Here is a 72089-nt window from a genome sequence, read left to right on the forward strand (position 1 = left end):
AAACTAAATACTAGTTTTTTTTTTCATTTTGGTGAGAACCGAAAAAATCAAACTTAGAAAAATATATTTAAAAAAAATTAATAACAACCTATTGTGAGGACATGTCCTCCCAATAAATGTCTTAAAAAATTAAATACTCACTTTTTTCATTTTGGTGGGAACTGAAAAAAAATCAAACTTAAAAAGTCAGATTAAAAAAAAATAAATTATATCCTATTGTGAGGACATGTCCTCCCAATAGGTGTCCTCGCAATAGTCTACCTTAAAAATCAACCATCTTTACAGCTTTTTCACTTTTCATCATCAAACTCCACCCCAACCCACTTCGTAAAATGACGAAGATAAACCTCCAAAATCATTCATTTCTTCACCAAAAATCATGAATAAGAGCTTAATCTCAAACCCTTTCGATCCCCAATCTATTATATCCATTCATTTCACGTTTCAATCCACAAAATTTGAGGTAATCGTCATTTTTCCTTTACTTTATAAAGTTAAGGTTTTAGTTAAAATCTTGCTAGTTTCTTGGATAAATCGAATAATTTTTGTTGCTACATATGCTCTATATGATTGTAAATGTATTGTATGAAACCTATTCACTTGATTTTACATGAATTAGCAAGAATGATTTGGTCAAATTTTGTTGACTCTTGTTGACTTTTGTTTTTGGTTGAAAATGTTTCATATTTTGAATAAAGTGGTTTGTTTGATGATAGTTTAATTATTATGACAAGCTTTGAAATGTTAAATCATGAACAGTATACCATTCTCGATTCTTCATATGTGTTTCCATCCTCATTGATGGTCGGTTCAATCAATACTCGCGATATGGGACTATCCTGTTGAAGGGAGTGACTCAGCTACAAGACGTAAATAATTCTTTTAACTTAGAATGCAAAATATAATAAAAGGTCCTCATTGTATATGTGTGTGTTACTTATAGATATTTATACCTACATAGGTAAAGTTATTGCTTGGGAAAATTAGTACCGTCAAGAGAAGAAACTTGATACTCTGTAAAATGACGAAGGCATTGAAGGCACAATGACGAGGACTAAAAAGTTTAATGTATTGTTCCGAGGTTTTTATTTTGTTTTAAACTTTTAGTTTTCGAATTAGATGTTTTAAACTTGCTATTTTCAACATGCTAAAGTATATATTGTATTTAATGATATATACCGTTATTTATTTGGTTGTTGATATTGACGATGTTGATGTTATTAATATTGTATTGTTGATAATCTGAAATCATTAAACTGGGAAAACGACCCGACAAACTGGGATAGAAGCTACAAATACAGCAAATACAGCAGCTTTTTGCTTTATTTACAGCTTACCTATTGTGAGGACACGATTCCCATTTAAAAAAACAAATTAATTAACATATTGTGAGGACATGTCCCCACAGAAATTTTTTTGTATTTATGTATTTATGTTTGTATATGTAAGTATGTATGTAAGTATGTATGTAAGTATGTATGTATTTATGTATTTATGTATTTTTGTAGATGAAAGTTTTTTTAATTATTTATCTATCGTGAGGACATTGTTCTCACAATAGGTATTTATCATTTCATTTTCATTTTTATTTTAAAAATGGTTTAGCGTGAACATCGTCGTCACAATTGACCTGTTGCGTCGGGGCTATAGCGAAGACTCTATTGTGAGGACATGTTCTCACAATAAACCTATTTTGAGGACTTTTGCACCTATTGTGAGGACTTTTGTCCTCCCTAAAAGGTCATATTCTTGTAGTGAAACTGGACTTTCAAGTTTTTATGTGCATTTAGAACGGAGTTGACGTGTGAAGTACGTTTTTTTCTTTTTTATTTTTTTTTTTAAAACGTACTTCCTCCGTCTAAAATATATTGTTCTCAGAAAAAAACACACAGTTTAAAAAAATGTACCTGACACATGTACTTTTTTGTTAACTTTAATTCTTATCCGTTGCTGTTTACCTATTTTTTTTTTTTTTTTTTGTCTTAAATATACAAAGTAGGAGCATAAATTTTTTTTTTTTTTTTTTTTTTTTTTTTTTTTTTTTTTTTGTAAGCGAGGAAACCCTCCTATGAACGAAAACATTGGCTCCCCCATAGAAGGTAAAACCTCGGGTAATCAATCCCCCTGAGCGAGAGATCAGGTACCGGGTGAATTGCGCATTATGCGCACCCTCTAGTCACACTCCCTTTTTGAACAATTTGGCATAGCGAGGAATTGAACCCGGGTGGTGTGATTCATTGGGCAACTCGGTGGCCACTCAGCCAAGCCTGCGAGGTTCGTAAAAAAAAATTATCACATTACACTTTTTCATTTATAGAAGTGAAGAATTAATTTGGAACATATCAAAAAGAAATAATGGACAATAGATATGGGACAGAGAGAGTAATACATTAACTAACTCGAAGATTAAACAAGTACAAATATTAGGTCAAGAAATCCAAAGCTAGTCGTAACTTAACAAACAGTCTCGTGAATAGTGTAGAAAAGCCATTAACAAATTAATACTACTTTCGTCCCATTACAAGTGTTCACTTATATTTTTCACACATTTTTTAGGAAATCTCATTGACCTCATTCTCCACCAATAAGAAATCTACTCTCTTCAGAATAACTTTTTCCGATTGTTTGCAATACCAAGTTGTCACTTGAAATGAGACATCACAAAATAGTATGTGAACACTTATAGTGAGACGAAAAAAGTAACAAACATCAACATAGGATAATGATAATGCTAAAAACGAACATATATTTCATAGCATTATCCCTCAAGAAAGACAAGCTTTTAGTTGCAATTGTTCTATTTACAAGTGATATTAGTTTAAATAATAAAAGGTGAAGACAAAAGACAGATTCGACGAATTGAAGACGCAAATGACCAAAAAGCTAAAAAGTACAAAGTACAATCAAAGTGGTTCAAATTATAGATGAGAAACGTCTCGAAATTACAAGAGTACAAGACGTAAAACGCAAAGTACAAGATATTAAATTGTACGCAAGGACGTTCGAAAATCCGGAACCGGGACCAGAGTCAACTCTCAACGCTCGACGCAACGGACTAAAAATTACGAGTCAACTATGCACATAAATATAATATAATATTTAAATAATTCTTAAAATTATTTATATATTATATATATATTTATAAACCGTCGGTAAGATGCAAACAAAGACATGTGAGCTCTCCCAGCTGGCCATGCGATCGCATGGCCTGGAAGAGTAAATTCCATACGATCGCATGGGCCATTTTTTGTGGCCACATGCCTATAAATTTCGCAGTTTTGAACGAACTCAAACACATCTTTTTCTCTTCTTATCTATCAACGTATATATATATATATATATATATATATATATATATATATATATATATATATATATATTATAATTTTAATTTTAATTTTAATTTCAATTTTAATAATAAGGGTATGTTAGCGAATGTTATAAGGGTGTAAGTCGAAATTCTGTCCGTGTAACGCTACGCTATTTTTAATCATTGTAAGTTATGTTCAACCTTTTTAAATTAATGTCTCGTAGCTAAGTTATTATTATGCTTATTTAAGCCGAAGTAATCATGATGTTGGGCTAAATATTAAAATTGGGTAATTGGGCTTTGTACCATAATTGGGGTTTGGACAAAAGAACGACACTTGTGGAAATTAGACTATGGGCTATTAATGGGCTTTATATTTGTTTAATTAAATGATAGTTTGTTAATTTAATATAAAGATTTACAATTGGACGTACCTATAAATAACCATATACACTCGATCGGACACGATGGGCGGGATATTTATAAGTACTAATAATCGTTCATTTAACCGGACACGGGAATGAATTAATAGTCAATGGACTTATTAAAACAGGGGTGAATTATGTACAAGGACACTTGGCCTAATTGTTAACAAAGTATTAAAACCTTGGGTTACACACAGTCGATATCCTGGTGTAATTATTAAACAAAGTATTAAGACCTTGTTACAGTTTAAGTCCCCAATTAGTTAGAATATTTGACTTCGGATATAAGGATAATTTGACGAGGACACTCGCACTTTATATTTATGACTGATGGACTGTTATGGACAAAAACCAGACGGACATATTGAATAATCCAGGACAAAGGACAATTAACCCATGGGAATAAACTAAAATCAACACGTCAAACATCATGATTACGGGAGTTTAAATAAGCATAATTTATATATTTCATATTTAATTGCACTTTTAATTATCGCACTTTTATTTATTGTCATTGTATTTAATTGCACTTTTAATTATCGTACTTTTTAATTATCGCAATTTTATTTATCGCAATTTCATTATTGTTATTTACTTTACGCTTTAAATTAAGTCTTTTATATATTTAATATTTTACATTAGGTTTTAACTGCGACTAAAGTTTTAAAATCGACAAACCGGTCATTAAACGGTAAAAACCCCCTTTTATAATAATAATATTACTTATATATATATTTGTATTTTTACAATTATAAGTTAAAACTAATATAGCGTTAAACTTGGCTAAGTTCCCTGTGGACGAACCGGACTTACTAAAAACTACACTACTGTACGATTAGGTACACTGCCTATAAGTGTTGTAGCAAGGTTTAGGTATATCCACTCTATAAATAAATAAATAACTTGTGTAAAATTGTATCGTATTTAATAGTATTTTGTAGTAAAAATATAACTATTTTGTATACACCTCTACGCACATCAGATAACTAAACAATCGACTGCACTAAACAATATAAAATGATAATTGTCTTTTTTGGATTAATACTCCATCACTTTCGATTCTATTGTCCTATATTTGTTTTTTAGATTCCTCAAATTAATTGTTAACTTTTAGAAATGATTAAAAAATAATGTGACAAAGTTCTTTTACTACCTTACTTTATACATGTAAGACAAAGAGATATGTAAAAACTAAGAACTAAGGGCAAAAAGTTAAAAAAAAAAAAGTACATGTTTTTTCCTTAATCTATGTGTTTTTTATCTAGTGATTATAAATTTAAGACAAAGGAAGTAAAGTTTATTCTATTATATATATATATATATATATATATATATATATATATATATATATATATATATATATATATATATATATATATATATATATATATATATATATATATATATATATATATATATATATATGGTAGGATCAAGAGGGAAGTAACCATTCGGGGGGAAGCAAAAACTTTTTTTTTTTCGTTTTTTGAAAAAACTTTGTTCACGAACATTATAGATGAGATGAAAATATGAACATTTAGTAGAGACACTTTGTGATAAATGTTTTTATTTTGGTGGGAAAACACTCGAAGAAGTAATATATAACAATTATCGTGTTTTTCGAGCGTATTTTGAGGTTTTAGCTATTGGGGTTTAGATATTAGGGTTTAGGTATTAGGGTTTATAGGGTTTAGAAATTTAGGGTTTAGGGTTTAGATTTAGGGTTTAGATTTAGGATTTAGATTGAGTTTTTAACACGAACGGTTTAGGGTTTAGGGTTTAGGGTTTGGTGTTTTGGGTTTATGGAATAAACCCTAAACCCTAAACCCTAAACCCTAAACTCTAAATCGGGCTAAATTTTACTTCACAAAACATGGAAAAAAAACGTTCATATTCTTCACGAACAATATTATCTTGAATGTTATTTTTGTCGATCGTTTTCCCGCCTAAATAATAACATTCATCACAAAGTGTCTCTTCTAAATGTTCATATTTTCGTGTGATCTTGATGCCGGGAAAAAAAATTTCAAAAAAAACGAAAAAAAAAAAATTTTGCTTCCCCCCGTTTCCCCTCGATTGGTTACTTACCCATTGATCCTGCCCCTATATATATATATATATATATATATATATATATATATATATATATATATATATATATATATATATATATATATATATATATATATATATATATATATAATATATAGGGCAAATGGCCCGAAAGGGTAACCTATGTTGTCAAATTTGACAATCAAGGTAACCCCCAATTTCACTAAGCCCAAAAAGAACTCTATTTTAATTTTTGCTCATTAAAAGGACTGTGTGTTGAAAAATTTTAAAATTGAGGTAATTTTCGTTAAAAAATTTTAAAATTGAGGTAATCTGCGTTAAATTCATTAACGGTAGTTAGTCAAAAATATAAAATTGGTCCCTAAAGTTCGAGAAAAAATTGCACCATAGGTCCTTGTACTCAAATTGGTTCATGTACAAAATTGGTCCCTCTACTCAAATTGGTCCATGTACAGTGACCAATATCCATCTTCTTGAATTCGTCAATAATTCAATTCGATTTTTATGAAGCTTGAAATCTATTGTAACTTGCTCTACAAGCAGCAATTCACACATTTCATGAACAATCTTCAACCACAACTGCTTCAAACTTCAATTAGAATTAATGAGTAGTTGCGATTTAAATATGAACTTTCAAAAGTCAAACTCAAAGTTTAAGTGTTTTCAGATCATGATTCCTTCACAAAAGTTTCTTGTAATCACTCCAGGAACACTCGAAAATCATTATATCAACCGGAAATCACATGTAATTTTTGAATTTTAAAAATCAAAAACGGGTTGACTTTTATCTTCAAACTTTGACCTCAGAATTCGAATTCGATACTTTGAATTAAGAGATATAACTTTGCATAAACGATCAATAGATGAGAATGAAGAACTCTGCACTTTTACATTCCTAAATTTCGTTCCGAAATGATCCAGAGGCCAAATTGTGCACGTTTTCAGTTAAATGATGAACACGAGATCAATCTCCATAAATTTGTTGTTGTTCAAGCAATTTGATGAATCACGAAGCTTAGGTTTCTGATATAGATCACAAATGTAAACTCAATTCGTTGTGAGAATCATCAAATAATTAATTCATATTATGAAACTCGAGGTGCAGGTGTGCACATCTGGGCATTTTATCCCCACTGTGCTGGTGCATTTAATAAATTTTTTATTGTGTGAGGTTCATGTAAATACCTCATAGTATTTGTGTTCCACGTAAATAGCATATTTTTGTACATAATGGGTTCTGTTCTTCCTTTGGTAGTTGTCCATATGTATCCGTATGTGTTCTTTGTTTGTATTCTTGAATTTTTTTCAATAAAGTTGCCTTTTCTAAAGAAAAAAAAGATGATGAACTCGCTCTGATCTGTGACTTTAGAGTGGTGGTAGTGGTGGTGGTGGTGGTGGGAATGAAGATATTATTGAAGATGATGAAGAGGATTATGAGTGAAATTTTTAAGAAACTTCAGGGACCAATTTTGTATTTTTAACTAACAATCGTTAATGAATTTGACGAAAATTACCTCAATTTTAAAATTTTTCAACACGCAGTCCTTTTAATGAGCAAAAATTAAAATAGAGTCCTTTTTGGGCTTAGTGAAATTGGGGGTTACCTTGATTGTCAAATTTGACAACATAGGTTACTCTTTCGGGCCATTTGCCTTAATATATAATGTGTAAGTAGCTATAAAAAAGAAATGTCATATAATTGAAAAAATACTCTTTTCATTTTAATTTACCTGTCCTCAGATTAAAAAAAATGCCAAGGCTATTGTTATTGTACTTTTTGTTTAATCTTTAGTTTTACCTTGCTTTTTCCCTATCATTTTACTTACATGCATACTTTGAGAGTTTAAAACAACTTTACCTCTTTATTCTTTTTTATTTATAGATTATAGAAAGCGAACTTTTGTTCTTTCTTTGGTACAATGAGTGCTAGAGCTTAATCTTGAACTCGTGTTTAGCTTTCATTTTTTCAAATGAGGTTTGGTGACAAAGCTTGTTGATTTCAAAAGCTGGCGATAATTCACACCAAAAATTTGGTTGTCGAGTTGTATTAGTAAGCACTTATGTTTTGAGCATAAAGGACAGGGTCCACATAAACATCCCTTGCTTCTGGTGCATATGAGTAAAGTTGTGTAGGACATGTAGACTTGCCACAACCCTGAGCTCTCTCGCCCTTTCTAAGATAGTTTTAACTTTGCCAAATGAAAAATATTTTTCGATGTAAATATAGTGATGTCATAAACAATGTACTGACCTATATACAGTTATTGGTGTATTTGAGATCACTTATTTAAAATGTCTATCTATCTATTGGTTATTAATCTATTGCTTATTAATGGTGTACCATATGGTTTGCACGTATAAAAGAGGACATAATTGCTCTTGGAAAATGAAAGACATGCTTGAAAGTTACGAAAAACCAAGTAAAATGCATTTTTCACAAAATGATGTCCTGCGCCAAGCAGTCTTGCTCTCAGCAGTCTTACTCCCATCTGTCTTGCGCTCAGCCCATGCTCAGCACATAAGCCCTAAATATTAAAGCATAACACATGTGTGTAGCACATGTGTCACGTCAGCATAAAAGGAAAAGTCGGTTACACACTTTTCGGATAAAGAAACCAATGATAGCATGACATGTGAAAGAACCTTCTAGAAGTTTCTTAGAAGTTCCCGATGCATATAAATAACATAAGGGTCATCACTTTTGGAGGACTGGGACTCTCCGAAGATCACACACTTTCTCTCTCACACACACTTTTTTCTCTCAAGTTGCTAACCATCAGGTAGCTGCCCATCATGTCGATGGACACGAAGTCGCTAGACATCAAGTCTCAAGCCTTCAGCTTTCATCCTTCAAGTCGCATAACATCACATCCCAGAACTTCATGACATATAACTTGATGACATATGACTTCATGACGCATGACACAAGACATGAATATAATATAATATAAATAAATAAATATACTTATATATAATATGGAAACAATCATAATGCTTGCTTAATTTCTCCACAGAATCAGTGATCCTCATTAATAGCATCATATTCCCTGTTCATAAAATAAATTCCGTTAACAAGTTGAAATGCTTATTCGCTATATAAGTCACATGAATCACGCAAATGATCACAATTCACAAGCTACACGTACAATAATAATTTATTTATCTTTATTTTACACAGCATTAGCTGCTTTATCAAACTGAAGTTACAAAAATATAATGTGCATGAACTATAAATAAGTTACATATACTCGAACAATAAAGATCTACTTGGTGGGTCTTTAATTATAGCATCCACCCTGGTATAACTCCACTACCATTTTGTGATGTACTTGGAACATCTATGTCTATGTCATTATTAATGTACCTGTATAAATAAAGTGAACATAAAATTATATTAGCAAATTCAGATAATAAAAATTTTAGCTATTTAAAACTTGTAATAAGTAGAAGAAATTGACCTAAATTGTATATTTTCACTATTTTCATTACGATCAATACGTTGATCATCAACGTTCTGGTGAGTCGTCTGTGTCCGCCTGTGCTCAAGATGGTGCCCATGTTCTTCCCATGATAACTGATGATAAGCTGCACTACTTTCTTCCAACTGTTGATGCAAAAATAAGATAAATTAATCTTAAAAAAAAAAAAAAAAAAAACATTTTAAGACCATTCTCATTCATGACACCCTTCTTTATATTAACACACTGACACATCAGCACCACATAATCATCTTCACTCCATTTTCTTTCTATCACTAACCTTTCACATTTCACTCCCAATCATGACATACTATTAATGGACCAACTTTTATTAATTTAATACTAAACTTATTTTTATTCTTGTTATTAATTACTACATATTAATTATTAATTATTGTTATTATTGCTTATATTAAAATATTATGAATAATACTCCATATATATCTATATATCTATACTCGTATTACTCCTATTATTTATTATCTCTAAAAAAAATTAATAAAATGAAAATCATATTACATGATATGAAGTTGTGGACCCCACTTGAAAAAACCAACCAAGTCCCATCTTATTTCTTTCTTTCCTGTATCCATCTATACATATACATCTATATCTATATCTTCCATTTTTTTCTTTTTTAATTTAAAATAATCAAAGCAAAATAAAAAGGCAAAAAAAGAAGAAGCTCATGCTGCTCTGCTCGCTATGGATTAATCCACAAATTCACGAAATGGAGTACGAGTTCAAATTCGCGAAGCATTCACAGCTTGCTACTAACGGCGCTAATTTCGGGAGTGGTGATTAGCGGCCTTTTGGCAGTAGCGATGGGAGTCCTCTAATGAAATCCATTTTTTGGACACTAAATACGTGCCGGTGATCGTGGGAATAAATGTTGACAAAACATTTTGCTATGAAAAAACAGAAATAAAAGCATATCTTTTTTATCATTTATTATTTGACGTGAATTAGAGAATTATATATTATTTAATATTAATTAAATGGGGAATACAATTAGGGTTGCATTAATTCCATACCTTACTCCTTAGGGATTTGTTAATTTCCAGCAGTGATTGTTCCTGTAACAAGATTAAAACTTAGTTTTTCTTTCTAATTGGTGTATATATATATATATATATATATATATATATATATATATATATATATATATATATATATATATATATATATATAGGGATCAAATGAGAACTTTTATTGTGTAAGAACCCTGATAACTCAAAAATACACTGAAATTCGAGCAAAAAAGAGAAATTCGAGCAAAAAAAGGAAATTCGAGCAAAAAAAATTAAATTCGAGCAAAAATGAGATACGGGCGAACAAAAAAAAAGCAATTCGAGCAAAATATGGGACAAGGGTGAACAACAAACGAGCAATTCGAACAAAAAATGTGATATTCGAACAAACAAAAAGGCGGGCGAACAAATTTGTGTTCTACATTTTTAATAGTCGAACAAAAAAATGTAGAACACACGGGTAGTCAAACAAAAATACTGATATTCAAACAAAAATGTGTTCTACATTTTGAAATTCGAAAAAAAAAAATTTTTTTGCCTGACTGTGAATTTTTTTCGTCCGTGTTTTTTATTTTTGCTCGAATTTCTTTTTTTTTGCTCGCCCGTTCACCTTTTTTGCTCGAATTTCAGTGTATTTGAAGTTCCTAGAGTTCTCACACTAAAAAAGTTCTCACTGGATCCTCTCCATATATATATATATATATATATATATATATATATATATATATATATATATATATATATATATATATATATATATATATATATATATATATATATATATATAGGGGCAGGATCAATGTGGAAGTAACCAATCGGGGGGAAACGGGGGGAAGCAAAATTTTTTTTTTCGTTTTTTTTTTAAATTTTTTTTTTCCGGCATCAAGATCACACGAAAATATGAACATTTAGAAGAGACACTTCGTGATGAATGTTATTATTTAGGCGGAAAAACGATCGACAAAAATAACATTCAAGATAATATTGTTCGTGAAGAATATGAACGTTTTTTTTCTTCATGTTTTGTGAAGTAAAATTTAGCCCGATTTAGAGTTTAGGGTTTGGTGTTTTGGGTTTATTCCATAAACCCAAAATACCAAACCCTAAACTCTAAACCGTTCGTGTTAAAAACTCAATCTAAATCATAAATCTAAACCCTATATCTAAACCCTAAATCCTAAATTTCTAAACCCTAATATCTAAACCCTATAAACCCTAATATCTAAACCCCAATAGCTAAAACCTCAAAATACGCTCGAAAAACACGATAATTGTTATATATTACTTCTTCGAGCGTTTTCCCGCCAAAATAAAAATATTTATCACAAAGTGTCTCTACTAAATGTTCATATTTTCATCTCATCTATAATGTTCGTGAACAAAGTTTTTTCAAAAAACGAAAAAAAAAAATTTTTGCTTCCCCCCGTTTCCCCCAGAATGGTTACTTCCCTCTTGATCCTACCACTATATATATATATATATATATATATATATATATATATATATATATATATATATATATATATATATATATATATATATATATATATATATATATAATAATAATAATAATAATAATAATAAATTCTTAAATTGTATTTATATATGAGTGCTTGGTAGTCGGGAGTTCTGTTATATATCCTGCCTGAATTAACAGACAGTACTAAAGTTCTAGGAGTAATTTATATAAAGCAAAAAAATTCAAGAATAAATCACCACATATAGACTATATATATATTATATGTTCTTCATTAAAATGTTACTGGTCTCTTGAACCCAATATTTTAGGAATTAAGACTCCACATGAATAGTATATTTTTAAGTATATAATGACTTCGTCAACAGAGAAAAGGATTATTAACATGGGGATGGCTGAATTTAAACTGTTTGACTATGGAATATAATTTATAAATTCCTTTTAGGCTTAATTTGTCATCTAGTTCAAATAAAGACAAGTAACAATGAAACTATGGAGAGATGATCAGCAGGGATTATATATATACCTTGTGCTGTAATTCTGAAAGTTGACCAAACATATGTTGAGTCTGCAGTTAACATTTGTAAGACTTTATTACTATGCCTTAGAAAACAAATAAAATGGTTAAGTTAACATGAAAGGATATTGATATACTCCGTACATACTAAGTTTATTTTTGTTTTTGACTTAAATGACTTAATGGTATGAAACTTAATTTAAAAAGTCATGAGGGGTATTTGTTTTTAACTTATTAAATAAGACGCGTTTTAATAAAAACCGTAAATTAAGTTTGAATTTCCATTTAAGTTCCCATATTCTAATAACTGCTCTTATAACTACTCATATATTGAGTTAAATTAGTAATTTTAATTATTCAGAGTTTCAGACAATTTTTCAGCACATAAAAAAAACACTAATTATTTATTTATCACTTATTCCTATCAGACGTCATATACTCGTTCAGATTCAGGTCTTAATAAGAAAATATCAAACGCACCCTAATTGTCATGTGTGTCCTTTACACCCAAAGCGCCGACATATTAATTTCCTTTTTTATTTTTTTTGGTTATTGGTCTATAAAAGCCATAAATTTTTTTAAGTATAGTTATATATTATTTCTTATTTTTCATTTGATAAAACACTTATACCAACTCTCTATTTACCTATTTTAATTAAAAAGTACCTAAATGTTAAACATTCCTTTCGTCACATCTTAAGTGTCTACTGTTGACTTTTCAAAGTCTTTCATTGTCAACTTTGAACGTATATATTTTATTTGTGCTATAGTATTTGATGGAAATTATATGAATGAATTGAGTTTTAAATGTGTTTTCATTCTATATAATTATCATCAAATATTATATAACACAAATAAAAATATTTAAGGTCTAAGTTGACAAAGAAAAATTTTTAAAAGTCAACAGTTGACACTTAAGATGAGACGGAAGGAGTATATAGCAGAATCATGTATTGGTGCAAACAATTACCGCCATAACACAAGTGTCATCTCTACAAATGAAATAATGTTTAAGCTATATAGTCATATCATTTTTTACGAAAAGAGTGTTTAAGCTGCAAACGATTTTCAACGCAGTGCGCTGGACATCTCTACTTCTGAAAAATGTAAAATCAAATATATAAGAGATTTATAATTACCGTATATATACTAATGGTTGATCCGAGATATATTCATTTGTACATTTAGGTTCAGTACGGGTAAATTAAATGAAAAGACTACAGTTATTGTTGGAGGTTTTATTGAAATTTCGTGTAGGGTAAAATAATCGATAGCCGGATAAATCACTGAATCGTGGTATCACTTTTCGAAAGTAATTATTCGACCCTTATTGCCTGGGTTACACGAATATCACTTTGGGATAAGACAGAGATTAGTTCTTGTTATTGACAGTAAACAAGAACTCTTTTGCATAAGAGTATTAAGGTGTTTTTGTATCTATTTCTTCTCATGAATGATAGTCCTTATTTATAGGCACCCAAAAACAAGTATTATTCCACGATGGAGATGTTTCACTAACTAATTTCCTTTTCAAATCTAAAACAAATCCTTTTCATAAAGTTGTTTGTTTTATTTCCATCAACCAAATCAAGGAAATCGATTAAATCCTTTTCATAAAGTTGTTTGTTTTATTTCCAACAACTAAATAAAGGAAATCGATTAAATCCTTTTCATAAAGTTGTTTATTTTATTTTCACGATGGAGATGTTTCACCTAGTGCAGGAATAATACTACCGTAATCACTCAAATTTGTGATAATGGAAAACCACTTTTGGGTCTGGGTAATCTATCATTTAATGGGTGTACACTCCGTACCTCCTAACCCATTTACAAGTGTAGATTAAATCTCTCAATTACACTAAATTTCCAACAATCTTCCCCAAATTAGTGCAATTCGTTTCATGAGAATTAAACAAATTAAAACAAAAACTCATGCATAAATGAAAATATCTTGAAGATTGAATTTTCACCTTAGTACATTACACATTCCAAATATTCGAGAATCAGGGTGTTCTAAGAATTGAACCCTTCAACTCATTTAAATAACTGAAAATAATATACACATAAGTTTTCAAATACTCTAAAGCTATCCTGACACTTTACAAGCCATGTGTCCATATCCTTTCATGAATGTATCCAAAGCTAAAAGTCCAAGCTTTGTTGAAGCGGCAAAACTTCACATTCACATAGGTAATTCACTTCAGTCATGCACCTGCTCTTGCACTTTTTCAAATGAACTGTTAAGAAGCTAGACTTCAACCTCACCTTCAGCAGGTCCGAGTACATACCTTACCTTGGGATGATATAAAATTTATGTACTCCAAATTTCTAAGTATAAGCCTTCCACATTGAATTCAACTTCTAATTTTCATTGGAAGGGAATTGGGTATCTTATAATTAGACATTTATGTGGACTTTAAACCCATCCCCACAGCAGACTTGTCAACCAAGTCTCTTTCCAATCCCTTCGTCAAGTGATCAGCTAAATTCTGTTGTGACCTCACGAACACTATAGAAATCACCCCATTCATGATGAGTTCACGAATCATGCTATGTCTGACACCTAAGTGTCTAGACTTTCCATTGTACATCTGGCTATAAGCCTTTGCCAATGTCGCAGCACTATCACAATGGATAGACATGGGTGCTATAGGTTTAGGCCATAATGGTATCTCATGGATCAAGTTTCTAAGCCATTCTGCTTCTTTACCAGCAGCAGCTAAAGCAACAAACTCAGATTCCATTGTTGAGTTGGTAATACATGTCTGCTTCTTAGAAGCCCATGAAATAGCACCTCCCCCAAGCAAGAACACCCAACCACTCGTTGAAGAATGATCTTCAATATTGGTTATCCAACTCGCATCAGAATATCCTTCTATTATCGAAGGAAATCCATTATAAGATAAACTATAGTCCAAAGTTTTCTTCAAGTACTTCAGTACCCGCCTAATTGCTTGCCAGTGATGAGTACTAGGATTACTAGTATATCTACTCAGTTTTCCCACAGCAAAAGCAATATCCGGCCTTGTACAAGTCATGGCGTACATCAAACAACCAATTACCTGAGAATACTCAAGTTGTGATACAGCTTCACCTTGATTAGGCATAAGCTTCTCACTTGGATCAACAGGGGTACTCACAGGAGTACATTCAAAGTAATTGAACTTTTTCAACACCTTCTCAACATAATGAGATTGACAAATCGAAATTTCTTTGCTTTCACGTTTGATCCTAATGCCAAGGATAACGTCAGCCTCCCCCATATCTTTCATGGAGAATTTTGATGACAAAAATTCTTTTGTTAAATCAACCTGACTTTGGTCAGTCCCAAAGATTAACATGTCATCAACATATAGACAAATAATAACTCCTTTACCAGAATCATCAAATTTGCTATATACACATTTATCTGCTTGGTTTAATTTAAAACCACTAGATAAAACCACTTCATCAAATTTCTGATGTCATTGCTTAGGTGCTTGTTTCAAACCATATAAGGACTTCACAAGTTTGCACACCTTGCCTTCATTACCTGGCATGACAAAGCCTTGAGGTTGGTTCATATAAACCTCCTCATCCAATTCACCATTCAAGAATGCTGTCTTCACATCCATCTGGTGAATAACCAGATTGTGAATTGTAGCCAAAGCAATCAACAGTCTAATGGTAGTGATACGTGCCACGGGAGCATAAGTATCAAAATAGTCAATTCCATACTTTTATCTAAAGCCTTGAATGACTAACCTTGCCTTGAACTTTTCAATAGTTCCATCTACCTTCATCTTCTTTTTGAAGATCCATTTGCAACCCAAAGGTTTGCAACCAGGAGGTAGATCAGCTAACACCCAAATGTTATTGCCCATGATAGAATCCATCTCATCATTAATTGCCTCTTTCCAGAATGCAACATCCTGAGACCTCATTGCTTCATCATATGTTTTAGGATCATCATCAACATTGAAACAATACGAATATTGGGTAGAAACATCATCCCTAGAACCTTCAATTAAGTATAACTGAAAATCAGGTCCAAATGATTTAGGTTTCCCTTTTTTTTGCTTTTTCGAATCTCAAGTGACTGATCAACAGCCTTTTCAGAGACTTCATCATTACAATCCTTATTGATTCCATTGTTACTTGGAATCATATCCTTTGGTCTAGGTATAGATGAAAATCGATTTTCATCAAAGATTGCATCCCTTGATTCAATCACAGAATTAATTGAGACAAACTCATTAGGCTCTATAACATAGAACCTATACGCCTTGGAATGTTCAACATATCCAATAAATATGCAATCTATACCTCTTTCACCCAAACTTTTCTTCTTGGGATCAGGCAGTCTTACAACAGCCCTACAACCCCATACCCGAAGATAGTTCAATTTAGGTTTTCTTTTATTCCAAAGTTCATAAGGTGTAATCTTGTTCCTTTTGTTAGGAACTCTATTAAGCAAATAACAAGCTGTTAATATAGCTTCTCCCCAAAATCCCTTACTTAAACCCGAATAGGATAACATGGAATTAACCATCTCTTTGAGGACCCTATTCTTCCTCTCAGATATACCATTTTGTTGTGGAGTATAAGGAGCTGTGGTCTCATGGATAATACCAACGGATTGAAAATACAATTGGTCAATGTATTCACCTCCCCTATCCGTTCTAAGTCTTTTAATCAATGCCTTTTGTTGTAATTCTACTTCAGTTTTAAATATTTTAAATTTATCTAATGCTTCATTCTTAGTATGTAACAAATAAACATAGCAAAACCTAGAAGCATCATCAATAAAAGTCACAAAATATTTCTTGTTCCCTAAAGTAGGAGCTGCATGCAAATCACATAAATCACTATGTATTAATTCCAAAATCTCAGTATCACGATGTATATTTTGAAAAGGTTTCTTAGTGATCTTTGTCAACATACACGTTTTACACTTTTCATTGTTCATATCAAAGGTCGGTATTAATCCATCTTTAGACATATCTTGCATTCTTTTAAAGTGTGCATGTCCTAGTCTAGCATGCCAAAGAATAGAATTATTTATGCTAGTAGTAGACATACAAGCAATATCAACACTTACATGTTCAATGTTTAGTCTGAACATTCCATTACTCAAATAATCAAATCCAATAAATAAACCATTTTTAGATAGAACAAACTTGTCAGATTCAATAACTTGCTTGTAACCACAATTATTCAACATACTACTTGAAACCAAATTTTTCCTAATTTGTGGTACATGCAAAACATTAAACAAAGAAACAATCTTTCCAGAACTAAAACTTAAATCCACACGACTACGTCCATGAATAGAGGCTGTTGACTCATTTCCCATATGAAGAATTGATCCATCAGTCACCGACTCGTAAGTCTTGAACCAACATCTATCCTTACATACATGAATAGTAGCTCCAGAGTCAACCTACCACGCAACATCATCATCCTGCACAAAACAAATCTCAGATATATACGAAACATAATAATTCTCAATTGAATTATTAAATATATTCTGACCTTTCAGGGCTTGGTTGTTCGAACCATTGCCCGAACCATTTGTGCTAGATCCCTTAGCATTGTTAGTGCCAAAAATAACCTTGCAATCCCTCTTCAAGTGTCCAGATTTACCACACTTCCAACAAGTCAATTTAGACTTCTTATTAGGATCAACTTTGTTATTACCTTGATGTTTACGTTTTCCCTTTTTATCATTATTACTAGTGAACTTTTTATGTTCCACCATATTGACAACAGACGTACCAGCAACTTAGTTGCTCTTTGGCTTGTCATTATCCTGCAACCTGAGGGATTCCTCAATACGCAGATGACTACCCAACTCAACAAGAGTTAACTCCTCCTTCTTATGTTTCAAAGAATGTTTAAATTCTTTCCAAGATGGAGGTAGTTTATCAATTATGCTTGAGACTTGAATAGACTCATCCATGTTCATCTTATGTTGTGTGAATTGACCAAGTATACGAATGAGCTCATTGTATTGTTCCAAGACCGGTCTAGAATCGACCATCTTGTAATTATTAAAATTACTCACAAGGAACTTTTTACTAGAAGCATCCTCAGACATATACTTGGTTTCTAAACAGTCCCATAGTTCTTTAGAAGATTCAACATTTAGGTAAATATCAAAAAGGGAATCAGCCATACCATTGAGGATTAAACCTCTAGCGATGTAGTCATCGTTCTCCCACTTGAACCTTTTCCGAATTTGTTCAACAATGGCATCATCACCATGATCTTCAGGAATTGGTGTGCTGAGTACGTACACCACACTCATGCTGCTCAGAAAGAAGTGCATCTTCTTTTGCCATCTCCTAAAATCAATTCCCTCAAACTTATCAAGTTTAGAGAAATTCGCCGTCATGTGTTTCATCGTAGCCGCCATCGATTATAACAACTAATTACTTTCGATTGTTGGAGGTTTTATTGAAATTTCGTGTAGGGTAAAATAATCAATAGCCGGATAAATCACTGAATCGTGGTATCACTTTCCGAAAGTAATTATTCGACCCTTATTGTCTGGGTTACACGAATATCACTTTGGGATAAGACAGAGATTAGTTCTTGTTATTGGCAGTAAACAAGAACTCTTTTGCATAAGAGTATTAAGGTGTTTTTGTATCTATTTCTTCTCATGAATGATAGTCCTTATTTATAGGCACCCAAAAATAAGTATTATTCCACGATGGAGATGTTTCACTAACTAATTTCCTTTTCAAATCTAAAACAAATCATTTTCATAAAGTTGTTTGTTTTATTTCCAACAACCAAATCAAGGAAATCGATTAAATCCTTTTCATAAAGTTATTTGTTTTATTTCCACGATGGAGATGTTTCACCTAGTGCAGGAATAATACTTCCGTAATCACTCAAATTTGTGATAATGGAAAACCACTTTCGGGTCCGGGTAATCTATCACTTAATGGGTGTACACTCCGTACCTCCTAACCTATTTACAAGTGTAGATTAAATCCCTCAATTACACTAAATTTCCAACAGTTTTGTATAAATTATCGATATGCATTATAATTGTAAACTTTTATAAGTATGGTATATAATGAAATCACGTGTTATTGCAATTCGATTTTCCATAACAATGCGCGATAAATTGTTTTTATATTATACTAATAGCCACATATTTTATTTTTATTTTCTTTTTTTAGTTTTCAGTTTTTCCTCTTTTAACTTCTTCTTTCTTATTAAATGAAATTGATTTTCATTTATTAAAATGTATTTACTCCTATGTTTTTCTAACTTTATATTTAGTAAAAGGTTCGTATCAATCATCGATGTTTGTATTGTAACTATAAGCTTTTAAGATATAAAGTGAAATGATTTTCCGCAGCAACGCTCAGGCATTCTCATGCTCGTTTGTTTACTGGTATACCTGGGTTTTCGCTCCGCTCTGTGAACCGACTAATCTCAGGGCAACCACCCACTTTGCGGATAGCCCGGAGTTATCGCGGGTGATCCTCCGTGGCCACAGGTTTTTACGCTATATTATGTCTAATCTCATGGCTCGTTTTTACACTATTTTTTAAAAGAGACTTCCGATTACCAATTCACTTTAAATCAAACATATTTATATACACACCTTAGTCGACCGGATTTTCCTTAAAGATGAGTCGAGTTGACGCTCAAGCTGATCAAGATCCTTTAATCCCAACTGCTCTAGTTCTTCCCCAAGAAAATGTCTATATGGACATATATTCAATTACTAGAAACAAGGTCAATATACGATAAAGCTGACCAGCCATGTATTATATAACATATATATGAAGTTCATTAACTTATATATATATTCTTTGAGTGCTTAAATGTGAAGAGCCCATAAAATTAATAAAATTTACCTCTGAGATTGTTGCAAGATGTCAACTTTTGCTTTTAGTTTTAAATACTCCTGGTAGCTGCTCTGCAAGGTTGATGGCAAAATTTAGTCTATTAAAGTTCTTATAATAATAAAAATGCACTAAATTAACGAGCCGTCAACGTCTCGCCAATTAAGCATTGCAAAATTTTTGACGCGATCACCTCTCATTTATGTTTATGGACATGCTAATTTTCAGGTGGGATCAGTAAGTTCGCCAGGTTTTATGTTAATGCATTTAGTTGCCAAATCCTAAACCTATGTCGACTTAGTAGCTCGACATAAGGCCAAATACATATAGGTGCAGTAAGACTAAGGATGAAAAGTGCTACCTGTGGCTCTTGGTCTAGATTGTTAGCTTCCATTGCGCCAAAGCTGCATCTATGGTATCTTTCAAGTGTCTTGGCCATGCTAGATAACAAAAATAGTGTCAATAGATTTCTATCACTAAAACGTACCCTAGTGGTTGTGGTGCTGAGAACTTTACAAGAGGTCTTAGATTTAAATCTAGTGGTAGTATAAGGGTCATGGATTAGTCCGTTTAGGGCCCCGTACACGTTACTTTACTTTTAATAAAGGTGGTGCAATGTGACCAGAGCAGCTGTTGAGTACAAAAGACATAAAATGGACAAATTGGAGCTTCGACTTGTAATAAACATCTTCACTTACAATGAAGTTAGAAAAACAAACACAAAAATATAATAAACACACATAGATTATATTATGACCATTATGTTAGCCAAGGTTGAAAAAGACGCGAGACAGGGTCAAGACGGGGGTCAAGACGGATGTGTACTGACGTTGACTTTTATATATGTAAATATGTATATACTAATACTTTTAAGCCAAAAAACCTTCGTTGACCAGCTTTTACGTATAATTGATATTATCGTTAATATAATATAGAAAAGTAACATTAAATTACGTCAATTTTGATCGATTTGACAGAATTTTGATCAATTTTAATCGAGTTTTTTTTTACTTTTGACCGGTGTTGGCCCGACATTTTCCGCAATTGACCCTAGTTTTGACCGTTGACCGACTTATTAGAAGACGGGATGGGGTCGAGACGGGCTAGTCACGAAAACGCCGCAACAGACGCAGCGCACGTCGTTTATAACACTGTTGTTAGCTCGACCACATTTCAGACAGATTCCATTCCATAACCAATTACTTGTGGTAGAGGGAGTATGCGATAAGCTTATATATGCATGATTTTTTTTTTTTCAATTTTCGATGTGGTATATGGGTATACATCCAACAATCCTTCTCTCGAAACCAAGTCCATTGAGTCTCCCATTCAACGATATTCCTGATCCAACTTTATTCGTTATCGCCGCAAACTCAGAACTATCATCCTAAACTATAGCAAACTATGGAGACTTTGGTTCAAGGCTCAACAATGACTCATGGTTTAGAGAGGTCAAATCGTGGCTTTTGCGTCATTGCCTCGTCATGTCATGCTATTTACATCCGCGATACATTCGTTGATTTGATATCATATGTTCGGACCGATGATTTACTTCAACAACATGTCCAACATATAAGCTCATCTAGGCTACATTCGTTGCTATACTATTTGGCTAAGGGATATCAATCCAATTACAAATTCGATGTAAAACAACTAAAGAAACCATGAAAAGATGGTCCCTACTAGTGACAACCTGAAAAGATGGTCCCTTAGTAATAGATGGAAGTTGTTTTTCATTGAATTAAACGTAGTGGTGGCAACCTCGCCAAAAGAAGACCTCGTCGAAATGGCAGACCCAGAAGAAGTCTTTTGTAATTTTAATTTCCTTGATTTCTTGGAGGCCAAAGGAATGGATCGTCAACAAACATAGCATTTGGTACTCGTGTTCTTGCTTTGGTTCTTCGTCCTGTTCCAACGCTTCTACATGGACAAATTACCTGCGTCTGGTCCTTAATGATTTCAGGTTGATCAACCTTTGTTTATCCTTAAAAAAGTGCCAAGCTACATAACTCTAAACTTCGTCAAAGTTTTCATCTGTATTAGGGTTCACAACGCACCCTAAACTTGTCATCCCCTTCTTTTCTATGTAGTTGTCGCTTTAACCAAGGGATGATCCCACTCCAATTTCTACAAGCTTTATTCATCTTTATCCATTTACATGTCAAAACATCTTTGGTACGCACAAATGATGTATCTCTAGAATTATACTACATCACAACTACATTTTATAAACAAAGGGTGTTTTGATCAATAGCTAAGTTTAGATCCTCAGAAGCCACAATCCAAGATTGAGCTAACGGTAGCTCGTCTCATGGTTCTCAAAGAATTTCAACCCTCATGGGTTTTGGTTGGAGCATTTCGGTAACTCTTTTCCTTTTGCTTTCCCCTTTTTTATGGCTCGTAGGGTTTTCACAGCCACCACCTCGTCTCCTTGAAAACAAACTTCAACTTTGGATAGTATTTACGGGTTTGTTGCCACATAACAAATTATTAGTATTGATCAGGGTTTATTGGTGAGTATTGTGTTTGTAGGTATTGTGTATGTGGGAATTGTGTTTATGTGTATCGTTCAAATCCTAAAGTGCTCGAATTACCCGAGTTTTTAGCGGATTCAGTTGTAGGAGATTAGTTCATGTTAAAAGGGTTCCGTTGTTAATTTAAAGAAAATGGGTTGTTGGGTTTGTTTGACATTGTTATAAGAAATTAAGATAGATATGAATATGAATGATAAAATTTAAGAAGAAAAAGTTGTTCCTTGTGTGATTTGAGAAAAGGTTGAGATTTTATTTATTATGTAAATTATACGGAAAGATTTAAGAAACCAATAAGAACGGTCATTTGACCGTTGAGGCTTTATAAAAATAATTTTTTATTAAATTTAATCGTTGAAAAAAAAGTATAAGATATGTGTTTGTCACACACATGACTGAACTCGGCGACAGGCATCGCGACAGAGAGGACGACGGTTTAACGGGTAACTCAGCCGCTGATGGAATTTTTTAGCGACGGAGGGGGTAACGAGATCCCACTTCCCTCGCTCTTATTTTCCTATAGTGTGGTACTTATTTTTCCAATATCCTGTTCACTGTACATTTTCTGTAAGAACTTGTCAAATGTGATCTCTAAGTAGCACAACGTATCAGATAATATATCGCTCGAACAGAAAAAACATTATAAATTTTGTAGTAGTTAGTATATCAAAGTAAAATCATCACTAAAGACAAAAAGTACAAGAATTTTGAGGTCTTTGTAGCTCGTGTGGAACTTGAAGGTGCAGATTATGCTGATTAAGAAAAAAGGAAGTGACTCAATATATATTAAAATCATAAGCTCAAGTTCCAATAAGTTCCCATAAGCTCCAAAAAACTTGTATGCCAAACACACTCTTTGTCGAGACAAACTGGATTCTAATTCAAGTCACTGTTACTGCTACCACATGATGAAGTCAATTTAATTATTTTTGATCATCAACAAATCATCAACAAACTTTTTGTTTTTTTTTTTTTAATTTTGAAAAACATATAATATATGAATAATAACGGATTCGAAGATCAACAATTACAATAAATATGATAATACCAAAACGAGTCTTAGCCAAACACGTTACACGTCTTAACTATAAGAAAATAAAATATGGCTAAAACCATAATATATGAATACAAATAATATAGGTTATACTAAATTAAAGAGTAACAAACAAACTTTGTGGATATTGCCTGACTTCTGCTCCTCTAATTGTCAGAAACAACCATACTTCTCAAGGTTGGAAACTCCTTTAATTCTATATGTACAATTCGTATATAATACTCCGTGTGATTTATACATGAAATTAAGGTGGTTATGAATATAAGTAAGTTTTAGAAATTACAACTTAAAACCGATATCTAAATATGGTCAGCATAGATCGATAATTCAGAATTTAAAACATGATATCTTTCCTTATAATCTTTTATTTTCTTGATAAAAACTCACACCTATGTTTAAAATAAAAATAAAAAGAGAAATAGTAAAGAGTAATTCATACTGTATTTCTGGATATAGAATTAACTAGAAATTAATTGACCGCGCGTTGCTGCGGTTAATTGAAAAACGTTGTTCGACACCTAATATATCTAATGATACGTGTCTTGCGGTAGAACATTTTAATATCTTTTATGAAAATAATATTGAGCGAGAACTGATAAATAAAATTGGGAAAAGAAAAGGGATAAAAGGACTCGAATTCCGATTTTTTCCTGTAAACCCAAAACCTCAAATCCTAAACTCTAAACTCTAAATCGGGTTAAATTAGAAGGGTTCGAACAAAATTGGCCATAGTCGAACTTGTTCTACATTTTGTTGTTCTACAATTATTAGCTCGATTTCATATGTTCGAACAAAAAAGAGTCAGATCTAACAAAAATTGGCTATTTCGAACAAATTTGATTGTAGAACTGGAATGTAGAATAGGTGATTTCATATGGAAATGATTTTAGTCTACTTTTTAAGTCCTTAAAATATTTATGAACAAGCAAATATAACTATTATAATATTAAATTATACATGCGACTCTTCCGAGTACCATTATTTTGCTGAAATGGTCGACAAATTTTTCTAAAATTAGACTCGCGTGTTACTCTTTTATTAAAAAATAATTGTATATAATAATTCTAAAACGGTATAAGTTAGACTTTATTAACATTAGGTTCCATGACAAATTTTTCCATATACTCATATTTTCTCTAAATATTACGTATTATATAGTTTATATATAATTAAAAGGATATTAATAGTGAGGAAAAAATTGTAGACATTAAGTTACTAACACCACTAAAAACCACGTTTAAAATTTGTCAACACCACGAGCTCTTATACTCAAAAGAAATTTTAAAATTTGTCAACACCACGGACTCTAAAGTTCAAAAGAATAGTTGTTTGAAAAATCAATTAATTTTGCACGATTATTATACCCACCGTGCAACGCACAAATTTCAAAATTTGTCAATATCACGGGCTCTTAAATAATTCGTATACTTTTCATATTTTTTTTGTATCGCTATTTACATCGAAATATGAACTGCAAATTACATTTTTCCACGGATTATTACACACACGTGCAACGCACGGGCTCAAAAAACCTAGTATATATATATATAATTAATTAATCCAAAATGTTTTTCTTAAAAAAACTCCGTTTCTAATATAATTAGTTTCAATTTATTCGTAAAATTATTTCAAGTTAGATGGTGATGACGGAGAAGCATAACTCGCGGAGAAAAAGAAGATATATCCTCTCAAAAATATAGGTGAATTTTATTTAGTTAATATTATATTAAATTGTAAAGTTATATTGTAATCCCCTCAAGTTATCTTTAATACTCACATTTACCCCTTAATTTTGATATATTTTACCCCTTAAGTATTACACATTTGACCTAAATTTCCCTTGATTAAAACGATACTATGTAACATATGAAACTATCAAATATTTTGTAGATATTAGTATATATGTAAATGTAAATGTAAATGAACATTATTCTAAAGAAATATTAACAAACAATATTTTTTTCAAGGATGAAACCTCAAAGTTGTAACTTCTTGTGATTAATCACAGAAGTTTGGCTTAGTGGTATGTGGTTAGATTCAACTTAGGGTATTGCCAATTCTGGTTCGATTCGCACTCTAAACAGGAGTTTTCAACCTTTGATAGTACTGTCAACATCAATGTGATTTGGGAAGGTCTCTGTAGGGTTTTCCCAACCTTCAATGGTACTGCCAACATTATCGTGAATTGTGTTTCTTCCTAACGCGTGTGTGGGTGATAAATGAGAGCATTAGATATCGATATCGTCGTTAAAAAAACTTGTTGTGATTGAAGTTAGGTCACATCACTCTAATTTTAGTAGCTTAAGTCATGACACCATGTGTTCTAAATTTTGATTACTTTAACACCTAGTTGCTATTGAACCACAATTTGTATTTGAATACAACTAACAGTGATACGCTATTCGGTTAGCGTATAGAGATTTAATATAAAAGTATATTCAAATGAAGACCCAGTCACCATAAACCTGAATAAAAGGTACAAAAACCATAAGTTTAGAATTAAGCGAACAGCGAACAGAGGCTATGAGGTGCGAGAAGCGATAAGGATTAAAAGTCATGTTTCGATTTTTATGGAGTTGACAAGTGGAAGAAGTTTCGAAAAATAAGGGTTGACTCACCAATCAGAACATGACGCGTGTCCTTTTCTTAAAGAGAACATTGACTTTTTTGCCTATAAATAGGCCACATGGAATTCATTAATGGGCACAGTACATCCTTTTGTCAGAGCAGAATTTTCTCTCTCTACATGAGAACTTTCTCTCTCTAAGTGATTAATAAAGTTTGATCATGTCTGGATTCGAGACAAGTATTGGGATTCGGTAATCAACGTTATTCGAATGAGTTCAAGAAGACCAAACCGCTCACCGTTAACGTGATTGTAATTTGCACTCGTATCCTATCCGCGATCCGGATTTGGTACGATCAACTAACAAGAATTAAGCTAGATTAAAAAGGGATTACTTAAGCAGGATATTTTTATTGAACCCCAATTTGAATTTGAAAAGATCCAAATGTCGTTCATCTCTCCTAGCTTGTGTATTGTGACGAGTTTAAATCAGTGATAATAATTTGTTTGGTTTATAATCTAGCTTCATGTACATAAGCCAGATATAATTAACAGTATAGTAAAGATCCATCACAACCCACTTCATATCAATTCATTTTATTTTCTTGTAGATCTGTTGGTGCATGTAATCCTCAGCCGTAGATGACTTGTCGTTTTAACACATTTGGTCATGTAATAATGTACTTTGTTGATTATTGATTATATATGTGTTTGTGTGTGCTTAATCATTTTGAACAAATCAATAAGTTAAACTGAATACACAGTCGACCGTGTGTCCACACACACGACCGACTGTGTGACACAGTCGACCGACTGTGTGATACACTCGACCGAGTGTGTCTGGGGTGCAGTATATATACGGGGTTAAGCCTCTTTTGTGAGGTTACACATTCCAATAACCCTAATTGACTGGTATTCGTCCCATTCGATCCCTAACACCAATTACCACCGAAATCAATCGTCTAGGCTTCAATCTAATCTAGTTTCTACCCTAGGTTTGACCAAATCGATCACAACACGACCCGTATCTCGGTTTTACTCCTTTCTAGTGTTTTTCGCCACGATCACAAGCGACCTAAAATCCGTCATTACGTCGTCTACAAGATCAGTTCAACTTTAGATATTGAACATGAATAATATTCAATCAATTTTGTCCTAGCAGTTATTCTATATAAAATTATTCATGTGTCTCGTTGCAAATAAGGACCGTATGATCCAATATACAAGTGCACCAGAACGAAATTAAGTACGATTAAAAAACTATCATGTACGTGCATTGAGCCTTTAAGACTTTCGAGTGAGTATATTCAAGTTTCGATTTATTGTTATTGTATGTATATGTAATTTGAATGATGTGTCATCTATATAAGATGACATATGGTTTGTTATAATATAATGTTCATAACCTATCCATTTTCTTTCATGTAGTCTAGCTAGGACTCTGGGTATAAGGTATTGAACGGCTTTTTTTCATGAATATTTAATTATACCACATATTCTTCTTGTATATTAGATTAATTTTTTACTTGAACACAATATTGTTTTGGACCCCTATTTTAGCTATGATACATCCTATAATTTGTATAGATTAATCATATTTTATGAACTATTAGACAATTTGTTATGTGGTCGGAGAGCATTCATCATTTTCACAACATTTAGAACGCCTCTAGCGAGGTGTTTTCTTAGGTACGTTGGACAACAACATACACAAGAACAGTTTAATACGAAATCCACCTCTCGTTTCCTCTTTTTCGCTCTTTTTCTTCTCGTTTTCACCTTTGCCCTACTCCTATTTTACCACATCACCATAACCTTCCTACAATATTTATTTTCTCCCATCATAACATATGATCTTAGCATAAACTCTAATCATAATTTCATAATTCATAATTTCATAATAATATATGATATGGGGATGTAAAATGATAACAGCTCGATCAAAATCCCATCTCAGAAAAGATTCATAAGAAAATTAGCTCATGATTCTGAATGATTTTAATTAAATGTGTTATTTTATGTTTGAAGCTTATCATAACCAAATAATAATAATAATCATATATCTATATCTATTAAAATTATATAAACAAAAAAAACAATTGATATATTACATAACAAATCTTTTTAATCTTCCAAAACAATTAACTTAGCTGACCAGCTTTATTATTCTGACTAAATTTTCTTTCTCTTTCTTGACTCAGATCTCAATCTTATTAACTTTTGGTATGATAAACTTAATATAATTAAACTTAATAACATAGTAAATGATAACCAAAAATAAGAGATCTATATTATAAACCTCCATTCATAACTTTTATTTTATATTATATTTATAATATAATATTATGATTATATTACTTCTCAAAACATTAAGGTTTAAAAATACTAAGTAATTGTAATTATAATTAGTAGATGTATGTATATAACAAATTTATAGAGAAAAACAAAAAGAAATTAAATACCTAGGGCCACTGCAGAACTCATAGAGCTTGCCAACACTTGAAAAGATAATAAGAGCAAGCTCAGCATCACAAAGAACAGAAAGTTCATAAGCCTTCTTCAATAAACCATTTCTTCTTTTTGCAAATGTTACTTGTCTATTTATCTTATTTTCTATCCTTTTCAGTTCCACTTTTCCTCTACCCATTTCTGTTAAATTTAATAATTTAAATTTATATATAGTTAGAAAACCATTTATGTATAACGATTCACAAAATTAGTATAAATTTGGTGCAGATTTCTTACCCTAGCTTCTTGTTTTGTCGGCAGCTGAAACTGTTCCTTTGTGGGTAGTTCTTAGGTTGCTTGTACTTTTTCTTGATAGCACTAAATTAACGAAAGGATAAGTAATTAAATCCACACCATAACTTTTATTTATTCGGTATATATTTGATAAGGTTGATGGATATTGAAATATTAGACCACTAGAAAATGACAGGCTTCTTTATACTTATGAGGTTTGTTAACCGGAAAAGAAAATAACTTTAATATTGGTATACACGTACAAAAGGAATATTATCAATTTCATGATCCATTGGTCACATGACTTATTAACTTTATGAGTTTTTAGTTTTACTACAAATAGGTAGCTTTGTAATTAATCAGCCAAAGTGTGTTGGTATTGGTCCAAGTTTTAGTTTATAAAACTTTAATTTGTAGCAAATGCATGTGTATGTATGTACTTTTGTTTATATTAGCTTCTTTATTACATATTGAAAGTCTGTATATCAATTCTTGTTTTAAGGTAAAAATTATTCTTGTTTTAAGGTAAAAATTGGTGATTAAAAGATTGCTACAAAGGTTGTATGTTTATACAGAGACAAATTGCAAATCAAGGAAAGAGTAGCATCAACTAAAAAATCTATTCGTTGTCCAATTTGGAATAACAATCTTGAAACAAAGAACACTTGTTTCTTGATTGCATGGTCATTGCGGATCTATAGATAATTATATATATTCATTTGAAAAATGAATGAACAGTTGACTCAAATGAATTTCAACGAGGGTTGGGGTTTGCCACGAGTTATTGCGCACCGCATTTTATTTGTGGTAAGGCGTTTTTCAAATTTGATTTGCTCCACCGACTTTCTTCACAAGTTTCGTAATTATTTTGAGCCAACATCTCTTTTGTAGCCGCCATCTGTCGTCATGATCTTCAAATAAAAACCCATAAATTGTGTATGATAGTCGGCGGCTCTTAAATAGCCGGCAACTCTTTGCAAATATAGTCGACGACCCTTTGATAGCCGACGGCTATTTCTGCATGTTCTACTTTTCTTCTGAATTCCTTTAACATCTTGTGCCTTCTTTTTAATCTTCTTTTAATCATTCGACAATCTGGCTGAGTCGTCCTTTAAAACACGTTTTCAAAATTTACACAATAAATCGTCTTTTACCATGTATTCTTAAAGCATATAAAACCTAACTTTAACTTTAGGCAGATATTGCCAATAATTGAAGTATAAAAACATGTATAAATTTGACGATATCACAACTTGCTTTTGGCCATTAGTCGAATATTTTTCGCCTTAAAACTTTTGGTTGTGCGGTTTATGCTCCTATCGCACCGCCACAACGCCCTCAAATGAGTCCTCAAAGAAGGATGAGAATTTTTGTTGGATATGAAACATTTTCAGTCATATGATATATTAAACCTGTGATGGGTGATGTTTTTTAAAACACGTATTGCTCATTGTCACTTTATGAAACATTGTTCATTAGGGGGAGATGAAAAATCAAGTAAAACATGTTTCATGGAGTGAACCTCAATTTATGTATCTTGATCCTCGCACAAAAGAATTCTAGGCGGAAGTTCAAAAAATAATGCATATGCAAGAACTCAGAAATAAATTTCCCGATGCATTTACAGATACAAAAAGAGTGACTAAATCATATAAACTAGCAATAAATGCTCCAGCTCGAATTGAAACTCCAAAAGCTGACAACAAAGTCACTCATGAGTCTTTGCCACACCTGAAATATGGAAGACCAATTGGTTCCAAAGATAAAAATTCTCGAAAACGAAATCAGATGATAATGAGGTAAAAAGAGTGTTCAAGAAGAACTACAAATCAATATTCCTACTGATGATGATATTGATGAAGTCAATACGGAATTTGCAATATTATGCACATTCAAAAATATTATGAAACCGAAATGAAATGAAAAATTTTGATGAGAAATTTTCATATAATGTTGCATATGACATCATGAATGATGATGATCTAGAACCAAAGTCTGACATAGAATGTCAAAATAGACATGACTAGGCTAAATGAAAAGGAGCAATACGAGCTGAATTTGAATCACTCAATCAAAGAAACTTATTCGAATCTGCCGTTCTCACATCTAAAGATGTAAAACTTGTGGGGTATAGATGGATTTTTGTGCGAACAAGAAATGAGAAAAATGAAGTTACAAGGTATTAAAGATAGACTTCAGCTCAAGGTTTTCCTCAAAGACCATGAATTGATTGTGAGGAAACTTATTCTATTGTTATGGATGCAATTACTTTTAGATACTTAATTAGCCTGGAAGTTTCTAAAAAATTAGAAATGCGTCTCATGGATGTTACCACTTATTTATATCGACCACTTGATAGTGATATATGTGATGACCCGGGAATTTTCGACCAAATTTAAACTTAATCTTTATATGTTTCCGACACGAAAAGCAAAGTCTGTAATGTTGAGTCTCGAAAACTTTGAACTGTGTTCATGTATATATTTAAACCTTTGGACATGCCCAACGATTCACGAACCATTTTATCGTAAATAGAAATGTATATATATATAAATAGGTGTATATATTAATTTGAGTTAATGAAAATACGAAATAACTATTTGAATTAGGAATGTAAGTATTATACAAAGTAATTAAGCTATAAATATGTATGACTTATATATATAATTAATATTATATGTATATTGTAATATGTATATATATAAATATTCAAATAAGGTTGTTATATAAAATAAATAATACATAATTAAAGAAATGTAAGGTTAGTATATTAAATCTAATTACAAGTTAAATTATAATTGTTATATTAATATTGCTATTATTACTTGTTAGTATCATTATCAATATTAGTAGTATTAATATAATATATAAAATACAGATGTAGAAATTGAAACCTATAACTTGTTATTACTAACATTACTAAATATTAACATATATAATATAATTATTATTATTATAGATTATTATTATTATTATTATTATTATAAAAGTAATACAATTTATTGATATTATCATTAATTAACATTGTTACTAACAATTAATACTATAAATGTTATTAATATTATTATGATGGTGAGCAATACTAATGTTAACAGTATTATTATTTATTTATTATTATTACAGTATTATTATTTATTATTATTATTAATATTACAATATTATTATTAGTTAATATATATATGTATTTATTAAAAATTATATACAAGGCAAGAAAATCAAATCAGATATCAATCACAATCAATCCAGTACTTTAACTGTTATATATTCGTTTTCCAAATTAACTAGCAAACAATTTCTGTTAGAAGTATCGAACAGCTAAATAAATAAATACAGTTACATATAGAATACAGATATAACAAAATGCATAATACCTTATCTATCACAATCAATCTATTTTAGTTCTGCTCATGATTGGTACGATATATATTCCATATTGAATTCACATCAGCTACGAAACAAATTCTGTTAGGGGTCATTCTCCACTTTAATTTTTTTTTTTTTCTGCTTTTCCTTGTTTCAACTTAGCTGCCGAATTCGTATGAAACAAAACCCACTCATTTAATTGATACCCTCACCACCATTTGGATTGCTTGAGCAAAGAACCATCATAATCAAAAACTCATCACCAACATCCATCACCTTCTGCACCTGCATGATTCATTTTTTTTTCCTGTCCAACAACAATAACAATAACCCATTTTTATATATAAATATATATACATATGGGTATCATCAAACCATAATCATAATCTAAACAACCAATTATGTTTATAGAAACTCACTTGATCACCACCATGGAAAGCCAAACCCATTAGTTGATAAAGGCTGCTGCTACTACGCCACTGTACCGTTCCAATGACGTGAAACCCAAACAGTCAACTACCACCTAGCCAAAAATATCATCACAATCTATACACCACTAGCAAAACACTTTAAACCGCCTTCATCACTTGGTTGCTGCTATGCTTTCTTTCTGTCTGCTGTCTAAACGAACCACTAACCAAAACAACCAATATTTTCCACTGCTGCTACCTGCTGTGTAATATTATAACCTGTTCGTTTTATTTTTGTTCCGTTTGAAAACCCACACAAACACCACACCCAAACTATCATCATTACGGTTGATGTATGACAATTGTTTTCAACTTCAGTCATGAATAACCTAAACAACATCAAAAGGTCACTGTTAAGCAATTTCATCAAACTTTTCGATTACCATCATCATCAAACCACCAAGAATATCATTTATTGCTACTATTGTTCTATCAAACAATTAAACAGAAATCATAGAGGAATTAAAGGAACTAATAGAACATTAAGAAATCGACTACATACCTGATTGATTAATGGATCGATTTCGGGATCGATTGATGATGAGTAGATTGATGATGAGTAGATCGATGATGAGTAGATCGATGATGATTAGATCGATGATAACGATTTATGCCATCTCTGTAATTAAACTGATGTGTTTATTGATTCTTCTTAACTTGACCAAAACAAAACCGAAACCCAAATTAAGACTGCAGCTCCTCTAATTCACAAGTTCTAAATTTGATTGATCGATTGCTGAACCAGAGACCGAGATCGATCTACTTTGTTGTTGCTTTATCTGTTTATATTGAACGAACATCATCACACACACACATAACACCCATCGATTTAGGTCTCCTGATACCACCCATCGATTTAAGTCTCCTAGTACCCCTTGGGCCATTGAAACCGAAACTGGATGCAACATGGGCCTGGATTTGATATTAGATGGGATTTTATAATTGGGCTTCAAGTATCACATATTAAAATCATTAGACATGGCTTAAATTTATGAATGAACCTGCAGCTCAATGGTTTAGTAGCGGGGTTGTGAAAATGAGGTTAAGGGTTCGATACTGGTCAGTGACAAAAAAATTTTGTGTTATTCATTCAACAATGGAAGCTACAACAATACTTGTTAACTATTAAAGGTATATTATTATTATTATTATTATCATTATTATTATTATTATTATTATCATTATTAATATTATTTTTATTATTAAAAGTATTCTTATTGTTAAAAATATCATTATTAGTAAAATTATCATATTTACTAAATTTATCACTTTAGTTTCATTAACACTATCATTATTATTATATATCACTATTAATATTCTCATTATTAGTACAATAAACATTATTTATCTAAAATATATTTACCACATACCTATACTAATATTACATAGTTTTATATATTTAAACAAAATATTATTTCTATTAAGCAATACATAATATATAAATATCTTATACAAAATAGATAGTAATATGATTATATATGTAAAAAAAAATTATCTTAATACATTATAAACTTAGTTAATGAGTATTACGTGTTAATATATATAAATGATATAGGTTCGTGAATCCGAGTTCAACCTTACACTTGTTCAATGATGTTATATGTATTTTTACTACAAAATACATAAGGTGAGTTTCATTTGCCTTTTTACCCTTTATATTTTTGGGCTGAGAATACATGCGCAATTTTTATAAATGTTTTACGAAATGGACACAAGTAATCGAAACTACATTATATGGTTGAATTATCGAAATCGAATATGCCCCTTTTTATAAAGTCTGGTAATCTAAGAATTAGGGAACAGACACCCTAATTGACGCGAACTCTAAAGATAGATCTATCGGGCCCAACAAGCCCCATCCAAAGTACCGGATGCTTTAGTACTTCAAAATTTATATCATGTCCGAAGGAGGATCCCGGAATGATGGGGATATTCTTATATGTATATTGTGAATGTCGGTTACCAGGTGTTCAATCCATATGAATGATATTTTTGTCTCTATGCATGGGACGTATGTTTATGAGAAATGGAAATATGAAATCTTGTGGTCTATTAAAATTATGAAATGATTATTTATGATAAACTAATGAACTCACCAACCTTTTGGTTGACACTTGAAAGCATGTTTATTCTCAGGTACGAAAGAAATCTTCCGCTGTGCATTTGCTCATTTTAGAGATATTACTTGGAGTCATTCTTGACATATTTCAAAAGACGTTGCATTCGAGTCGTCGAGTTTATCAAGATCTTTATTAAGTCAACTATAGTTGGATGTAATAGGAAATGGTATGCATGTCGTCAACCTTCAATGAAATGAAAGTTTGACTTTTAAAAACGAATGCAATGTTTGTAAAATGTATCATATAGAGGTCAAGTACCTCGCGATGTAACCAACTATTGTGATCCGTTTATAATCGATGTGGACTTCGTCCGGATGGATTAGGACGGGGTATGACAATATACATATGAAGAAACCTGAAGGATTTAAGATATCAGAAGCTTCTAAAATTATGAAATGATTATTTATGATAAACTAATGAACTCACCAACCTTTTGGTTGACACTTGAAAGCATGTTTATTCTCAGGTACGAAAGAAATCTTCCGCTGTGCATTTGCTCATTTTAGAGATATTACTTGGAGTCATTCTTGACATATTTCAAAAGACGTTGCATTCGAGTCGTCGAGTTTATCAAGATCTTTATTAAGTCAACTATAGTTGGATGTAATAGGAAATGGTATGCATGTCGTCAACCTTCAATGAAATGAAAGTTTGACTTTTAAAAACGAATGCAATGTTTGTAAAATGTATCATATAGAGGTCAAGTACCTCGCGATGTAACCAACTATTGTGATCCGTTTATAATCGATGTGGACTTCGTCCGGATGGATTAGGACGGGGTATGACAATATACATATGAAGATACCTGAAGGATTTAAGATATCAGAAGCTTCTAATGCAAAACTCAAGGAAGTAATACAGTAATTTACAAAGATCTTTATATGGGTTGAAACGATCGGGACGTATGTGGTATAACCGATTAAGCGATTACTTCAAAAGCAAATGGTATACAAATAATCTTATTTGCCCACGTATTTTCATTAAACAACATCTGAATATGTGATCATAGTTGTTTATGTCAATGGTCATACATCATAGGGACAAATAAAGAGATCCACGAAGTCATTCAACTTCTAAAGAAAGAATTTGAAATGAAAGATCTTGGAACAACCAAGTATTGTCTTGGTTTGCAGATTGAGCATATGTTTAATGGTTTACTTGTACATCAAACAACTTATACCGAAAAGATTTTAAAACGTTTCTATATGGATAAGGCAAAACGATTAAGTACTCATATGGTTATTAGATCGCTCAATACTGACACTGATCTATTTCGTCCCCATGAAGATCATGAAGATCTTCTTGGTTCAGAAGTTCCATATTTTAGTACAATTGAAGCTCTTATGTATTGTACAAATTGTACAAGACCTGCCATTTCTTAGCACCTTGATCGATGAAAAGAAACTCATGAATTCAAGCTCAACATCCGAAACAATTCGAAATAAGGCTCTCCCTCAAAAAATTGACATCTTTGCTTGGAGAGCAACTTTGAAAAGACTTCCAACGAGAATGGAGTTAGACAAACGTGGAATTAATCTAGACACATTACTATACCCACTTTGCGATTCAAGTGCTGAGACCATCGAACATATACTCATCAATTGTCAAAAAGTTAAGGTCATATGGGATCTACTTCTAAAATGATGGAATCTTCAATCACTAAATATCTCCAACATCGATGATGTGTTCACTACTTCACCAACAATCAAGGATTGACAAATACACATGTAGATGATATAATATGGCAAGCAACCAAATGGTCATGTGGGTACTTGATGAAACATAGAAACGCAAAAATATTTCGAAATGAAAATTGGTAACTGTTGAGTCCCCAAAATAATTAAGGATTTAATTATGACAAAACTGTAATTTATTTGCACTAAAATATTATGTGCGGTCAGCACAAGTTTGTTCATGTATAGACAGCAGATATTACTATGTCGAGTGTTTAGTTTGCTGCTCAGTCTACCAGCACAAGGTAGACAGTGTTCTTCAATCAGCACAGGATGTGTACTCAGCTAATCAAGAACATGAAGTGGCTCAGAAATGAAGAACTAGCACAGCTGGAATGCAGTCACTACACAAGACAGCTATGCTCCATTATAAGCATAGTAGTTTCCCGAGTGGTCTACATCAATGGTACTATTCAACAGCACTCAAAGACAAAGTTGAACAGAAAAGGACACGCGTCGGCGGCTAACAAGTGATCTTACAAGACCACGTGGGAATGCAGAAGTTTAACGCACGTGGGAACACAACATTCTATTTGTTTAATCAAATAGTGGTGCCAAACCGAATTGGGGTATTCCTGCAAATAGCTACCAAAGAGGAAAGAAGAGAGCATGCTCTCTGATGTAGTTATCTCCACAAGTACAGACATCCTATGTACCAGTGGACAATAGAACCATTACACGGTTAATAGGACTACTATAAATTGTTGTATCCACTATTGTAACAACTAGTGGCGTGGGTTTATTTTTATAGAGTCAAAATGTGTAATAGCTGTTAGTTTACCTCTTAGCTATAATCTAGGTAATCTGTATCAACCAACTATCATTCTGCCAAGGATAGTTGTGATTCTTTGTGATTCAATCAATAAAGAATAACTGTTGAAAATTACATGTGACTCTACTTATTTTGTCACACCCCAGGTAAAACGTTCCCCGTAGCATGATATTGTCCGCTTTGCAGAGATAGGGACGTACCCTTGTCTCCCTCGTAGGTTGCTCACGGATTTTTCTTGGCGACCACACACGACGAACACTTTCCCAGGAGGTCACCCATCCTGGTAGTGCCCTTGCCTGAGCACGCTTAACTGCAGAGTTCTAATGAGATCTGCTGCGCTTGTGGTCCCAAAACGCGTCATGCTAGGAAAGGTCTCCACACCCTTATAAGGCATGCTTCGTTCCCCTCTCCAACCGATGTGGGACGGATGTAACACGGATGTTACAATTCTCCCCCCTAATGGGACACAGCGTTCCTGTAAAGACCCATCCTAATCCATCCGAACGAAGTCCATATCGATTATAACCGATTCACAACAGTTGATTACATCGCGAGGTACCTGACCTCTATATGATACATTTTACAAACATTGCATTCGTTTTTGGAAAAGACAATCTTTCATTTCATCGAAAGTTAACGACATGCATACAATTTCATAATATATCTAACTATAATTGACTAAATAATAATCTTGATAAACTCAACGACTCGAATGCAACGTCTTTTGAAATATGTCATGAATGACTCCAAGTATTATCTTTAAAATGAGCAATTACACAGCGGAAGATTTATTTCGTACCTGAGAATAAACATGCTTTCAAGTGTCAACCAAAAGGTTGGTGAGTTCATTAGTTTACATAAATAATCATTTCCATCATTTTAATAGACCACAAGAATTTCATTTTCATTTCTCATAAATATACGTCCCATACATAGAGACATAAATCATTCATATGGTGAACACCTGGTAACCGACCTTAACAAGATGCATATATAAGAATATCCCCATCATTCCTGGACACCCTTCGGATATGATATAAATTTCGAAGTACTAAAGCATCCGGTACTTTGGATGGGGCTTGTTGGGCCCGATAGATCTATCTTTAGGATTCGCGTCAATTAGGGTGTCTGTTCCCTAATTCTTAGATTACCAGACTAAAAAGGGGCATATTCGATTTCGATAATTCAACCATAGAATGTAGTTTCACGTACATGTATCTATTTCGTAAAACATTTATAAAAAATTGCGCATGTATTCTCAGCCCAAAAATATAAAGGGTAAAAAGGCAAATGAAACTCACCAAATTTATTTTGTAGTAAAAATACATATGACGACATTAGACAAACTGAACAATGCAGGGTTGGCCTCGGATTCACGAACATATATCAATTGTATATTTATTAATACATGTAATCGTATCGAGCAAGTTTATATATATTATTATTAATAATATACTTGTTATGTTATATGTAATTTATATATCTTATATATAACTGTTATTTATCATTCTTTAATATGTTAATAAAAGTCTATATTAGGGTTTATATAAGATATTAATATATATTTATGTATTAATTGGTACATTATATATATATATATATATATATATATATATATATATATATATATATATATATATATATATATATATATATATATATATATATATATATATATATATATATATATATATATATATATATATAGTTTAGTTAATTTCATTTTAATAATAAACATATAGTGATATGTAATACTAATATTATTGTAGTGTATCTTTATATGAAAATATTTATTTGTAATAATACAAAAAAAAATGATAAGAGTGATAGTCATAATATTGATAGTAATATTATTAATAATAATATTAATTTTAATAATGATAATCTTATTAAAGATATTAACTTTAATAAATATGTTAGTTTTAGTAATAACAATATTTTTAATGAAAGTAATAAATTCTCTAAATAATATAATGATAATGATAATAATAATAATAATAGCAATGTTGATAATACTAATCAGGTTTATCATAAACTTCATGTTTAGCTTCTAAACCTATGTCTATGGTTCCTATACTTAATGATATACCAAATTCATAATTTTTGCCCTATCAACTTTTATTATAATTTTTATAATTTAAATGTTATTAATTTGTTCATAAACCTGTTACTAACAATAACAATAATAATACTAATAAGGATAATGTTAGTCATGATAATACTAATAGTTTTTAAAGGGTAATAATAGTATTAATGATATTAATAATGATAATAATCTTATTAATTACATTACTACGAATTATACTAATATTAATAATACTAACAATAATATATATAATCCTTATAACCATGGTACTAATAATAATAATTATAACATTTATAATAACACTAGTAACCATAACAATAACAATAACAATGACAATAATAATAACAATGACAATAATAATAATAATAATAATAATAATAATAATAATAATAATAATAATAATAATAATAATAATAATAATAATAATAATAATAATAATAATAATAATAATAATAATAATAATAATAATAATAATACTAATTTTAATAATAATAATAATAATAATAATAATTTTTAAAAACATGAATACTACCTTAAAAAGGTTTTTTTAAAAATAACCGCCTTGAACGAGGCTCGAACCCAAGACCTCTCGGTTAACCCCAACAACCCAAACAATCCAACTGCTGCTTACATTTCTATTTTATATATTAACCCATATGTATATAATTCGTATCTTTCTGTTCCCCATCTTCTTCCTCATCAATAGACTAATCAACCATGGAACTTCTATAATCAAAATAACAAATTTGTGGGTTCACTTAATACCCGTAAACAATTAGATAAATATAATTTGTGTCCTCTGATTATCAAAAAAAAATAACGAAAATAATAAAAAAAAAAAAAACATCGCTGCTGTTCGCTGTTAGATGGGAAGAAAAAAAATGATTTTGAATTGGAGTACGTTTTGAACAAAGATTATAGAACGAATTATATTTGAAATCATTCCTAGAAACTGCTGTGATCATCAATTGATCTTGATTTATAACAGAAAACTCGAATTGATTTGAAGAACACCCTTTTGACTTTTAGATTTTTGAACTTTGACTCAACAATTCATCTTCGTTTCTAAGAATTGAAAGATGAGATTTTAAAGAAAGATTGAATATCAAATTCCTAACCTAACTGCATTTATACATTTTTAAATTTGTTTCGAAATCGTGATCTTGCAGTTTGGGTTTCAAAACACCCGTAAGAAATATATATATATATATATATATATATATATATATATATATATATATATATATATATATATATATATATATATATATATATATATATATTATAATTTGGGTTGCAGTGATGAGTTGCGATTTTTGGTAAATAATTGACAAGCTGGCTGATTTTATTCATATAGAAAAGATGATCGATCGTTGTTGTAGGGTCTGGCTATTCACGGGTGTATAGAGAAGAACATAAGAGAAAAAGGATAGCAGACAAAGAAAAAAAAACATGAATCTGATAATTGATACTCCTTATGCGTAATTTTCTGTATCTGCTTTTTATAAATATTAATTTTAATATTTAATAAATATATAATAATAATATTAATACTTTTAATATTATAAATTCTGATAATAATATTAATAACATAAAAATAACTACAGTATAATATTAATAATAATAACAGAAATAATAATAATAACACTAACACTAATAGTAGTAATAATATAAATGATTGAAATATATTGGTATTAATAACTTTAAAATTTATATCTTTTAATTTGTTATTAATAATAATAGTGCTAATTTTATTATTTTATTAATACTAATTATAATAATACTAGTTACAACTAATAATAATAATATAACAATTTATATATATATATATCAAATATCATATCTATTATATTAGTAACAATACTGATTCTAATATTAATATAATATTGATTGATAATGGTAATGAAAGTAATAATATATTCTCAATATACAACTATACTTTTAATCTGTAATTACCTTGTATATGTTGATATCACACTTTATTTAATATTACAGTATTTGATAATTTGTTTATAACATGTATTGAATACTGAACATTCATACATTTTATATAATATGAGGTTGCATATTATTTATATCATTCTATATATATATATATATATATATATATATATATATATATATATATATATATATATACATATACATATACATACATATAATGCTTTATTTACTTAAGTACTATATGTTATTTCATAATAGATCTTATAAATTTTCCAGCATGTAATAGTTATACAATATATTTATAATAATACTTATGTATAGAAACTTTATATATATCTATAGATTTATTTTATAATATATAATTATTTATATGAATGATTAATTTTTATGTACATTTCTATCTACTTCTTTAGGTGCGTGAATCGTCGGGAGTAGTCAAAGGGTATTTGAATATATGAACAAAGTTCTAAAATTTTCGAGACTCAATATTACAGGCTTTGCTTATCGTGTCGACAACATATAAAGATTAAGTTTAAATTTGGTCAGAAATTCCCTGGTCATCACAGTCCCCGCTGTGCACGTTGGTCCGGGGCCTGGCTCTGATACCATCTGAAATACAGTTGGGGACAACCACCGTCCCACCCAGTGCCTTCCCAGCTAACCGCCTGGTGACCACTGAGTGTACCTCAGATACTGATTTTAGGGTCTGCCTCTCGGCTACTGCCAACCCTCGTAAGGGATCGCAAGGAGTAAGAGCCAATGCTTCGTCACAGGTAACACTGTGAGAACCTCCTTTACGACTAACCCGCCACACATGGACGACGTTATACCAGCTCTGATACCATCTGTCACACCCCAGGTAAATCGTTCCCCGTAGCATGATATTGTCCGCTTTGCAGAGATAGGGACGTACCCTTGTCTCCCCCATAGGTTGCTCATGGATTTTTTTTGGCGACCACACACGACGAACACTTTCCCAGGAGGTCACCCATCCTGGTAGTGCCCTTGCCTGAGCACGCTTAACTACAGAGTTCTAATGAGATCTGCTGCGCTTGTGGTCCCAAAACACGTCATGCTAGGAAAGGTCTCCACACCATTATAAGGCATGCTTCGTCCCCCTCTCCAACCGATGTGGGACGGATGTAACACGGATGTTACAATAAGACTAGGTATTCTATTCACCCAGGCTCTAGTAAAATGTATCACGATGTGAAAGAGTTTTATTGGTGGCCTAATCTGAAATCTGATATTGCTGAGTATGTGAGCAAGTGTCTTACTTGTTTGAAAGTTAAGGCCGAGCATCAAAAGCCGTCTGGTTTACTTCAACATCAATATAAAATATTAATACCTGAGAAATATTTAGATTTCACATTAATATGTTACACCGTACATTCTACAAATTCTGATTCAATAATCAGTAACTATACATCCACAAGATATATGTATCCATTCACTAAAAAGAACAACCCTCTTCATACAAATTCAATTATCTATTCTAATTTTGACATATCAGAATCCAAGTAAAGCTTTAGCAGGTGTTATCCTTCTAAAAAAATCACTACATTCATGAATTATATTCATTCGTATTCTATGATGAATTATCACATCAAACCACTGAAATTATCATTCATTTCTTTTGAAATCAACAACGCCTATTCATCAACCATTAGATCCGTTGACGATTACAATCAGCGTTTAATCATCTAAAAATGAAATTTCTTGAAACCATCTCGGATTGTTAACCAATGATTCAAATATGGCTGCATTAAATGCAGAGGAAACAGCAAAATTGTAGATGGTTTCAATGGCCAAAAGTTTTATAATAAAGAATGGTACGTTGGAAAAGCTCAAAAGAAAATTTAGAACTGAAAAACGGATTGTATGGAAATATATTATTTATATTGTTTGAAAGTTCTACTCAATGTAGGTATTCTATTCTTAGAGCAAGCTGTTGTAGAGAACCAGGATTGCATTTTATGTGTGCCTTATACAATTAGGTACATTAGCAACCTAGGACTACAACTTTCCTTGACTATAGTGCCTTTAATTGTTGCCTTAAACTGTTAAATGCTACACTATACTTTAGAAACTTTACTTATCTTAGAATGCCGAGCCAACCTAAGAACTCTGCTCACTTTCCTAAGTAATATTCAATTCAGCCACCACAATTAAATGCGACACCGTTCTCGACATTCCTATGTCATCTATCATAGTTTTGTGTATTATATGTGTATTACATGAAATGTTATCCATGATTTTTGAAACTCCTATATTTGTTACTATTCATACTCAAACATATATAACCTCCTTGTTATATCATGTACCTATATGCTTTATGCCTTTATGCATCGGTTTGTGAACCGGAAAATGTCATTGAGTTATCGAGAATCTCAAAGTCATTATAATGTCATCACTACTCATATTCATTACTTTTAAATCTTTGATTTCTCGTTATTTTTTATCATTGAATTTTCTTGACGGATGGTGTCTACGAAACTCTAGAATAGAAGGGTTTGGATTATCGATTTAAAGGATCCTATAGCTCAAGCCCCTAGACCTGAATAGGCCATTACGACTTGAAAGTCTTTAATCCAAAGATTATCATATTACATACTTATCATTTTATGATCTCGACACGTCATACTGCTATTATTGGAGTATAGACACATCATATCTTATTATATCTTATCATATCTATCTTAATAGACTTTGTCTAACACTTTTTCTAAATTTCCTCCGTAAATTACGAAAATCTTTTTGCTATATATACGTATATCAAGAAGACAAATATATCATTCAATATTCAACACTCATCTTATAACAAAAACCCTTATTTCGATCAGATAATATGGATTTCTCACTTAATTCCTCGAACTCCTCAAGCTCTAATGGCAGCGTAACCGGAATGAACCAACCAATTAGTCATCACCTTTTCTGGATGAATTGGGGGTGGGTTCGTAGTCTACTTAATCAATGGAGAAGTGAAGAAGGTGATCCTTTTCACCCACCACATTGCCCTATTGGCGAAGAACCTGAAGCACTTACCGGCGAACCCGTTCGGAACACTATTTTCACCCTCATTTCCAGAATATCCCGTCACGAATATATAATATCTAGAATTTCAGATCTTATTCATCCCCTTGTTCGAACCGCCAATCATCCCAGAATAATAGAAGAAGTCAACGACTTCGCGCTCGAATAGTAGCTTTGGAAAATATGGTGCAAAACCTACGAGCACCAGCAGCAGCACCAGCAGCATAACCAGCACCACCAGTACCATCAGCATCACCGCCAACAGCATCAGCTTCACCAACAACAACATCTGCATTCCACGCCTCAACATCACACTCAGTACCTCAAACATTAACATCATACGCCCCATAGATACCAAGGAATATTAGTAATAATGAGTTAAGATGTATTGACTCATTCTTCCTGGAGAATTATATATGTATACTTTATATATATATGGTTTGGAACAATAATAAATCTTTTCGTACTAAGCTATTACGTGTGAATCTTAACTAGTAAATACTACTCGGTTAATTCATATCACTAATATGCTATGATGTACATCCTTCGTTAATGACTTAACAATCGTTAATCACTGCTTCGGCACACTAAACTCCATTTTCATAATAAATCAAGTGTATTATTCAAATACATGTTTGATTTTACACTTCCATTTTCGATGTACTCAAAACTTTCTAGAAAACATTATTCGTGCCTTGTGAATTTCACAAGAAATCCACGAGCACCAACATCATATACCGAGATATATCAATAACAATGAATGATGAAGTATTGATTCATAACTTCATTAGCGAAATATTTCGCGACAATTATGAAATCTCTAAGGTTTTGGAGATTATTAATTCTCATTTCAACCGTAAATCAAATGAGTTTAATATTATATTAACTCATTAAATCCATGATTACATCTGAAAGAAAATATATATGTACGTATATTTTCATAAAGATTGTAATTAAATATTCTGTTGTACAAACTGTTGACGGTGAAAATATTTTAACGGGTAGGTAATACCCAAGAAATATTTATATCTCACATTAATATATTACACCGTACATTCTTCAATTCTGATTCAACAGTCATTAACTATACTACTTACATCCACATATGTATCCGTTCATTAAAGAACAATCATTTTCATACAAATTCAAATACATATTCTGATTTTGACATATCGGAATTTAAGTAAAGCTTTAGCAAGTGTTATCTTCTTAAAGATCACTACATTCATGAATTATATTCATTCGTATTCTATGATGAATTATCACATCAAACCACCGAACTTACCATTCCTTACTTTTGAAAATCACAAAAATTTCTTCGTCAACTGTTAGATCCATTGATGGATGCATCTTACGCTTAAACACTTCAAATTCAAAATTTTTGAAAACATCCTTTGAATCTTGACGATCACAATCAGCGTTCAATCATCTAAAAATGAAATTACTTGAAACCATCTCAGATTGATAATCGAAGATTCAAATATGGCTGCATTAAATGCAGAGGAAACAGCAAAATTGTAGATGGCCTAAATGGCCAGGAGTTTGATGATAAAGAATGGGGTATTGGGAACGCTCGATAGAAAATTTGGTGCTGAAAAACGGATTGAGCAAACCATGAAGGAGACCGTGGACAAATCACAAGGACTAAACCTGTAATCAAAGAATCTAGATGATTCGATTTCTGATGAAAATCACAAAAGATCTCCTTACGCATTCTAAATCCTTACAGAAGAATTTTCCTCGTTATCATTTAATCTTAGAAAATTCTAAGATATCATCGTATCTTTTGTTATAAATATCCTCCATATTTCTGAAGATATATTCATAACTATTCTTGTCCAAAATTATTTATCACTTCGCACTATCTGTGTTACATAATAAAGGAAACTATTTTAGTTTCTATATTTCTATAACATACAAGTTTAAATTTTGAATGATTTGAAGTAGTGTTGAGAATTGAAGCATGAGTTAGTATAATATAATGACGTCAGGCCAACGTGATTATATTACAGTAAGTCATGCTAAATTTTTAATGGAAGATGATGATTCATAGACTTTATAATCATCATTTGCCATGTTAAATGACTTTTACATTCTACTTAACCTCTGAACATATCAAGAACATATATTCTTGATAGTTCTATCCTTAGTAATTCTGGTAATTTGACAAATCAAATCGTGCTATTACCTTTCCTTCTGCTTTGTATATTATGATCATTCGAAACTCTATACCTACGAATTCTGGACCAAATGCAGAGGAAACAGCAAAAATTGTAGATGACCTAAATGGCCAAGAGTTTGATGATAAAGAATGGGGTATTGGAAACGCTCGATAGAAAATTTGGTGCTGAAAAATGAATTGAGCAAACCATGAAGGAGACCGTGGACACATCACAAGGACTAAACCTGTAATCAAAGAATCTAGATGATTCGATTTCTGATGAAAATCACAAAAAATCTCCTTACGCATTCTAAATCCTTACAGAAGAATTTTCCTCGTTATCATTTGATCTTAGAAAATTCTAAGATATCATCGTATCTTTTGTTATAAATATCCTCCATATTTCTGAAGATACATTCATAACTATTCTTGTCCAAAGTTATTTATCACTTCGCACTATCTGTGTTACATAATAAAGGAAACTGTTTTAGTTTCTATATTTATGTAACATACAAGTTTAAATTTTGAATGATTTGAAGTAGTGTTGGGAATTGAAGCATGAGTTAGTATAATATAATGACGTCAGGCCAACGTGATTATATTACAGTAAGTCATGCTAAATTTTTAATGGAAGATGATGATTCATAGACTTTATAATCATCATTTGCCATGTTAAATGACTTTAACATTCTACTTAACCTCTGTACATATCAAGAACATATATTCTTGATAGTTCTATCCTTAGTAATTCTGGTAATTTGACAAATCAAATCGTGCTATTACCTTTCCTTCTGCTTTGTATATTATGATCATTCGAAACTCCATACCTACGAATTCTGGACCGTTATTCGATTGACTTGAAGTTGGAAAGGAAAAACAAGAGCATAGAGCTCCAACATATAAGGGAAAATATAAAGCCCGATAACAACACGAAAATTACAAACCGTGTATATCAGTGCGTATAGCAACATAAAGACACGGGAGAATTAAAAACACTATAACCTGAAGGTAATTGTAGAAGTAAATAGATTCCTCTGGGGGTAAATGAAAAAGAAGAATGACAGAAACGATAGTCAGAAAAATATCCAGGATAAGAACTGGATGAAGCATTTTCACAATCTTTGGAAGTATGAATCGAGAAAGAAAGTACAGAAGTGGTGAAGATAATGAAACAGAAGAAGCTAATTTATAGCAAAATTCCAGACACAACAATCAAGGCAATTTTAATTTCCTTAATTACCGGAGAATCAAATCTTATACAGATTATAAAGATTTTCTTTAAATCCCTTGAATTCCGGAAATCAACTTTAATTACGTCAAGAGTTAAAACAAATCTTTATTTTCCTCATTTCATTTTTTTTACGATAGCTTCACTCATACTTTTCACGTAATCGAATTGTTTTATTACTCAATAGTGATAAAACTCTATTTTCCAACTCATATCCGTCATGAAAACATACTTATTATCAACCATGACGATCTCTGTCAAATTTCGGGACGAAATTTCTTTAACTGGTAAGTACTATAACAACCCTCATATTTCCATACTTGAATTGACTAATTTGCCCCTAGGGTTGTTATCCATACTTAATATATGATTAAATTCGACGTGGATTAAATATTTTTTTTGTCGACACGTTTTGTTAACTAAAGTTTATACTAATTATATAAAATAACTTTAGTTAATATTAATATTAATGTGTATTATATATAAAACTATATGTAACATAATTATTAATTAAATGATAAGTTATTTTAATCATTATTTATATTTTTAGCTTATAAAAAAAAGAAATAAGATTTTTTTATAAATTAAATAATGAGCCCATGAATTTTGACTAAATATTTTCAAAAACAAAAAACTTATTAAAAACATTTTTAACATGTTTTTATTATTTTGTCAAAATTGGCACCTTTATTTTATTATTATTTTTTCTTTTCACCAACTATTTTTACCTATAAATACATGGCTCCTCATTCATATTTTCTTGCTAAAAACTAAAAATTAAGTTGTTCTCTCAAAACATTAAAGAAAATTTGAGGTACTTTCTATTTTTATTATTATTTTTTTATATTATCGATTATATTTATATTTATTGTATATTCTTTGTAAAATTCGAAATTAATTATGTTTATATGTTATAATTAGTATTATAAGTATTATTATGTATAAAAATAATTTTGATAATTTATGAAATATTATTTATAATTAAATACGAATTATGTATTGTTTAAACGTAAAAACAATGTAAAATTCATAATAAATACTTTTAACCAAAACTAAAATATATATAATTTTTTTATGAGTTTATAAAACTTATATAGATCTGAAAAAATTATAAAAATAATTACTTGGGTCGAATTGGTAATTATTATATAATTAAACTCTATTATTATGTAATTTGAAGGTAAATTAATAATAAATATTAAATAATAAAAAATATTCTTAAAATATCTTTTCTACAGGTTATTAGACTGATAGAAACTTATAAAAATAATTGTTTAGGTTTATTTAGTAATTATGTAGAATTAAACTTGTTTTAGGAATAAATTAAGGGTAAAAACAAAAATAAATATAAAAATATAATAAAAACGTTTTCTTAAATTTTTATATTAATATATATGATTAACTAAGACTATAAAAATTATGTATATAATTTTTACATATTTAATTAATTATTTAGACATTTTTGGATAATGTTCGATTAATAAAACACTGTTATTTTTGAAGTAATTTAGGTATTTATTTAAAGGTAATTATATTTAATATATATAAGACATACTAAGGTATAATAACTAAATATTAAATAATACTTAGGTTATATTATCACATATATAATTATTAAGTACATTAATAATTCGTTGTGTGTATACACCTAAAGTGAAGGTTAATCAAAGATAATGTACAATTCATGTGAACTTCATCGCTACTCACGGTCGTAAGTGAATGATGTCTAGGTTGCCATTTATGGGTAAGCTTGTGGATCTCGAATGCCATGACTTAGATTCTGGTCAAGAATCCTGGGCCCCTGGTTACATCTGGTCATTCCTGACTTATTTGATAGCAACGAAGTTTGAGTAAAGTTGTACAACATCTTGCTAAAGATTAACCCGAACTTTCTAAAATTGAAAAAATTACTATAAGTGGAAATTTTCCATAAATAGTAACCTTCCGAAAATGGAAATTCTTTAGTGAACCATTACTATCAATATAGTACTATATACTATTGTCTGTTAGGCAATGTCTGATCATACGTTCTATCTCTAGGTTGAGATCTTGGTCACGTCCTTCCGTTCAATTCTTTCGTGGAATACCCTTTTGTGCTACTAAGGTGAGCTTCATAGCCCCACTTTTTACTGTTTCATAACTGTTTTACAACTTTTGGGGTGAGACACATGCTTGCTTTATAACTGTTTTATGCTTAGACACAAGTACTAAATTGTTAACTATGATGTCATGCTTTGATTCATGCTAAATTCCTACCGTAATATCGTTAATTGCTACGTTTAAATACAAACTTAATTATTGTGAGTAGGCCTATTGAGAGTAACGTCTCTAACCATTCGACCGTTGGTCTTTGGTTACATAATAATGATTCCACGACACTGACAGTACAAGGTGTCATAGGGTAAATTGTTTAGTAGCGATATTACAAACTACAGCAACACTTTTAGATTGATATATCTATATTGATCAACTTTAAACTAAATCTTGTGGTCTAAAACTTTGGATATTATTTATAAATCTATGAATTTCACTCAACCTTTTTGGTTGACACTTTAAGCATGTTTTGTCTCAGGTAATGATTGAGCTAGCTGCTACTTGCTACTAGATGATTGATGTATGCTTTTCTGCTTGCATGGAATCCATCATTCATATTTATCATTTTATTTAGACATTTCCCATTTACTGTACTCTTATGATGTAAAACTTTGAATAATGCTTCCGCTGTTTATTTAATAAATAAAACGTCTCATTTAGAGTCGTTCTCGTTTATACAACTGTGATTTGATATAATTAGTCACAAATACCCTAGGTCCTATTTGGGGGTATGACATATTTGCATGCTTGAATACTAATCGAGTTTAACTATTAAGTTATCTTAAAAGAAATTGTATTCACCCCCCCCCCCCCCCTCTACAATACTCCTGTTGTTATCAAGGGACCAACAGCTGGTATCAGAGCTTCAGTCTTGATAATTAATATCTTGTATCTGAATTCTCTCATGGCTGCATATTCTAATACAGCTTATCTTGAAAATGGCCCATCCAATAGACCACCCAAATTTGATGAAGATGAGTATGAAACTTGGAAAGCAAGATTCATGCTTCATCTTGAGTCTATTGACCCACTCATGCCTGGGATTGCCACAGATGGTCCATTTGTGCCTACTGAGACTATTGGTAGTGTACCAGCTACAGCAGACACTCCTGCTGTTCCTGGCAGAGAGGTTATTCTCACCCCTTCTAGATGGGATGCTGAGGATAAACGTCGTGTTGGACTTGACCCTAATATCAGAACCTTGTTAGCTATAACTTTGCATAACCCAATGTTCAAACTGATTAAGGGAAAAGAAAATGCCAAGCTTATGTTGGACTATCTAGATGTTATCTATGAGGGTATGGGAGAAGTTAGGCAGAACAGAATGATTGCTTTAAAACGAGAATATGAAATGTTCTTTGCCTACAAGAACGAAACCCTTAAGCAAACCTTCATTAGGTTTAACTCCTTGTTTGCTGACCTGATCACTTTGAATGTCACCTATACTGAGTTTGAACAAGTTAACAAATTCATAGATTCACTGCCTACTAAATGGAAATCTGTTACTGACCCCTTAAGAACCACTCAGACCCTAAAGAACTTTAACATGTCTTCTCTCTACATTTCACTTTGGAACCATGAGAAGGCAGAGGCTAAATTTGAACTTAACTTGAAAGAAAACTTTAGGTCTGCCCCCACCACTTCAAAGTCTTCTAAGACAGATGATACTGCTCTTATTGCTGCTGCTAAAAAGAAAGCTCAAAAGGCTTTACTGGTTCAAAAGTTGTTGGCAGAAGAAGAGTCAGCTGAGAGTGATGTGGATAGTGGTACTGGGTCTGAAGAAAATAGTGACGATGAAAGTGATGCAGAAGGGTTTGCTGAAGGTATGGCTTTGCTGGCTAGGCAGTTCAAAAGGTTCAATCGTAATAGAACCAGCAAGTCATACAAAAGGAGTAAGAAACCGAGTACTAGGTATAGCAGCAAGTCAATCAAGGGTCCTAAATCTGAGTGTTATAATTGTGGGAAGGTTGGACATTTTGCTGCTGAATGCATGTCCAGGAAACCATTAACTTCACATGCTAACTCTTTCTCAAAAGCTGACAAGTACAAGAACAAGTACAAAGCTATGAAAGCTCAGATGAAGGAAAGTGCTAAGACTGATAAGAAGGGTAAAAAGCCAGAAAAGGTTCTAGTTACTGAGCATCATGATTGGGATGAAACCAGCTCGTCGTCTTCCTCTGATAGTGATACTGATGATGATGGTGCTGGTTATGCTCCAGAAAAGAAGCTGTGTTTAATGGCCAAGGAGGTCAAGGAGTCTGATGAGGATGATAGTGGTAGCATGTTTTTGGCTGATATGAGGGAAGCTGATCAGAAAAGAGATTCTCCTCAATGGAAAACTGAATTAATGTATAAGGTTGATAATTTTCGAACTTATACTGATGATGAAAAGGCCAAAATGTTTGACTACCTAAGAGTTGACTTATGTAGAGGCAGCAAACGTGAAGAAGTTTTGAGAACTGACAACAAATCTTTAAATGAGAAACTTAAATGCAAAAATGATGAAATTAAAATCTTGAAAGATGATATTTCCAAACTTGAAAAACAAAACTTTGCTTTAAGGTCTCTTCACGTTGAGGCAGCAGAAGTTAAGAACCAGCTGGATAATCTTAAAAAGGTTGTCGCTTCGTGGTGTACATCTGCTCAACGCACAGCAAAGTGTGTTAACGAGCAGGTGCCTGCCCAAGTTGAAGCTTTCTTTGTCGGTGACTATGCTGCTGCTGCTGCTATTGCAGAAGTTACTTTCATGGACCCAATTCTTGAAACAGATCCTGAAGCTGTCTTGCCAAATACTTTTGCCAAGATAGTTAAGGGTAAAAAGGTCTTGACAAATAAGTTTGTTAGACCTACTGTGTCCCCACCACCTGCCATGAAAGAAATTTTGGAGGATGAAGTTAAAGCAAGAGAAGCCAGTACCTCAATTGATGAGACTACTGACCCCTCAAGCATCTACTACATGACTCCAAAAGAAAGACGTATCAAAAGGGAAATCATTGAAAATAATCTTAGAAAAATTAAACCAACTGATTCCCCTTCGTGTTCGAGTTCCAATTATTTTGAGCCAGCTGATGACAAACTTACTGGTCCACCGGTAGCTGCCGACAAGCCAGTCAAACGTAATACTGGCAAGTCCAAGGCAGCAGGAAAAACTTCTTCTAGCTCATCAGCTTCAGTAGACAAGCCAGTAACTTCCCACGCTGGCTTGTCAAATGATAAAGGCAAAGCAATACCTCATGACTATGGTAGTGGTTCCAAGAAGAAAGTTGCCCCTAAGGGAAAAGCAAAAGTGGACTCGAATGAAAAGTTGTCTATCACTGAGATTATGACAGTCAATCTTGACCAGTTAATTGAGGCTGTAACCAAACATCGCCCTGATCCCCTTTACAATGTGTATGACCCATCACCGATACCAAATGTGAGAAAATGCTACAAATGTGGAAGCAAGTTTCACTTAGCCAACCGGTGTCCTTTTACCCCAACCCCGTCCACTGCTGCTTCTTCAAGCAAACCAGCAGACAGGAAGAGATCATCAAAGATGACCCTTCCAGAACCCATCCTTGGATGGATTCCCAAAAAAAGAACTAATCTCTTAGCTACTATGCAGGGCATTCAAAACAAGCAAATCTGGTATCTCGATAGTGGTTGTTCGAGACATATGACCGGATGTAAGTCCCTGCTGATGGACTATCAAGAAAAAGATGGTCCAGTTGTTTCGTATGGAGATAATTCGTTGGGTTACACAAAGGGTTTTGGTACTTTGACTAATAGGAATGTCACATTCTCAAACGTTGCATATGTCATTGGGCTTAAACATAATTTACTCAGCATAAGCCAACTGACAAGTAAGAACAAGATAGTCCAATTCAGAAGGAAAATTGGCACTATTTTTGATAAGACAGGGAAGCCACTGCTGACTGCAAAACGTCAAGAAAACATGCATCAAATTGACATGAACACGGCAGTCACAACAACTGATACTTGTTTCTATTCGAAGGCAGCAGACAACCTGAAATGGTTATGGCACAAGAGACTCTCACATCTCAACTTCAAAGATATTCACAAATTATCTAGTAGAAGTTTGGTGTCTGGGCTACCCACCATGTCTTATGTAAAGGACAGACTGTGTCCTGGTTGTGAAAAAGGAAAACATCACCATGCCTCATTCAAATCAAAGCAAATCTCATCTGTTGAGAAACCATTTCATTTACTTCATATGGATCTTTTTGGTCCTGTTAATGTGGCCAGCTGTAGTGGGAAGAAGTATACACTGGTTATTGTTGATGAATATTCCAGATACACCTGGGTATTCTTTTTGAAGCAAAAGAGTGAAGCTGCTGATGAAATTATCAATTTTATCAAAAGAATGGAGCTTTTAAATGGGCAACTGGTGAAACAGCTAAGAAGTGATCATGGTACAGAATTCAGAAATGCCACATTAGAAGAATTTTGTGCTGATAAAGGTATTTCACAGAACTTTTCTGCTGTGAGAACACCTCAACAAAATGGTGTTGCAGAAAGAAGAAACAGAACTCTCATTGAAGCAGCAAGATCTATGTTAGCTGAGTCTGGGCTGAAGAATTCATATTGGGCAGAAGCTGTGAACACTGCATGTTTTACCCAGAATAGATCTTTAATAGTGAAAAGACATCAGAAAACTGCTTATGAAGTTCTCAAAGGAAGAAAACCCTCAATCTCATTTGTTCATGTATTTGGCACTCCCTGTTTCATTCTAAACAATAGGGATCAGCTGGGTAAGTTTGATGCCAAGGCTGATGAAGGTATATTCTTGGGATATTCCAACATGTCAAAGGCATATAGGGTTTTCAATAAAATAAGGGGTTGTTTTGAAGAATCAATTAATGTTACATTTAATGAAACTGCCCCAGCCTCATCTCCCAGTCAAGAAGATGAAGAGTTATTGTTTGAAGAGCCTACTCAGCAAGCTCTTGATGATGAAGAGGAACCAGCTGCAAATCCCTCACCAATCCATGTTGCTGGGTTCTCTGATGATGAGATGGAACATTCTGTTCCATCTGTGTCTAAACCTAGTGGACCTACTGGCTCGACTGAAGTCCTACAACTTGAGCATAGGTCTACTGGTTCTGAAGGGTCACAAGCTGGTACTGGTTACATTAATACTGAACAGCTGTCTCCAACTGCTGCTCATACTTTTGAACCAGCTGATGATCAAGATGATGTGTGTTCCACGACAAGCTCACCTGTTCATAACACTAGATGGACAAAAGAGCATCCAATTGAGCAAGTTATTGGTAATCTGGCTAGTGGTGTTAAAACAAGAAGGCATGCAACCAGCAATTTCTGTATGCATGTAAATTTTGTGTCTACCATTGAACCTAAATGTCCTGATGAAGCAATCAAAGATCCAAGCTGGGCAGGAGCTATGCAAGAAGAGATCTCATAGTTTAATAGGAATAACGTTTGGACTTTGGTACCTAAACCTGACGATGAAACTAAGAAAATCATTGGTACCAAGTGGGTTTTCAAGAACAAGATAGATGAAGATGGGATTGTGATCAGAAACAAAGCTAGACTGGTAGCTCAAGGGTTCAAACAGGAAGAAGGATTGGATTATGGAGAGACTTATGCTCCAGTGGCCAGGATGGAAGCTATCAGATTGTTCTTGTCATATGCTGCTAAGATGAACTTTAGGGTATTCCAGATGGATGTTAAATCTGCATTTCTAAATGGGAAGCTGCAAGAAGAAGTTTATGTCAAACAGCCTCCTGGTTTTGTAAGCAGTAAATATCCAGACCATGTCTACAAGCTAGACAAAGCTCTTTATGGCCTCAAACAGGCTCCAAGAGCATGGTATGAGACACTTCATGTGTATCTCACTGTATAGGTTTTAAAGTTGGAACAATTGATACCACTCTGTTCTCAAAAGAGACAGATGGTGATCTATTGCTGGTACAGATATATGTGGATGATATTATTTATGGATCTAAAAATGAGAAACATTGTCAAGATTTTTCAAAACTTATGTCAAAGACATATGAAATGAGCTTACAAAGAGACTTGCAATACTTTTTGAGATTGCAAATTAAACAACTTGATGATGGAATTTTTATAAGTCAGGATAAATATATCAAAGATATGCTAAAGAAATTTGGTCTGACCTATTTAAAAGATATAGGGACCCCAATGGCAGCAACTATTAAAATAGATGCTAATCCCAATGGTGAACCAGTCAATATCACTGAATATAGAGGTATGATTGGATCCCTACTTTATCTCACAGCCAGCAGACCAGATATTATGTTTGCCACATGTCTCTGTTCCAGATATCAAGCTGATCCTAAAGAGTCACATTTGCTAGCAGTCAAAAGGATATTTAGGTATCTGAAAGCTACTGCTAAACGTGGTCTTTGGTATCCCAAAGACCAGGATTTTGAGCTAATTGGGTATTCAGATGCTGATTTTGCAGGGTGTAAAATAGACAGGAAAAGTACTACTAGTGGTTGCCAGTTACTGGGTGGTAGGCTAGTCAGCTGGACGAGCAAAAAGCAAAATACTGTGTCCACATCTACTGCTGATGCAGAATACGTTTCTGCTGGTAGTTGTACTGCTCAAGTACTGTGGATACAAAGCCAGCTGAAAGACTATGGTGTTCATGTTACAAAGACTCCAATCTACTGTGACAACACAAGTGCAATAGCTATCACCAATAATCTTGTGATGCATTCAAGAACAAAGCACATTGACGTTCGATATCACTTCATAAGGGATCATGTTCAAAAAGGAGATGTGGAGCTACATTTTATTTCAATAGACCAGCAGTTAGCAGATCTATTCACAAAGCCCTTAGATGAGAAACGTTTTAACTATCTCATCTCTGAGCTGGGTATGCTTGAACTTTAAATAAAAGACAATTTTTGTTAGTGTGCTTGGTCTACAACATGTAGGGCAAACCAGTAAGTCATTTTTGTTAACTTACTGCCTACATTTAAAACACTCAGCACAACAAGGTCTTTTATACTGTGGTTACTCAAAATGTTTTTAATTGAAATAATAAATAGCTCACAAAATTAAATGATTCCTTAAATCTGAAACTCATTTACTCCCAATGATTTAAATTAAATTCATGACATATTAAATGTAACAAAGTATTTTATATTTAATACAAAACTTATTTTGTGGTTTTTAAATCATTTTTTTCTGAATTAAAACCTGCTGCATTTAATGCTGAATGAGAGGTATGAGTGTTCAAGCCGTATATACGTCAAATCAACAGTCTGTGTCCCCTCGAGTGTGCCAGTCTATCACATCTGCCCACGCGCCTGCTAATGGCAGTTGCCATTTTCTCTCTCCTGCCTTTTTCATCCAATCACAACGGTTAAAAGAGTGTTTTATCTTCCATAATAACCTTCGGTTATTCAATTTTCAAATTCACACTCTTCTCTCTAAAAATCCCCAAATCTTCAAATCAATTCATACATCCATCTTCTACGAAATCATCAATAGCAGAACAACAACAACATCAATCACCACCTGCTACAAACCAGCCAGAGGAACAACAACCACAGCAACAACAACCGATAGAACAACAACAACCAGAACAGCAACCACCACCGGTCATCGAAGAACAAGTGGTGCAGGGTCCTTTGTTCAACCTGCACCCAAGTCTTGTTAGGGCTGCAAATGCACCAGAACACTCTTCCATTCACCTATCACGAGGCAATACTGCTCATGCCCTTTCAATTCCCAAATTAAAAGCCAATTTGGGCTATGATACACTTATCGATTACATCCGTCAATCACCACTGGCTCGAGCTATTACCGGCGTACCTTCTCGTCTTTATCCGACCTGTTTGGCCAGATTCTGGTATACTGCCACCACGGCCACCACTCAATAGAATGTTCCATGTATTCGTGGCATGGTGACTGAAACCCTAGCCTGCTCCATCATTATTGATGCCATCCGACGTGCTCTCCAATTACCTGTTGGTCCATTTGTTAATTCACCAACAAGTGATGAGTTTAGAAGAGAAGTACTGGAAATTATAGGGTTTGATGGACCAGTGGCTCATACGCCCTTAAGGAAACAAATGCCACCTCTGTGGAATTACTTCTTTAGCTTGCTGACCCATTGCATCAGTCAGAAGTCTGGGAGCTTTGATCAGTGCTCGGATTTTGAGCTGAAGATTGATCATGGGATGCTGTTCAATCAAAATATTGATTATGCCAGTGAAATTTACTTGAGGTTAAGGGAAATGGTGCTTGCACCCAAACGAACACACTTAATCCCCTTTCCAAGGTTTTTGAGCCTTGTTTTTGAAAATGAGCTGGGTGAAGCTTACCAGCAGTTTGCTGATGAATCATTCGACCTGCCTCCAAAACAAGGGGGAATGCCAAAAGATGCTCCTGCTGCTCCATATAATGCCTTGACACCAGGCATGCTTGAGTATCTTGCTGCTCGAGGTGGAGTGAACCAACCGACTGCCTCTGGTGCTGCACCAGCTAAGGGGGAGGGAACTCAGCGAAAGCCATCTGTAAAAAGGAAGAAGCCAGCTACCTCAACTAGTACAGCCACCGTCTCACATACTGGTAAAGCAGTAGTTGTATTAGAATCTAGTGCTCTCTGATCATAAAGAACAGCCCTAGTCTTATATACTGACTATCCACTTCTAGTATTGGAATCCGTTGCTTAACTATTTCTTGGTAACAGGAAAATCCAAATGAGCAAAAGCTGGCTCCATGCACACCACAGGGGAGATTGCACCAGTCTCAACTGCTGCACCTGCAAATGATGTGGCTATGGAATCTGGTGCGTTTCTAGGCTAAACAGCAGAAAATTCTAACATAATTAAAAATCTTTTAACTGTTGACTTGAAAAATGAAAGTGGAGTTAATGGTATAACCCTGGCTCCCAAGCTAACTGGTTTTAAAACTAGTGTTAAGAAGAGTAGCAACCCATACTCTTCTAGCCAGACACTTCCACATTTTTCAAAATTGAACTTAATGCTATATCTGCTGACAGTACAACCAGCAGAGCACATCCCTGACCCCCAAAGCAAACTTGAGCTGGGTCCTCATCGTGTTGAACCAGCTCAGGATACTGCACAGCCATTATGTTACTCGGATCCTGATAAGAGTCTCACTCCTACATCATTACCAGCCAAAACTCTTACACTATCTGGGTCAACATGTTTCGCCAATGAGTCAGCAGAGTCACAGCTGTACTTACAGACACCTTATTCTGTCTCATTCGAAGGGCTGACCAAATCACCAGTCTGTCCCCAGAGACCAACAACAGATGCAATTGTTGAGTCAAATTTATTTGGTTCTACAGTTGTTAACATAAAATGTTTTATTATTTCAGTTCTTAGCAGGGTAGATGAACAGGCAGAGGGGGAGCAAGTTAAAGATGTTATTATTCCTACTGAGCAGATTGTTGCCTCTGCTACTGGTGTTGGTGCTACTGTTTCTCCTACTGGTGGCACTGATGCTAGTACTGTTGCTTCTACAGCTGCTGGTGATACTGCTCCCAGTATTGCTGCTTCCACTACTGCATCTGAAGTGGAAGATGAAATCATAGTGGATCCTCCTGTTCTTAAAAAGGTAATTGACAATATTGTCAAGGATATTCTACTTGATGAACCTGTCTCTGAACCAAAGGGTGACATTGCGTCTGCTGCTGCTACCGATGCACAAAATGTTATTATGGATACTAGTACTTATGCTACTTTTCCATCTGATGTTATCATGGATGCTGGTAAAAGTGCTACTTTTCCATCAGATTCTGGTTCACAGGGTAATACTGTTCTGGAGGGTCTTGATTTTGTTAATGCTGGCTATGTTGGCTATGTTCCCACAGAGCCAACGGTGGATACTGATGCTACTAGTGTTATTCCGGATGTTTCTGATCTTCAATCGAGACACTTTATTACTGTGGATTCCACTGGTAATCTACAGGTGTCTGATTCCACACCGGATACTTTCTTTAAAGGTGCTGCAGATGCTGCTTCTTCACCTACTGCACAGTTACCTACCGCTGCTACTGGTTCTACGAAACCCGTTATGGATGTTGATACCTCTGTTTCTGCCACTACTGACTCTTCTCAGGCTACTGTTTCTGCTGAGAAGAAACCATATGTGTGCCAGGTGCCAGATCCTGATGAAGTTGTACCTAACTTCATCTATCGGGGAGCGTCTATCACTCTCAGAGTTGCTCTGCTGGTGGATCAGCTAACTATTGATCCTCAAACTGCCATAGTCTCAGCCAGAAAATTGCCTCGCGAGGAGCTGACTGAACTATTGTCTCAGCTTGATCGACCAGCTAGAGAAAAAGTTTATGAGAGGCTGGCTACTTTAGAATAGATTAACGAGCAGCCATATTATCACTTCTTTGGCATGGCTGCAGCTGCTTCTCCATGGCCTGGTATATGGAGGCCTCTCAAGTTCATCAGAGATCCTACTACTGGTAAATATGTTATGCAGAATATTCCTGATTCACCAGTACCTTCTGATTCATCAGCTTCTTCCTCATCATCTTCTTCTTCTGATGGTGATGCTGATAAAGGTACTGGTAAGGATGAACCAGTCACTCATGATAATGTGACTGGTACTAAAGACAAACCAGTGGATCTCACTGATGATGCTGTTAATGATGCTGACAAGAATACCAGTGGTTCTAAACCTTCGGGTGAAGGTAAAAATGATGGTGATCATGGTGACGAGTCAGATTCTGACCTTCCACCTCCACCACCCCACGGAGGTAGTTCTGTGTTAGCTGCAACTGATCACCCCTCAACCAGCTATGTTAAATTTAATGCTGATGAGGTGGCTGACATCTCCATCCTGGCTGTCTATAAGACACTCGCAGAGGTTACACCTGATCTACAGTCCACCATTCGCACTGCTATTGTTGATAGTGTGACTGAAGCCATACGTAATGCTGGGCAAGTTACCACTTCCAATATTGAAGCCCAGCTCAAACAAGTATGTGCCTTTGCAGATCTTGCCGTGGCTGCCATTGTCAAACAACATGAAGAGGAGGAGGACTTAAAGAAACGAATCATCTCTCACAATGAGTATACTGAGGATATTGCCCGTCTTCAAGCTGATTTGGATGCCGCTAATCGCATAATTCTTTTTCTTAATGAAGAGAATACGGTGCTACATGAGAGATTGGACTCGCAGGAACAGCAAATGGCTAACATGATTCCTGCTTCTGCCTATGTTCAAGTGGTTGAAAATATGCACCGACTGGCTACCCTACAAAGTGATGTTAGGGCTATTGTTGAACAGATGGCTATGGGTGTTGCAAGGAATGAAGTTAGGTCTTCCAACCTTCTTCTTCGACAATTTGGCATGGATCCTGGTGCCCATCTTACTCCTGAAGTTGCTGACTGGAACAATTTTGCATTCTCTATTCCAGATTCAGATAGTGACCTTGATGCACAGGTCTCCCCTGTTCACCTCTCTGCCCCTGCTGATGACAAAAAGGGGGAGAAGAAATCTAAAAAGAAACTCAAAAAGAGAAAACAATCATAGGGGGAGCATGAGCATGAAAAGGCTCCAAAACAACCAAGGAGGGATGGTGATGGTGATGGTGGTGATGGTTCTACTGGTCAAGACTCTGGCACTAAGCCCAGCAACGCTCATACTGAAGCTGGTGTACAGGCAGCTGGTCAATCTCAACCCAGTGTGTCTGCCACATCAGTGGATGATATTGGTTCTGGCAGTAAGCTCAGTGACGTTTCTGCATTGGCTGTTGCTGAAGCTTTTGTTGTCTCTCAATCTATTGAAAGAAGAATGAAAAGAAAACTGGAGAGACATCAGAAGAGATAGCAAGAATTAAATGATGCCTTCAATGTCAAATGGGATGCCTATGTTGCTCTTAAACGCCACAGAATTGAGCATAGGAGATGGCTGACCCCAAAAAAGAGGGATATTGATGATGACCTGATTGGCATTGATAAATTCAAAAAGGATGCACGAAAAAGAAATGCTAAATTCATGGTCAAATACGACAAAAAGAAGGCAAAGCTGTATGCTGAGCGAGCAGACAGGATCAAACGCATAACTCCTGAAGAAATGAAAGATTATCCTGCATCTACTGAGTCAGGGGGAGGAGTTAGAGCTGACATTTTTATGAAGTGGTTAGATGATATGTTAGAAACCAGCTCATCTTCTCGCCCAACATCTTCTGCACAGCCAGCTACACAACATAAGCCAGCAGAAACAATCAATCTTGATGATGATGATATTCAGGGGGAGCATCTTGCTATTGTTCCTTACCTGCCTCCACTTGAGCCAGTATCAACACAAGAACCATCAGCTGAACCCATGTCCATAGATAAACAAAGGGTGAAATCTGCTCCTAGGGACAATCAGCCCCTAAGGAAAGGACCCTTATTTGAGGCAGCTGATGAAGATACTGAGGTGGTTGTACCAGCTGATACTAATCAGTCAGCTGGTACTGAAGACATAGCAAGGAGTGCTGTGAATGAAGACCCAGCCAGAAGTGTGCTGCTGGGTGTTACAAGTGTTGAAGACCCAATCAAGGTGGTTGAGCTGGGTGCTAATCAAGATGATGATACGGTTAATCCTGCTGACTTTATAGTCTGGGGTAGTGGAGATCACTTATTTGTTCAATCACCTATCTCTCCCCAGACCCTCACTTATTTTAACAGAACAAAGGATAATCGTGTCAATCAGTTTTCAGTGAGTTCATCTGGCATAGGTGAATCAATCACGTATCCCCCATCTTCCCTAAAACGTCATGGTAAACACAGAACTTGGGAAGATGATTCAGTTACCCGTGCTGAGCCATACTTATTTAAAATGAATCCAGATGAAAGAGATGCTTACATGCTGGAGATCACTGTACAAGAATTGCTTGAGCAAAGACAAGCTGCTATTAATGAAAGGATACGCCAAGTTAGGTTGCTGTATCATCCCCTTGATCAGCCACTCTACATCACTGCCTTGACTTATTGCATTGAAATTGGTGTATACTTAAACAACAGTGGTCAAAGGCTCTCTACTGATGAGGAGAAAGCTCAATTTCAAGAGGCTCACCAGCTGGGTATGGATCTACGGGAGTATCGTGCTGCCCTTAGAACTGAAGAGGGTAGAAAGATGATTGAAACAACAAAATCCCTGAAAATCACTGCTGACGATTATTTGTTGGGCCTACAAGCTGAAATTCAAAGAAGGAAGGATGCTGATGCTGAACTCGCTGAGAGGGTAAGGCTCCAGGATATAGAAGACAAATTGGCTGCTGATAGAAAGCAAGAGACTGAGTCCCTAGAATTAGCCAAAGCCATTGTCAAAGAATAGGATAAGGCATTTGATAAGATGGAAGCTGCTGAGAAAGCACCTGCTACTGCTCCTATAGAATCTGTTCGTACCAGTTAATTTCCTGATCATTATTATAGGAGTAGGTATGGTGATGTGATGAATAGAAGATCCAATCCCAGCAGGATCATCAAAGTGAACAGAGGGTCAAAAAGAGCTTTCAATGTCATAAGAGAGAATAAACTATGATGAGTTAAGATCCCTTGGATTTAGTGAATGGATGGAGATCTTGGAGTATTTCATTGGTAAAGGTGAAAGTGCTATTAAAAATACACTTAAATCTAAACTCCAACAGCTCTTCAAGAAAGCAACAAGGTTTGAGAATGCACCAGTGGTGAATGTAGAAGAAGTCCTTTCTTAAAAGCCTAAAGGAAAGCAATCTACTGGTGAAGGACAAACCGGAAGAGGCCCCATCATTCTACCTCCTCATATCCCTGTATTTGACCCTGCTGATGTACCTTATCTGTTTCCTGAAGCCTGGAGAATCAAACAAGAGGAGCTATCTGAAGAATAACGAGATAAAGATAAAGATAGATAGTCTCCTATGTGCTCAAATTGTATCTTTTGTTTAATTCACTTTTCATTCTGCTGTTGTTGTAATTACTGTACATATTGTGTTGTAATGAAAGTGAAATGAGTTTATCTTCAAAATCATATCAAATTATAAGATATGGATAACTCAGCAAAAGATCCCAAAAATAAACTTAAAAAGGGACAAATTTTACTGCCTATTTTTCATTAGGTCCCTCGGTGCTGACTTTAGTGTTTTCTCTGTGTCATAGGTTTTGTCATCATCAAATAGGGGGAGATTGTTGAGTCCCCAAAATAATTAAAGATTTAATTATGACAAAACTGTAATTTATTTGCACTAAAATGTTATGTGCAGTCAGCACAAGTTTGTTCATGTATAGACAGCAGATATTGCTGTGTCGAGTGTTTAGTTTGCTGCTCAGTCTACCAGCACAAGGTAGACAGTATTCTTCAATCAGCACAGGATGTGTACTCAGCTAATCAAGAACATGAAGTGGCTCAGCAATGAAGAACCAGCACAGCTGGAATGCAGCTCACTACACAAGACAGCTATGCTCCATTATAAGCATAGTAGTTTTCCGAGTGGTCTACATCAATGGTACTATTCAATAGCAGTCAAAGACAAAGTTGAACAGAAAAGGACACGCGTCGGCGGCTGATAAGTGACCTTACAAGACCACGTGGGAATGCTGAAGTTTAACGCATGTGCAGACATGGGTTATACTTTGTCATCACCTAGGGAACACAACATTCTATTTGTTTAATCAAATAGTGGTGCCAAACCGAATTGGGGTGTTCCTGCAAATAGCTACCAAAGAGGAAAGAAGAGAGCATGCTCTCTGATGTAGTTGTCTCCATAAGTACAGACATCATATGTACCAGTGGACAATAGAACCATTACACGATTAATAGGACTACTATAAATTGTTGTATCCACTATTGTAACAACTAGTGGTGTGGGTTTATTTTTATAGAGTCAAAACGCGTAATAGCTGTTAGTTTACCTCTTAGCTATAATCTAGGTAATCTGTATCAACCAACTATCATTCCGCCAAGGATAATTGTGATTCTTTGTGATTCAATCAATAAAGAATAAATGTTGAAAATTACCTGTGACTCTACTTATTTGCATGCTTGAATACTAATCGAGTTTAACTGTTAAGTTATCTTAAAAGAAATTGTATTCACCCCCCCCCCTACAATACTCCTGTTGTTATCAAGGGACCAACAGTAACCAAACAAAATCATATCGGAATCTAAACGTAAAGCTACCATTGGATATCAAAAAGACTAAAAAAAGCTTCACTCGATTGGGGACAATGGCTAATCATCCCAAGCTCCTTCATCTCGTCAGAGCCGTCCTGTCAATTTTATGGACCCTGTTCGAAAATAAAAGTGGGCCTTTTTTATATATACATGTAACTGTAATTTTTAAATTATTCCTATAAATTTAACGAATCGATGTCGGAGAATTGGAGCCAAACGAGGAGTATTAGATTACGGAGTATTCGATATTAATTACATGTACTATCGTTTCTAATTATTAGTTAATAAATGGACTTATCTATGTAAAATGAGCCTAGGTATGTAGTATTAAGATATAATTTTTGGGCCCGTATAGATATTGGGCCCTGTGCGGCCGCACGCCTTGCACGCCCCTATATCCGGCCTTGCATCTCGTCAACATCACAATGCTCCGAAATTGACTAAACACTCTGAAGAACTAGTTACCTTACTCGAATGGGTTCATACTACCTGATATTTTTTTATAACATATATCTGTACACAAGCAAATGTATATACTAAATTGGGGCACTGCCCATCCTCTTGTACATGTACACAATATTCATAATTATAATCAAGTTTTCTTGCTTTTCACAAAAAATAAAAAAAATAAAATAAAATAAAATCAAGAACTGACATTTCTTTTGCAGTCAATTTGTTGGCAAGGTTTAGCTCATCTCCTACCAAAAGATACTGGAATGGGATAAAACACATATTTTGATATCTTCGAGGAACTGCTGATTTGGGATTATTTTATTCTACAACATTTGATTGGTTATGCAAATGTAGGTTATTTTTAAATCTCAAATCGGATATGTATTCTAAAATGGAGGTACTGCAATTACATGGCGTTCCTAAAAACAAACACTTGTTGCAACATCATCAAATCATGTCGAAGTGATTGCATTACATGATGCTACTCGAGAATGTGTTTGGTTGAGATAAATAATACAACTCGTTACTGATTTTTATGGACTAGAACGCGTTAAAAGTCCAACAACTATCTATGAAGATAATGTAGCTTGCATAACAAAGATGAAAGAAGAGTATATCAAAGGTAACCGAATAAAACACATACCTCCTATATTCTTCTCATATACTTAAGATCTCATTAAGGACAACCAGATAGAAATGAGATATGTTCAATCCAGCAATAACTATGTTGATCCTTTCATCAAAGCGCTCCCAACTACTACTTTCAAATACATGTTCACAATACTTGCATGAGGCATGTTTAAAAGATTTAACAACTCAACGATAATTACTTGAGGGGGAGTCAATTATATGATGCACTCTTTTTCTCTTAACTAAATTTTTTTCCCACTTGATTTTCTTTATCAAGGTTTTTAACGAGACAGTACTAGTTGATCTCAAATACAATAAATTGTTACCCAAGAGGGAGTATTATAAATACAAGCCTCAAAAGTCATGGATTATCAATTATTTGTATACATCATGGTACTATAGTATTACCCTAAGTTGGTAATATTTTACTATAAATAGAACATGCATGCAAGCATTATACTTGCACCATTTAACACTTATTTCAAGTATTTTCTTTTTTTACTTTCTTTTATATTTTTTGAACTGCTGAATAATATAATAACTAGCAAGACGCTAGAAAAAGATTGCATAAAGTTTAAAGGATTTTGGAGTCAAACGTTCCAATCTATCTTATTTTTTTCCATATCTAGCCGATAACCAATCGAAAGAAAGTAAAACAATAGAGTTTAAAGGCTCGAAAATTTTGGAGCCAAACATTTATTCACTTTCCACTCTTGCATTATTAAATATCTGTAGTAAGTTTAGGTCACTAAATATCAGGGCCGTCCCGTGAAAAATATGGGCCCTGTTCAGCAAATACAAATTGGGCCTTTTGTATCGTAAAATTTTTCATATAAATAAAAATAAGTTCTATAAAACTAATAATATCATGAGTACTACCATCTTTCAAAATAGCGGTTGCAAAAAACTTAATATCAAACAATTAATGGACTTACGGTGGATCACTAAATATAATATATGTTGGATTTTTCTTGGGCCTTTTCGGATTATGGGCACTGTTCTATAGCACACTTAGAACATGCTCAAATCCGCCCCTGCTATATATATATATATATATATATATATATATATATATATATATATATATATATATACAAGGTTGTAAAACTCGCTACTCGGGGAGTACTCGGCCGGAGGTTTTTGAGGAGTAATCGGCGACTCGGGGAGTACTCGGAGGAGTACTCGGATGTTGACTTTTGTTGACTTTTTAGTTTATATATATATATATATATATATATATATATATATATATATATATATATATATATATATATATATATATATATATATATGATGTTGTAATATGTGTTCCAAAAGTGTATATATGTTGCTTATATGCTTGATTCAATACAAATTGACTTTGTATGAAACTTAAATAAGCATCATTAGCAATTTTAAACATCAAAAAACATCAAAAAAACATCAAATAGCATCAATGTTAACATCAAATAGCAAATACAAAATACATGATACAAAGTTTGAAAGTTACAAACAACGGGTCATAATAGAGCATGTCATTCTTGAATCTTGATCAATCTTCATCAATATCGAATTCCTTATCATGTTCATAATGTTGTTCACGAATTTCAACTCCATCTGACTCATACTCAATATCTTCATCTACTTCGAGTTCCTCCTCACTCGCCGAGTCGAATTCTTCGAAAAGTTCTCGCGGTCGTCTACTACTTCTTCGAGGTTCGTTAGCTCCCTTCAAACCTGTAGCCTCACTAATCAACTCGTAAGTCAATCCTTCATCAATAATCCAATCTTGCGCCTCAGTTGCAACATCATCATGCGATACAAGTACATCACGCCCTGCTCGTTCCTTTCTTCTTTCATTTTTTTTCATTAAATTAGCATTGAATTGAACATAGACAAGACTGTTCACTTTTTCTGCCTCGAGCCTATTTCTCTTTTTCGTATGGATCTACAAAGGTAAAATAACTAATAAGCCAACAAATAGTTTAAGTAAAAATATAACTTAAAAATAAATAGATTACTAAACACTAAAAGTCACTAACCGCTTCGAATGTGCTCCAGTTTCTTTCACAACCCGATGAGGCGGTGGTTAAAGAAAGTATCCTAATTGCAACTTTTCTCAAATTAGGAGTTGAGGCACCATAGCTTGCCCACCAACTCGCTACAATTAAAGATACATTAAATTGTCACTAGCAAACAGTAGCAAACATACACACTTATTAAATCTACAATTCAAGAAAATAAACAAATAACGCATTACCTGGATTAAATTTAGAATCGTTCACCTCACATCCTTTAATTGCAACTGTCCGACCAAACTTCCCTTCTTTACTCCTGTAAATTGGCAACTCCAAATTACATATTGTATCTTGCATCTCATGATCTTCAGGATACATTTGCTCAACAACTTCAACAACCGCATCATTCGCACGTTCATCAAGTAGGATACTTACATCGTTATAAAGATAAAACGGGTTCAAAAAATAAGCCGCCAAGTGTAGGCATGTATCAAGTCTACCTTCCATCTTAGTTGATATGACTTCCATGATGGCCTTATATTTTTCGTAATTATTGTTGAAAACTTCTCTAATTTGTTGTTGTGCCTTCTTAAGCTCACCATGTAAGAAACCCATGGAAGGCTTCCAATCGGCATCTACCATCCTTAAGACTTTGACTAAAGGTTCAAAAACACTTAAGCATCTTGCCACACCGGCCCAAGTTTTGTCGTCCATCACCAAAGATTTAACGTCCGTCCCTTTCTTTGTCTTTGCTAAGCTACACTTTTCCCATTTCTCAGTCAAAAACATGTGTCTTAGTTGTGTCTTCTTTTCAAGTAGACTTTGCAAAGTAAGAAATGAGGAAGCAAATCTTGTAACTCCCGGTCTTACAATATTCCTCTTGTTGGTGTATTTCCGCATTAAAGCCAATGACATATGATGGGAATAGATGAACACCGTTATTTTTCTTGCTTCTTCTAGTGTCTTTTTGAAGCCTTTTTTCCCCCCAATACCTTCAAGAATAGACTTATTACCTTAATAATTATAAACTTTAATACTTTAATATATATACTTTAATACTTTAATAATTATAAACTTATTACCTTCAAGCATAAGGTTAATTGTGTGCGCCGAACAACATGTCCAAAATATTGTTGGTCGTTTCACCTTCAACAACTTTGCCGCTCCCATATTATTAGCGGCATTGTCGGTCATAACTTGAACCACATTTTCGGGACCAAGTTTTTCGATGCACATCTCAATATATTTGTATATGTAATCGCTTGTGTGAGCTTCATCCGAACACTCTTTTGAAGTCAAGAACACGGTACCCAAACTCGAATTAGCACATAAGTTCATGATGCTCCTTCTGTTTCTATCGGACCATGCATCCGTCATAATGGAGCATCCACTTATTTTCCAATCATCTTCATACCTTTTCATGCGGGTTTTTGTTCTATCAACCTCTTTCTTTAATAGAGGTTCTCCTAAGTGGTATCTTGATGGAGGTTTACCATTAGGTCCATGATGACCGGCCGCCTCTAATATACATACGAATTCATCATTATCAACCGCATTAAACGGAACCGCATGCTGATAAGCCCACCTAGCAATATAAGCATCTAAACGATCCGCACTTTCTTTTCTCATAACGCTATCAAGATTGGTTTGTTTACTCTTTCCTTTATCAAAAGTTGTAAACCTATCAATGGGACCGTAAGAACGTTGTGGCTTCGATCCTTCAAATTCTTCACTCTCATCAAGGTCAATGGGGCTTGTCATATCATTCCTTACCTCCATTCTCACAGATACATCATGATCTTTTTTAACTTTCTTTTTAGCACCAATATCATTAATAGCTTTTTGACATTTTGCTATATCCTCTTGGGTGGCTTTAGAGCATGATGCGACATTTCCTGTTACCTGAGCAACATGCTGTTTCAATCTATGAATACCACCCGACATAACCTTGCCGCAAAGCGTGCATTTCACTTTTTGTAAATTATTCTTGTCAGTCAAAATTGCGTAATCCCAACCAACATCACCCGATTTCCTCTTGAGTTCATTCATAGCAGCAGTAGAATTCGTTGATTGATCCGTAGACGCTCCTGCCATTGAAAAGTGAATATACCAAACCTAAACAAAAAACATACCACTTAGCTTGTTAGCTCAGTTAAACAAAATACAACAATACACAAATTGTAATATAACAGTTGTAAACAAGAGACAAATTGATATACAAAAATTGTTAGCTCAGTTAAACACTTATACAAAATACAACAATACACAATTTGTAATATAACAGTTGTAAACAAGTGACAAATTGATATACAAATCTTGTTAGCTCACTTAAACAAAATACAACAATACACAAATTGATATACAAACTGATAATTATATACAAAAACGAGTACACTGAGTCAAATATAAACAGATATAAACAAGAGACAAATATAAATTGATTAACTAATTGATTAACAGATATAAATTGATTAACTAATTGATTAGTAACATTAGTACACTGAGTCAAAATCAAGAGACAAATATTTACAAAAAAAAAAAAGATGATTAGATTAAAATTTATAAACAAACCTGAATCTGTTGAGAACTTGCGATAGAAGAGGAAGAAGAGTAGTCGAGCTTGTTAATTGTTGAGTGACATGTCCAATTGAAGAAGAGGAAGACGAATTTTCGAAGAAACCCAAGAAATAGCAGCGACAGAGAAGAAAGAGGAAGAAACGTAGGCGGTATAGAAGAAAAAGAAGGGTCGCTGTGAAGGAAACCCTAATTATTGAACGTATTTCAATTTTTTAGAAGAGTTGACTTTTGTTGACCGAGTTTTGGCCGATTCTTGTACCGAGTTCTCGTTTTCTCCCTTCAGCCGAGTACTCGCCGATTACTCGGCCGAGTTGGCCGAGTTTTGCAACCTTGTATATATATATATATATATATATATATATATATATATATATATATATATATATATATATATATATGGGCAGAATCAATGGGGAAGTAACCAATCGGGGGGAAGCGGGGGGAAGCAAAAAAAAAATTTTCGTTTTTTTTTTTGTAATTTTTTTTTCCGGCATCAAGATCAAACGAAAATATGAACATTTAGAAGAGACACTTCGTGATGAATGTTATTATTTAGGCGGAAAAACGATCGACAAAAATAACATTCAAGATAATATTGTTCGTGAAGAATATGAACGTTTTTTTTCTTCTTCATGTTTTGTGAAGTAAAATTTAGCCCGATTTAGAGTTTAGGGTTTAGGGTTTGGTGTTTTGGGTTTATTCCATAAACCCAAAACACCAAACCCTAAACCCTAAACTCTAAACCGTTCGTGTTAAAAACTCAATCTAAATCCTAAATCTAAACCCTAAATTTCTAAACCCTAATATCTAAACCCCAATAGCTAAAACCTCAATATACGCTCGAAAAATACGATAATTATTATATATTACTTCTTCGAGCGTTTTCTCGCCAAAATAAAAATATTTATCACAAAGTGTCTCTACTAAATGTTCATATTTTCATCTCATCTATAATGTTCGTGAACAAAGTTTTTTCAAAAAATGAAAGAAAAAAAGTTTTTGTTTCCCCCCGCTTCCCCCCGATTGGTTACTTCCCTCTTGATCCTACCACTATATATATATATATATATATATATATATATATATATATATATATATATATATATATATATATATATATATATATATATATATATATATATATATATAACTAAATCGCAATACCTTTAATATTTTTTGATAACAAGGAACCCTCATATGAACTAATATACATAAATTAAAAAAAAAACTATATATATATATATATATATATA

At 33.2% G+C, this 72089-nt stretch overlaps 2 protein-coding genes across 2 annotated transcripts; both read right to left on the reverse strand.

The window, feature by feature from the left end:
• Window positions 1-8905: 8905 nt before the first annotated feature.
• On the reverse strand, window positions 8906-29148 carry LOC139840087 (MADS-box protein 04g005320-like). Its single transcript, XM_071830307.1, has 9 exons — window positions 29059-29148; window positions 28776-28962; window positions 20524-20602; window positions 20175-20236; window positions 19919-20018; window positions 12322-12363; window positions 10322-10363; window positions 9267-9412; window positions 8906-9172 (listed from the first exon to the last, which is right to left on the reverse strand). The coding sequence occupies exons 2-9, from the start codon at window positions 28958-28960 to the stop codon at window positions 9091-9093; spliced, it is 738 nt and encodes a 245-aa protein (XP_071686408.1). The 5' UTR covers window positions 28961-28962; window positions 29059-29148; the 3' UTR covers window positions 8906-9090.
• Window positions 29149-67793: 38645 nt separating this feature from the next.
• On the reverse strand, window positions 67794-70353 carry LOC139840956 (uncharacterized). The gene is made up of 4 exons (XM_071831197.1): window positions 69342-70353; window positions 68502-69251; window positions 68284-68402; window positions 67794-68189 (listed from the first exon to the last, which is right to left on the reverse strand). The coding sequence occupies exons 1-4, from the start codon at window positions 70351-70353 to the stop codon at window positions 67794-67796; spliced, it is 2277 nt and encodes a 758-aa protein (XP_071687298.1).
• Window positions 70354-72089: the final 1736 nt, after the last annotated feature.

Source organism: Rutidosis leptorrhynchoides, chromosome 4 (genome assembly GCF_046630445.1).
Source record: "Rutidosis leptorrhynchoides isolate AG116_Rl617_1_P2 chromosome 4, CSIRO_AGI_Rlap_v1, whole genome shotgun sequence".
Taxonomy (NCBI): domain Eukaryota; kingdom Viridiplantae; phylum Streptophyta; class Magnoliopsida; order Asterales; family Asteraceae; genus Rutidosis; species Rutidosis leptorrhynchoides.

Excerpts from the sequence above, each read along its gene's own strand:
- LOC139840956 (XM_071831197.1), bottom strand. The coding sequence starts at position 70,353 with ATGGCAGGAGCGTCTACGGATCAATCAACGAATTCTACTGCTGCTATG. Across the intron at positions 69,252-69,341 it reads AATTAACCTTATGCTTGAAG|GTATTGGGGGGAAAAAAGGC; the intron begins GTAATAAGTTTA and ends CTATTCTTGAAG. Across the intron at positions 68,403-68,501 it reads CGATTCTAAATTTAATCCAG|CGAGTTGGTGGGCAAGCTAT; the intron begins GTAATGCGTTAT and ends CTTTAATTGTAG.
- LOC139840087 (XM_071830307.1), bottom strand. The coding sequence starts at position 28,960 with ATGGGTAGAGGAAAAGTGGAACTGAAAAGGATAGAAAATAAGATAAAT. Across the intron at positions 12,364-19,918 it reads GGAAAATCCGGTCGACTAAG|ACTCAACATATGTTTGGTCA; the intron begins GTGTGTATATAA and ends TGTTAACTGCAG. Across the intron at positions 10,364-12,321 it reads TTTCAGAATTACAGCACAAG|GAACAATCACTGCTGGAAAT; the intron begins GTATATATATAA and ends ATCTTGTTACAG.